The 72089-nt window shown below is 39.8% G+C and overlaps 1 protein-coding gene across 1 annotated transcript; it reads right to left on the reverse strand.

The window, feature by feature from the left end:
* Positions 1–1899: 1899 nt before the first annotated feature.
* slco3a1 (solute carrier organic anion transporter family, member 3A1) lies at positions 1900–45468 on the reverse strand. Its single transcript, XM_037767463.1, has 10 exons — positions 44991–45468; positions 37401–37857; positions 11883–11981; positions 11524–11796; positions 10591–10755; positions 10290–10488; positions 6945–7113; positions 5329–5501; positions 5174–5238; positions 1900–3704 (listed from the first exon to the last, which is right to left on the reverse strand). The coding sequence occupies exons 1-10, from the start codon at positions 45150–45152 to the stop codon at positions 3352–3354; spliced, it is 2115 nt and encodes a 704-aa protein (XP_037623391.1). The 5' UTR covers positions 45153–45468; the 3' UTR covers positions 1900–3351.
* Positions 45469–72089: the final 26621 nt, after the last annotated feature.

Here is a 72089-nt window from a genome sequence, read left to right on the forward strand (position 1 = left end):
ATCTGGATCACATCAGTCCAGTTCTCGGATCTATACACTGGCTTCCTGTGAGTAAAACAAATTGATTTTAAAATACAACTGTTGATTTATAAAGCACTGAAAGATTTATGTGTATTTTCATATTGCCTTTTGTTTCTTTTACATCTTAACACCTTTTTTCTTTCTTATGTAAAGCACTTTGTTGTTGAAAGGTGCTACAAATAAACTTTCTTTGTCTTTTGTCTTACCAAAATGAAGTTTATTCAAGTTAGTATACTTCTTTTGAACTTAAAATAAGAGAGTATACTTTCAGTTTCCTTTTTATGGACTTATCAGAGACATACTTAACAAAAGTACACTTAAGTATACTTGGCTCATACTGACAAGTATACTTAAAAGTCTAAGTATACTTGGCTTATAGGCGTACTTGTACTTAATCTTTTGATCGACATATACTTAAGAAAAGTATAATGAAGTATTCTTGCCTTATAGGCCTACAGAAAGGTATACTTGGCTGGTAGTTGTGCTTACTTGTTTGATAGAGTTACCTATAAAAGTGTGTGAGAGTTTGTAAAAGGCTGTTTTGATATGAATTTACTTCAATTCATCAAGTTATTGGATTATCCGTTCACAGTAGAGGCATGAGAGAACAACACATTTTATTAATTTCTTTTTTATCTCATCACAAATCATCAAGTCAAATAGCAAAAAGAGCTTTTTATGTACTACATAAATCATTGGCTAAGTACTATAAAGCTAACAAAGTACTATAAGTTAGTTAAAGTATACAAAGTATACTTTCATGGCAGAGATGCTCACAAGTCATTTTTTGCAAGTCCAAGTCAAGTTTCAAGTCTGTAGTGTTTTGCTGGTACTGAGCTGTACCAATAAATATCAATATCAGTTACCATCTTAATTTACTCTGGATGCTGATGAAAGTTATGCAGCTTTTTTTTTTTTAATATAATAAAACATGGAGTAGCAGTCTGAAAAAAGCATCAAAATCCAGATTGGTGGATGACAGGGATCTCTCTCTGTTTACTTTAGATTATAAGATATTTAAAATCTAGCATCATATTTTACAGCCTCTCAAATTCTCCGTTATGAAAAGTGACTGAATGATAAAAGCGACACTAGAAGCTGTAAATCTGCTGTGTGAATCAAAATATCAGAAGTCTGTGTGTGTTCCATTAATTTTTCAGGTCAATACTCCACATCTTTCGGAGTGAGCACTTAGTACAATATTGAGAATATGCGATGAGCCGTGAATTGAGTGAACTTCATGATCTTCCCTTTATGGTGCTTCAACACTGACAGAAAATAATGTAATTCTACATCAAAGCTGAGTATTCAGCATAAAATAGAACTTCAATTTGATGCATAACACCTTTTTTGTGTTATATTTATAGTTTGTTTTACTTTAATTCATCTTGTATGTTTTTTTTCTGCCATGTCCCTTATTGAATTTTAATTTATTGTGCTTATTTTCAGGTTCATACTTGTATTATAGGTTTCTACTAGAACACATTTACATGCTTTAATGTTCAAAAACTCTTTACTTTTCTCATACAAGCTTAGCTTTGATTGAGGGCGTGCCAAATTAGCCGCTAAGCAAAATGTGTTACTTAGTGACATCACCACGTAACGGAAAAAAGTGAGACTTCAAGGCGTTTCAGGCAGTTCAGGAGCAGTAACTCCCTTTGGTGTGGACTTTGGTCTTTGTAACTTTGCAGACCTTTTACATGCACAAAAAACTATACAACAAACTAAGGAAAGGGGGAAAAGCACAAAAGCATAATAGGTCCTCTTTAAAGTGTGTTGTGTAAGATATTCATGACAGTATAAAACCAAACGCTGGACAAAGCAGCTCTTTAAAATAAAAAAAACAATCTATTAAAAAGAATGCAAAAACACTCAAAATTGAATTAATTTTCTGAAAAATAATTTATTTCCAGAGTAAAATAAACGATATGTTGCCATACAAAAAGTGTAAGAAAAGGGACAATGTCAAAACTGTAAATGCAGAGAGATCAGTAGAGTAACAGGTCGTACAGTATGTGCCGAGTTGCGTTAAAGAGTTCTTCAAATACATGTCCAGGAATAAATTCAGTGTGTTTTTGTGTTGCTCACTTAATTTGACCTTGCACAAACAAACTGTAACATTTCTGTAACTTTTATCGCAGATATTACAGGCCTATTTTGTTTGCCCCCAATAATGCAACATATCACTTCCATCGCTATGAATTGTCCCAAATCTTCTGTGACATCAGACACACACACACATCTCCGATAATTAGATTATATATAATTTAAAATACAATCTAATAAAACATTCTGGGCCTAATGACACTAATATATTACTCCTTATCTCTTTGACTTGAATGTCCAAACACATAGAAATATTACTCTTGAGTTTCTTCTTTGCTCTTCCACTATAGGTGCAAAAGTCAAAAGAAAATATAATTAACATTCTTATTTGAATAATCCCTTATTAAGACGCGTTAGGCTGAATAAACTCTGCAGACGTAAAAACAAACATGGAAATGAAACAAACTGCTATGAAGAAAAAACAAACCTGCAGTCTGAAATCAAAACTAGTCATGAACAAACATGGATGTATCAGATATGAATTGCACATTTGCACCTATGAGACAAGACTTCACCGTCTAGTCTAAACAGTATCAAAAACAGTGCCTGTGATCCAGCAAGAGAACCAGAAACTGAACAGTGTATGATGACATGAAAACACTACCTTAAGTTATTAGACGGAACTTTCTGACATCTAATAGGCCACTATAATAACCCAGTCAAGGTGTTTCTGTTCTCTTTTTAAACCTTCCTGCATTGAAATAAAATGCATTAACCGATGAACTATTAGTTTGTAAACACTTGGCAACTTTTTAAATATGAATAACTGAAGAACCACCCAAACGTTTTTTATCTTTTTAGCATAAAAACCTCACTTCAGAGAGCGACAGACAGAACACACGGTGCACTGACTGAAAAGGAAACTGTCATTTTTCACACAGACCACTGGAATCATGACAGACCTAAAAACAATATGGCAACTAGTTGTGTAATAGCATCATGTCCAACTCTCTAATAATCAACTAGGACTGTAGTCTGTCTTCTACCACCGAGTCAACACAGGAATTCACCGGCAACACTGGACGACACCTCGCTGACACGTAAACGACTAAAATGGACCCCTTGAAAGTTTACGGAGGACGCGGAGCGCAGTCGGGAGCAACGTCACCTGTGACCTTAAATAGATTGCCTTTTATCAAAAAACGTTTCAAGAAAAGAAGAATAAAATATTCCTCTGAGAGAATAAGAATGTCCACATTGTCTTTTTTTTTTTTGCATAACAACCTATAAAACTGACTCCATATTCTCACAATACTCATGGTCCTCTAGGTTATATATAAACTTTGTCCTGTCCACTAGTTTGGGGCCTTCCGTGAGAGAGGGGTAGAAGTCCGTCGGCGTCATGTAGCCCTCGTGGCTTTTGATGTACTTCTTGTAGTTCCTGCGTAAGCAATACCACGTGGTGGCGTAGAGGAGGAAGGCGATGCCTTTGAGGACGATGGCGAGGCTCACGTACAGATGCCTGTAAGCCACGTTGTCGTACAGCAGGCAGGCGCCTCTATCGCCGCAGTCGGAGCTCCAGAACAGGCAGGTAGAGTCGATCCCAGCACCAAAGATCAGAGGAGGGGGGATGAAGCCTGGAAAACAGAAAACAAAAATTAATTTAAAAATAAGAAAAAATACTTTATGTGAATTTTGGGTCAATATCAAATCATTAGGCGGGCTTTCAAATTTTTTAGGGAGGATATTTTGGATCTCCTTTTTATCACTCCATAAATAAGAAAATACTCTCAACAGAAATAATAAAAAACAAACAATTTTCAATGCGTTTTTAGGAATAAAATGTTGTATAAATCAGGCTATGAATGATATATGAACAAACCCCTGGGTAAAAACCTTCAGAATATAGATAGGAATGATACTGGAAAGTTTGGTGGATGTAAGTGCTACTGAAGTGGAGATTTCTGGCTCAGAGTCTGAGAAAAAAACTCATTTTGAGAAAACTGACTTTAAAGATATGGATTGAACATTTTTTCGAGACACCACAGGTGAAGAGGGTAAAAAATGTTAACTAATAGATACCACACTGAAACTTCCCCAGCTCATTACTTACATTAAGACTATTATTTTTTGTATTACAAGTTTTCTGAAATGTTATGTTTGAATATGCAAATGAGGCTTTATCTAATGCTAACTTTTGGTGACTTTAGGAGAAATCTACAGACGTAAATAGACAAAGTGGTAAAATAAACACCTTAATGTGTATTTCGGATGTTTTCTTTCCACTAAGTTGAAAAAAGATATGTAATGTATGCAAAATAGCCCTAAATCTCAAAATTGACCAGTGTATGAAAAATAATATTTTTGCATGGGGTGTCTCCCCTTAAAAAAATATTTTGACATTTTGGGAAATACGTTTATTAGTTTTTGTGAACAGTTAGATGATACGATCAGTACCACTCTCATGTATGTGTAGTAAACATGAAGCTACAGTCAGCAGCCGGTTAACTTAGCTTAGCATAAAGACTGGAAACAGAGCCCGGCCCTGTCTGAAAGTAAATCTTCTGATCTAACTCTCGGGCACGACGGTACATTTTTCCTCTTACAAACACAAAAATAGTTTGGAAAAGAGGAGCCATAGATTCAAACAGTCTGTCCCAACACATATATTTAATGGATTTAGCATGAATATACAGTTATTATTCATGTTATATTTAACACAAATATTAAGTTTAATATTTGAGAAATACGTTCCTTCCCTAGACACTTCCCAAACACAGAGATAATTAAAAATAATATCACTTAATATCTCTTTTATGACCTGTAAAAAGTAGACCAGCGTACTAACTCCATTACTCCTCACACCTCTTGAATGTGCAGTTGTTTTTTCCAGTGTCGTCAACTCTAAAGCAGTACGGCTCATCCGATTTGTGTCTATGTGGAAATAAATAAAGCCAACAGGTCGATCGAAGCCTGTATCTAAGCGTGTGTCCCAGTGAGCTCTGTTAAACCTCCACACACTTTAACGGCTTCTGTGTCAAAGTGTGAGTATCGAGACAGAACCGTAGTATCTGGAATGAATGTGTTGTCTGATTGAAGTTCTTACCGAGGAGTCGCAGCAAAAGAAACAACACTCCAAGTGCGTACGATTTCAGCTCAGGGCTCACAGTCCTGCAAGGGAAGCAGATGGTGTAAATGAATGTTTTGATGTCCTTTGCAAGAACACACCAAACACACACACTTCATTTATATCAAACGTACCTGATCAGGATGATAACAGAGGGCGTCTGGGCCATGGCTCCGACCAGGCTGCAGGCACAGATCACACACAGGAAGATGAGGAAAGCCTCCTGGCAGCCCGGCGTCGGACATTTCCCCGGAGTTGCTGTGGCGTGTTCACTCACAGAAGACACACAACCGCATCCCGTCAGATTCTGTGAAGAGAAGAAGACGAGAGGCTTTATTCAAGAACCATTTGGAAAAACAAGTAAATCTAATTACAGGGAAAACATGTGATAACTTGTGATAATGCTGTTTTCACATTTAGAGGAAGGCCTGGTATCAATACAGTACACACTGCACACAAAATATAGAAGTAGTGCCACAACAGTAATAGGGATGAGGGAAATTCTCTCCGCATGTGATTTGAATATAAAAGTCACTAATCTGCAGTCGGCATCTGGTAACAACCACAGCACCACTTGATTCCCCAGCATGTGATAGCTGACGACAGGCCTGTGAAATACTGGGACAGTTTTTTTTACTTGAGCTTTAATATCAAAGTATATAGAACATTTTAAGTTTGCATCATCTGTAATTCATTTGGTGTTTTTTGTCCGTGGTACAATCAGAAGATTACCGTTCACTAGGGCTGGGACGATTCAACTATATTCAACAATACTTGGGTGCCGATTCGATATGTATTTTTGCGATTTTAAAGTATTGTGATTCGATTTTGCGATTTATTGCGTGTTATTTTTAACACTAGATCATGGGAAAAAGTTGAATCATACACTTCTAGGGACTTTTACTTTGGAAAATATCTTAATTTATACAGTAGGAATGTTTGATTTTCAGCATGTATGTAGTCAGAGATGTCCTTAAGTCAAATATATCACTCATTGTCAGGCATTGTTTATTACATTTTTCCAGCAATGACATTTCTCTCACAATAAGTGGTATTTTCTTTTTCATTTATAAGGGACATGTAATGTTTTATACTTCTGGTGAATACAATCCAATCAATCTTATTTCCATGTATGTATTTTGTATATACAGTTCCCTTTACACCTTATTTTGAAAACCTTAGCCAAGTCCGTCGATAGCTTTCCCCGTCAGCTCCGTTCTCATTAAACATCCATGGTCAGCTCCATCGGGGCCGTTTGAATGCATTTAACATAAATGTCAGTATATATATATACATCTACTGTTGTAGCATCGGCTGATTTGACCACAGAGTTAGCTGCATGCTGTCCATGATCTTTAGCCATGATGTCTAGCTCTGCTTTTCCCGGCAATGTGTGAAACCCAAAGTGTTTCCATACTTTACTGGATGTGTAGTGTTTACCACGCTGGATTTAAAATGTGAGGGTGCAAGTCGTATCCACGCAGACTCTCCGCCGTTTTCTACTTTTTTGATCCGGCTCACTGCGGCCGGGCTTGTTCGTTTTGGTATTTGAAACAGATATGACGTCACGTTTGTCAGACGATAACAATAAAAGCAGTAACTTCCTTTTACCTCTGCATAGACTCAAATGAAGCAATATTTTGATTCTGTCATTAAAAAATATATTTCAAAATCGTAAAAAAAGAAAAAGAAAACGCGATACATTGGTGTCAATCGATTTTTTTCTACTGTTCAGACTTCGGGTAAATACCTGAGAGATGTTTGACGAGGTCTGAGGGCCTCCTTTCCGGGTGCAGCCGGCCAAGCAGGCGGACAGGTAGGTGACACCATTGGAGCCGCACACGGGGCTGATGGTGGAGGTGAAGCAGTTGCACTGACTGATGCACTGAGCTGCTGGTTTCTCGCCCGGCCGCAGAGTCCTGAACACAGAGAGACACAGAGACAAACCTGAGAATCCTTTTCCGACAGTAAGTACCAACTATATCTGTACGGGGCACAAACAGAATCGAAGGAGCACTCTTTATCAGGGACACTGTGGTTCACTTTTAACATCTCCATGGGAACTGCACTGCACAGATAACCTGCCCCGGAGCAGGCTGGCTTCCGGCTACCAAATTGAAAAGTAGTAATGCCCTAAAGTCAGTATCTCTACAGGACCACCACACAGACAGAAATACTGCTTTCACATTGAAATGACAAGAAATAAAGGCAGCTATACGGCTGGGTAACAGACCTTCATGCTTTTTTTGGAAAAGTATGAAATAAATGGATCTATAAAAAACTCTGATTAATCACTTTTTCAGTGATCTAATCCAAAAGGAAAGGGGCACACTGGTCCCCCATGTACATAACACTTGCTTGTACTCAATATTAATTGAGTGATAGTGTATGCATGTGTGTGAAATGTGATTTTTTAAAGATATTTACTGTGTAAATAATCTATTAAATATGAATTGTACTTTCTTTTCTCCCTCGCTCCCACAGCTCAGGCCTACTAGGTTTGATATGGTGACTCTTGTGATTAGGGCTGCAAGCATACACTGTATATAAGACGTAGACGTAGTCACCGTGATGTCACTCATTGGTTTGTGGGCTGTCATTTTGAAGCCTCGAGTTTGGCATTTTGACCGTCGTCATATTGTCTTTTTTGCAACCAGAATTGACACAAGAGGGTGAAGTACAACCGAACGCTGAATAAGACATTTTTAAGCGACCCAAATGTTATAATTAACTTTCATGAACTGAAAAAATGCTGTGAAAGGGTTAAAGTTTTATGACGAAAACACGGACATTTACTAAATGAACATCATGCTGTATTGAAGAAGACTTGAAACTAGTGATTGAGACCATAAACTCAGGATTACAATGTTTACTGAGGTAATAAATCAAGTGAGAAGTAGGCTCATCTTCTCATAGACTTCTATACAATCAGACTTATTTTTGTAACCAGAGGAGTCGCCCCCTGCTGGCTATTAGGAAGAATACAAGTTCAAGGCACTTCAGCATTGGCTTCACTTCTCAGACCCTGAGGTTGCCCACTGGCTGCAACTAACAATTATTTTCATGATTGATAAATCTACCCAGTATTTTTCTTGATTAACTGATAAATGTCTTCAAATGTCTTTTTTTCATTTGACCAGCAGTCCAAAAATCCAAAGTTCAGAAAGTGGAACCCATGAATGTTTGCGTTACCGTTTTTTGGTATGGGCATCAGGTATTGTATCGCCACTACTATTGGAAAGATTTCACACAATTCCCACAAAAGCAGGCTACAATAAATAAACAGATAGTGACAAAGCAGTGTAATTAATCATGACTCATCGATATACAAGTGAATGAAATGTCCTGTTGCATAATAATTCAGCTCTGAAGCCCTTTCACAGGACCGGTGACTGATTCAGTGAAATCTGTTTGCATTTGTATTCAGTCCATGCAGCCCGGAGCAACGCGAGGCCACTTTCTGAATAGAAAATCTTTTTATGGACTCGTTGAGATGACACAAAGTTGTTTGAATAAAAAGTAATCCCACTGTGCCCCAATGACCGGCATCGAGAAGAATTTTTATTTACACATTTAGACCCTCTGCAGTTCACCTCCAATAAAGTCCTCTAACCTTGGCAGCAGTGTTACTTTTCACTGTATAATGTTGTTTACTGCTCATGTTTATTTATTACAATAACTGGGTCCATATGATAGGACACAAATCCACAATCTAGGGTATAAATACTCACTGAAATTACATTATCTATAGTTTATTGTCTATAATCTATAGTCTAGCTTTCTCTGCTGAATCTAGACTGAACTTCACTAACTTCCTCCTGATGAAAACGGTTTGATCTCACATACAAGACACTATCTGATCTGCTGAAGTCGCATGTGATTGGTTAGTTGTTACAAAAACAGCTTTGTCATGACTCTTAGCTAAACTGGAAAATCGTGGTTGAACGGAGTCCGTCATAAGACCAGTTTATCCAGGAAGTTAAACTTTTTTAAATCAGATAAATTTAAGTCAGCGTGACCAAGTTGCAGCCTTAAGCCAAGGAGTCACTTTAACTATCTACATCAGAATGATACTGATCTAACCCGGTGGTTCACAACTATTATTTTGGCTTGTAAATCCCTTAAAAAAAGAAATGTCTACTTGTACTCGTAGTTGTCACCAGTTTAATCTTTCCTTTTTTTCTTCTTTGTAATGGTCTGTGAATTAAAGTGTACATGTTCTGCATCGTTTGGATAATTGTGATCATAAATATCCTACAATTTATAACCAAAGTCATTTCAATTATTTCAAATACATACAGTAAGTTGAATGAAGAAGGAAGGTCAAACGCGCTTCAGCCGCCTCACAAGGAATAGTAGGCCTGTCCGGTGCTCACAGAGTAGGGCAATCTTATCACAGGAGAGACACCAGAGAACAGTTCCAAAGCATACTGGAGCACACGGATTTAAGGCAGTGAACTTTATTAAATACTAACATTTCGACGCCAAGTGCGTCTTCATCAGAGTCTGTCGAAAAGACTCTGATGACGACGCAGCTGCCGTCAAAACGTTAGTATTTAATAAAGTTTACTGCCTTAAATCCGTGTGCTCCAGTATGCTTTGGAACTGTTTTCTGAAGTCTCTCCACATACAGTAAGTTATCTGTCCAATCCAATTGATTCAGCGTTCTCTAAAACTTGAATGGAACTTCATCAGAATTGATCCAACGGGAGTTTAAATATGGTTTAAATAGACATTTTGGATTTTTGGAAATGTTTGAAAAGGATTAAGTATCCTCAATAACCCCCAAAGCCACTCCAATATTGTCCAAATCGGCTAAGCTGTTGCTGAAATACTGTCAATATACAGTATGTGATTGTGCTAATTAATGTTTTGCCCGGTCACCAGTTTAATCAAATTGTTTTCCTTGTTTGTTTTTCAAGTCCTGAATAAGTTAATAAGATAATTCAGTAGATTTCAAGCGAAAAAATGTGTAAAACTAAGTATAACTTTTAGAATAATATGTTTTTTCATCTCACAAATTGACTTGGTACTGCCTTAACCCTTATTCCACGTTAAGTACAAATGGCTGCCACATATCCTGCTTCTCTCTTACTCGTTGCCGTATGAGACCGTCACTCCCGCGACGGGGCCGGTGTCGCAGCCCAGGAACAGGAATGAGACGTAGCAGGCGGTGGAGATCAGGTTGACCAGCATGGCCATGCGGATGGCTCCCAGCGCCGACAGGTTCAGCTTCTTCACCAGCAGACCGCCCATGAAGATCCCCAGACACGCACAAGGAATGGCTGTCATACCTGAAAAATAAAGTTTACCCCAACCTGTTTATAATACTGGTAATCTGTATATCATGGTGTGTGTGTGTGTGTGTATACAGCATGTTTGCTCTGAACACCGACCTAACAGCTGGTTGGCTGAGGTGGTGGTGAGGTTGAACTGCTGCTCGAGGTATTTCCCCAGAAAGGCTGCGAAGCCAGCCACGACGGCGATCTCCATACAGGCCGCCAGGACGATGCAGGTGAACACTGGGTTGGACAGGAGGTGCTTGGTCACCTTCGGGATCACTGGACATACAGAAATAAAAAGGGATGATCATTAATATCCTGTAGCATGTCAGTTAGCGGGACAGAACGGATTCTCTTGTTGCCTTTATGTCTGATTTGGTACCTGCTCTGATCTCATTTGATTACATTTGTTTAGTAATCAAATAACACAATAATAATACAATATATAATAATATAATTACTTGGTAGATACTCATTGGATAAAATGCAGTTTGCATAATGACTACTTTTACTTTTATGCTTTAAGTAAATTTTGCTGATAGTACTTTTACCTTACCCTTTAAAAACAGACCGTTTCTATATTTAGAAATCTTTTGGATCAGTATGTTTCGTGTGTTTATTTAGTAAAATGTTATGAAAAAACATGTCAGAATTTCAATACTTTTATGACTTATTATAGTTTATTGACTGACATAAACATTAAGCTTAGGTTGTACAGATTTTAGGGATATGAAGCATATGAAGATACTCCAAGAAATGACATCACAACAAGCAGAAATACCAGTGTAGGCACTTTGCAGACCAGATTTAAAAGAGTTAAGTAACATTTCCTGCGGAGTACTTTACTTGTGATGGAGTATTTTTCATTGTGGTATTACTACTTTACTTAATCAAAAGGAGCTACGGTCTAAATTTGTTATCATTTTAGACCAATTTCAACAGTAGCAAACTCATAGTTTAACATTTTAGTGTGTGTCGAATATAGAAAAACATGCAAGTGTGTAATTTCACTGCAGTACTGCTGTACACTGGATGTTGCACACTCACCCCTGAGTTGCTGACAGCAGGTGGGGCTGTTGGCAGGCTCGTGGTTGCGTACAACCCCGTTGCTGGGCTTTGGAGTGTCATAGTCTGCACTCAGAGAGGGAGGAAGCATAACCTGCTCGCTGTCTGCCCCCTCCTCTTTCTCCTTGGTCGGCAGCGACTGAGGGAAACCAAACATGAAGAGAGCTGAGCAGAAGAGTAAAGCACCGCACAGGAGGAAGCCTGCCCACCAGGCCCCGATCCACCGCGGGTCGTCTGGTGTGATGCCCAGCTTCTCTGCGGAGAGAGGCACAGCGGAGGTCAATAAAGCACATACACACAGAGAGACACGGTGAAATAATGCAACACTGGAGAAATGTTACCGGTGTCGATGAAGATAGCATCCACGTAGAACTTAGTGCAGACGGAGCCGAGGATGAAGCCACAGGCGGGCCCGAACACCAGAGTAGAGAAGAGGATTCCTGCACAGAAACAAACAGCAGTTTACACTTGAGTTGTAACTCCTGTTAATTTTGAATTTTTTTTGCCACGTTGTTGGTGTACAATTATTATTTCATTAATAAATAACAATTCATTAAATTTATATGTATTTGTTTGTTACATTTTGTTTTACAAAGTTAGGAAAGCAATGTTTGAGTCAAGCCTGATGTTGTCTTACACATAAAAAAACTATCCCAGTCACTTCCACCCAGTGAGGGATACACTACATTAATTAAACAAAGGTATCGGATTGATTTTTTTCTTGATTAGTTGATTAGTTGTTTGGTTTATAAAATGCCAGAAAATGGTGAAACATTTCTATCAGTGTTTCCCAAATCCCAAGATGACGTCCTCAAATGTCAACAACTCAAACATATTCAGTTTACGGTCACAGATGAGTAAATAAACCAGAATATATTCACATTTAAGAAGCTGGAATCACAGAATTTTGACTTTTTTTTTCTTTAAAAGATTACTCAAACCTGTTAATCAATTATCAAAATAGTTGGCAACTAATTGATTAATCTTTGCAGTCCTAGTGTGTTTTATTGTCTTTATTGGTGAGTCAAAGAGACAAATTGCCTGCTCTGGTGGGACAATAAAGTTTTGATCTATTTTAAAAAACACAATAAAGCCCTGTGTGGCATGCAACAATGTCAGTGAATATGTGAATTACTTAAAAAACGTTTAAAAATCAACAAAAATATCAACATTTTATTGTGAATGTAGAGTAACGACAACATTTTAGAAATGTCTCCACATCAAGGAAGGCCTATCATCCTTTAGTTCATAAAATGTAAAAGAAATAATGAAAAATGGCATCTTGAATGTCTTGCCTTGTCCAGCCAACAATCCAAAACCCAATAAGATATTCATTTTAAAATGATATAAAAGACAGAAAAGATGCTAAAGATCTTCATATTTCAGAAGCTGGAACCAGAGAATATTTGTCATTTTAGGTTTCATTTCAGCTCTACTTCTGTGCCGTCCTTTCCAGGAGGTACAGTATGAAGCAAGACAGCAAACAGGGAAACATTTAGTCTGTCATGCGAGATCAAATCAGCCAGTTAAAACCACAAGGCAAGTGCAGCGGCGGTGGCGGTGGCAAGGCACACAGTGAGTGTTCTCGTTATGATCACATGGCTCAGCTTTCTAACCCTCGCAGGGTTAACCCGCCGAACAAACAGACACAAACACACACTGTGAGGAGGACGACACCTGACAACGGAAACCAGTTGTTTTGTCCAAATCTGCTCTAAGATGTGGAGCTTGATCCAAAGTCCTCATTAGAGCGCTGTCAGCGGGCCGAGAGTGTGCCGCTGTGACTCAGACTGCAGGCACATAATGAAGACTCAAAGCTCAATTTGGGAGAGTCCGTCTCCCTGACTGTATACAGTATGTCCTGTGATCTGTGGTATTATTAGACTGTATCCGGCACACGGAGACAAACCAGATGTACATCTAAGTTTGCCACTCACAAAAACGGAAATGGAAACTACGAATTAGCATCAATATAAAATGAAATCATCCCGTCTACTCCACTTCCTCCTCCGGCCCTGCAGCATTAGAAACATCCCCTATTACTGGCTGCATGTTGGCTCCGAACACTGCTGCTATCAGCACGGAGCCTCCAGTAAGATGCTGCTCGAATGCCAGGAGCAGCCACTTAATGAACAAGCGTGGAAACTGTGACTAAGCTCTCTCTGCTAGTGCTGAGAGTGAATGCACGGTCTGCTTCCCGCCTTGACCACCCACATGTAGGAAGGGAGTCAACACATTCACATAATTGTAGCCTCGTTCACACCATAGTTTTATTCTTCGCGTAGAGGAAATGTCTCGCAGATTTGTTAGGTGTGGCTCCCTACCTTGAAACACAACTCATTTAGGCAAGACGGGAAGTGAAACAAAAGAACAGTGGCTTTCGTGGTGGGATGTGAACGTACTGTTTCTCAAACAGCTGAAACATCGTTGCGGTTAACAGCACGGAAATGAACAAAGATACAGATGATGTGTGTCCACGAGGCGCCAGAGCATGACAGGTTTTTACCTCTTCCTTCAACTAGCTTCCGATCTTTTGTAATATGAAGATAAGTTTAGTTTCCTCTAATGACAGTCTGAATGCAAGACTGAAATCAAACAATTAAACCTGCAGTAGGCAGAAAGTTTTTGGCATCATTGGGCAAAAAAAAACATAATAACCTTTCAGAATATTGTAATTCAAGTGTTCTGAGAGAAAACTAGACTTCATCACCTCCTCATGGCTCTGTTTTCAGGCTTTAGAAAATCTAGCCCGTGACGGGAGACTTTAGCCAATCACAGGTCATTTCAGAGAGAGAGAGAGAGTTCCTATTGGCTGTTCATTCAACGGAGGCAGCTGTCAATCACTTGCGAACTCCGACCAAACGGTCAAACTAGGCAGCGCTGATCAAATATGAATCAATATTCTGTTACTGTAATGCCTATTTGTTGTGTTTTCAGAAACATCTTGTAGTGTACTGTTGAGCTGTAAAATGAGAAAGTTTGCTCCGGCTGGTGGGCGGTGCTTGGTATTTCCTCAACTGATCTCAACATGGCTGCTGGGTCACAATCTTTCTCATTTTAACAGCTAAACAGTACACTACAAGATGTTTCTGAAAACATTTGAGGCGAGAAATAGGCATTACAGTAACAGAATATTGATTCATATTTGATCAGCGCTGCCTAGTTTGACCGTTTGATCGGAGTTCATGAGTGATTGACAGCTGCTCAGAGACGGCAAGGCTCCAGCTCGGCTCTGATTGGTTGTTTTCCTCCGGTCTGTGAAATCTTGCAGATGCCATTAGGAGCACCAGAGGACACAGAGGCACACAATTTTTTTTTCAGATTACCTGTCTCATGCATTACTCTCAGGATATGTTTTATAAAAATAACTTTTTTTAATCATATTTGCTCCATTTTTACCCGCTGTAGCTTTAAGCTCAAACAATATTCGTTTAACCACATCCACGTACAGACTGACGGGGGGGATTCACACCCACAATCACACAGGAAGAGCTGTTGTAGTACATCAGGGAGTGTTTATGAAACTGTAGAGTTTAACAGCCACTTTCAGGAGGGAGGGCTGCAGTCGACAAGCGAATTTGCCTGCGGTGCTGCAAATGAGGCCTGTGCACTCTCTGCTTCGAGTGTTTCCTTAGAAACGGAGTGTTGTCTTCTCTAAGCAACAACATCACAATTTCTTTCACCACAGGAAACCTCAAAGAGGAAATTCAGTTAGCAGGGGATGAGGGCTCAGCTCTAGCCCAGGAGTCGCACGACCACCGAGAGGATAAATGTTTCCAGTGAGATCGGTGCCTGCCCCCGGTCGCTTTAAGAAACGCTGCCTCCTTGATGATAACATTGTGCCACAGCGCCGGGCCTCGCTTGTGGAAGAGATCACTAATCTATGAGCTGCCGTGCCTGCTTATCAATCTGCTACTTCTGCACAAGAAACAAGGGGGAACGCAATTTTGAAGTTGGTGATAATTTTCACATGAAATATATTTTTGATAGTTTTTTTTTTTTCTTAAGGTCAAAGCCAGCAGAGGAAAAGCATGCAGCAAGTTCGTCTCCCACAATAGGATTAAGCTGGCATGAACATGAACTCGATCTTGTAGTCAAAACATAAGCAAAGTATCAGGTCCAACATTGCTTCAGTACTTTTCCTCTACCAGCTGGAGCCTAATCTACTTAACGTCGACTAATGTCTGGGTTAAATTCTCCAGTTTGGCTTAAAGGAATAGTTCAACATTTTGGGAAATATGTCTATTTGTTGCTGCGAGTAAAACGCCATTCAGATGATAACACATTTGCTCTTCGATCACCGTGCGGCATGGCGCAGAGCCTTGCAGAGACAAAGCGCAGGGCAGGTAAAATATGTCATCGAAAAGTGCGCAAGGAAGCTACGTAAGTTTCTAGTCTAGTGTTTCTAATCGGGGTGGGAATCACCAGAGGCCCCACGATACGATATTATCATGATACTTAAGTCACGATATGATCTTATTGTGATTTTAAACATTTTGCAATATACTGAGTATTGTGATAAGATATATTGCGATTTACTAACTTTTTTCAACTGCAAATTATGCAGTTTGTCAACATCTTGTTTTATCTAATAAGATACAGTTTTCACTCAGAGTTTCATCTCAGAGTTTTCATTCACATATCTTGAGGTCAGAGGTCAAGGGACCCCTTTGAAAATGACCATGCCAGTTTTTCCTCGCCAAAATTTAGCGCAACTTTTGAAGCGTTATTTATTGGTCTTCCTGACAAGCTAACATGAAATGGTTGGTACCAATCGATTCTTTAGTAGCCTAGTTTCATATGATACCAGTATCTTCACTCTAACTTTAAGATTGAGCCCACTACAACCTTTGAAAGACAGAATAGCAGCCGGGATTTTTGGATTATTAAGATGTTAATAGTTTATATAATAAAAGATCGATACTTGTCGTCTGTTGATACAATATTTCCATGCAAAATATTGTGATACTATGCAGTATGGATTTTTACTCCCACTCCTATAGTTTCTAGGCAACAACAACAGTTGTAGCAACCTCATTGGTTGAGGTATGAAAGGTCAGCGGCAACCGAGGTCAAAGTTTAAATAATCTGAAATTTGAGCGCGGCGCTCGGTGGCAATTTCGAGCTGTGTGCCACGCCAAGGGTGGCGCTTCCACCTAGTTGGCACCGCTCTCCTCTTAGGAAAACAATGGCACAGCCAGCACAAAATGATTTTATGGCTCATCATGTGTGGGCGGCTTTCGGTGAGAAGATACCACTCCCTACATGAAGAGTGGTATCAATCTTCTCATTTAACTCTCAGCAAGAAAGTGAAAAAGTAAGAATATTTCCCAAGTTGTCAAAATATTCTGTGTACAGAAAGAGGCAGAGCAGAGCAGAAAAATAGCATGTGACCATTAAGCTGATTTTAACTATGAAGGATTTTGCTGGCCACACATTGACAAGCTTGGTTATGTTATCACAAACTTTTATTGCCCATCCACCTGTTATTCTTTCTCCTTATTTTATTTCAAATAACCGACCTTTGCTCTCCGGTCACAGACAAAAAGACAACTGTGCCTGTGCAAGCTGGATAGGGACATTTTTCATGTTTGCCACGACAGGATTAAACTGAAGAAAAAAAAAAAAAAAGAAAGTTAAGCACATTAAATCTCCATGAAGGACAATACACTACCACCGCCGTGGGTAATCTTTGTAACACACTACTTTTCTAAATTGCCTCGAAATCCCTTTTCCCTTCCAGCGGTCCTGTTACAAGATAAGTACAAAACAAACTAATTTGTTCATGTTGTAGTTCTCCCGAGCCTTTTAGTATCCTGTGAATTATACTCTCAAGGGAGCATGTCAGATGTAATTCAATAACAAAGCTCGGCTCTATTGTTTTTGTTTCCCTCTAATTTGTTTAGAGGCCAATAGAAAAAGGCTGGGAGAGCTGCTGGCCATGAGGCTTGTCCTTTTCCGGATATGAATTAACCCACAGATGAATCCCATATCCTACCAACTACATTTGAGAAGTTGACGTAAGACGAATGTCAAACATACGAATGCCCACGCGTTTGTAGATCAGAGTATTTCACACGGTAGCACTTGTGGTTTAGCAGAAGTGGAAAGTCCTTGACGTCATTATCCTCAGACGTTTCCACATAAAAAATGAGACCACAAACAAAACACCTCCATCTTATAGACTTTCGTAACGGCTCAGTCAAAACACTATGTAAAGATGAAGCCATACTAGAGGAGATGATAACTGTGACGGACTGGGCTTCGCTCCTCCTAAAATCACTCCTGAGATTAAATCAGCAAGAGGCCGGTTTAAGGTCCTCCTCAAAGATAACGGGCGTTTAAAAGCCCCTTGTCCCAAAGTTGACTTTCTTAGACCATCCAAGTCGAGGGGGTTGAGAGTGTAAGCCAACACAGCGTGAGGTTAAACAGAGGAGCTCTTGGTAATCGAAAATGTCAGATGCATTACGCCCCGCACCGTCCTCGGTTTATTTCACGCTCTCACTGTACAAAAGGAATTCCTTCTCCTCCTCCATTAATCCGGCCCAAGTTGGCTCAGTAATCCCCTGAGCTCAATAAGAGCAGAGGGACAGTGTGATGTTGGAGGCCAAACAACAGCTTGTGCCACTTTCACGAGGGGGGCCAGACTGAAACTGAGAGTGAGCTAAATGATGACTAAAGATAAAGCCAGGTGTCTCAGCTCTCCATTCTCTGGGGCCTAAACACGAGTTTATGTCGAAGGGGTCAATCGAGAGCAGGAACAAAAGAGAGTCTTGGGGACGGAAGAAGTGCATAAAGCAGACACCAGATTTCAGGGTCACATTTTAAAGTGACTATAAACTTTTAAGACCACGCGATTTAAAGAGCTTTCAAACAAAAGCCCAGTCGTCTTCCTCCTCTGCCGTACATCAGCTCATAATAACAACCTCTGTGCGTAAGACATTTTATAAGATTGAAGAGACTCGGGAGGAACGTTCAAACAGACCACAGATGTCGGACTGAGCGCAGGCCATTTCCTGCATGTCCATTGAAGAGAGGTGGCATCGCTCATACTGACAGTTACACAAAAGATTCAGACACTCCTCAACTCACACACACCACACCTAACAACCATCCGTCTGCTTCCTGGCAACACGCTTCCTCTCCTCTCATCAACTGCACAGAAAAAGCAGGCAGCCGATAACTGCTGGATGTTTTCTGGACTGGGTTTCATAAGTTAACGACATTTGTACGGAGGAAAAGCACACGCTTCACATCTTCTTATCTGTGGTTTAAAGCCATTCGGTCTGTGAATTGTTATTAATTAATATTGAAAATGAAGGATTATGTCAGAGCTAAATAGTATCCAGTTCTTATAATTAGTTCCTCTTCCATTATTTGAAATCAAATTTAAAGACCCACCCTTTTTTTGCTTGCTTTTAGCTCAGTCGGAGGCTGCCCCATAGCATTCGTCAAGTTCCCTCTTTAATTATTTATAATGTCGTCTTACTACGTTTTAATCTGTTGTTGGTAGGGGCTGTCCTCGACCAAAGAAATTCTTAGTCGACTAATCGATTAGTATCTGTAAAACTGAGTTTCTCCACAAAGAATCACACAAAAGCACCACTTTAATCTGGTGTTTAACAGAGGTGTGCTCACAAGTTTCTTGGAAATAAGTCATTCAGCATAAAAAAAAAAAAAAAGAATAAAAAACGGGCAGCCCTAGTTGTTGGTTTTATTCTATTTCTCCTAACTTCTTATTTCATTTAACCTTCCTTGTATTGTTTTATTGTATTACAGTATGTATTATTTCCTGTTATGCACCTTTCCATGACTTTAACTATGTATACCTGTATTGAGGCAGATCCTAACCCATCCGCCTCTACTGGAATACATGCTTGGTAGTTAGTTATTGTTAGCTGGTGATGTTATAGACAAAAGGGTGTGCTTTGTTGTTTGCAAAGGAGTGGTAGCTGAGGAAGACTGTTTGATTGGTGGGTGGTGATTGCAACATGCTAGTTAGCTTAAAGGGGACATATCATAGCTTGTGCTCATACATTTGGGTATCTGGAGTGCCTACCAACCCACAAATTGTGAAATAAGGCAACCCAGTCAGTTTTTTGTGGGCTGCCTAGATCAGAAAACATGTGATTCAAAAAGCCATTCAGATTTGGCTCCCCTTCCTACTGTACTGTATGTCACATGCAGGATCATTAGAATATATCGCTCACGGCTTGAGATCTACTTTGCAAATGTGCACCATATTTTTCTTACAAGCAAATCAGAGCAGACTGGGCTGTTTCTCGAGTGTGTCTTAAAGAGACAGGTGCTAAAATGGAGCGTTTCAGACAGAGGGTGAATACAGGTATATTCAGTATGAGAAAAATAACGTGTTTTGAACATTAAAGCATGTAAACATGTTCTAGTAGAAACCCAAAAGTATGTCCAGTATGAATCTGGAAATGAGCATGATAAGTTCCCTTTAACATGTTGTTACCTGGTGATGTGACTCTGAGAAACAAAAGTGAATGTATCTTACTTTGGAGGGCCATGCTGAGTGAGTCACCCAACTTTTGGCACATTTTCCCACGCGTATTGATAACTGGTTGTCCCACCTTTCATAGTTCCTCATAAATGCATCAGCCTTGTTTATCTCACCCTACGCACTGTAGCCAGATTACTGACTACAAGCTAGGCAGTAAATATGCATGGAGTTCTGCACTCCGACAAAAACGTCCAGGATTTACAATTTCCACATGCAATCAGAGTGATTGGAGGTTCGTCAACTTGTCCATCAGGGCTCTGTTGTTAAGGGGGGAGGACGCAGTTGAAGTATCAGCATTGATGTTACATGTAGAGCCTGCACAAACGCAACAACTCAGAGATATCTCGTGGCTTGTTGGTCTGCGGGTTTATTTTAATAGGTCAATACTTTCTATTTATTGCCAGTTAAACAGGAACCTTTTACCAACATGTGTCCCATTTCCCACAATTCACAACCTGCTGCAGATATTCAAGAGAAAATGCATTTAAATGTCAGGTCTTAGTCATTCATTCATGAGTAAGAAGCTATTCAAGCATGTCATGACATAATCTGTGGTTCTCAGATTACTGCCACTTTATCTGCTAATACCTCAGTGAGACTCTGCTAAACACCTGCATGATGCTATCAGCTATGGTCATAGGGATCTATTTATTGATTTATATAAAGGATCTAAATGTTAATCAAATATTTAAAAAATAAATACCAATGAGCTGGTTGTACGGTCTCTGTAAAGTTTTGTCTGTTCACATTATTCCTTTTTAGTTACTTTTTCTGCTGTCACATCTGATCTAAATCTCAAAGTCATTTGTCGTCAGGCACTCTTCGAGGAACTGACGAAATTCTTATCTTTCATTTCTCAAACAATATCTAACTGAAGCACCACTTCCTCTTCCTCTATCTTTGGACGATACTACTAACACCCTAATCCTGCAGACTCATGCACAGCGACTCCATGGTGACGCGCACCTGTGAACAACGGCAAAAAACAAACTCGCTGAGAGGAAATGAGCTAATCTAAATGAATAAATCTTCTTACTGAGATTAAACATGATGGACTTTAAATTCTGTACACATTTAGTGTGACACAAAATCCAAACGTCAGACATGATGAGCTTCTGCAGATGGTTATTATGTAAACTCAGCCCCCCCCCCTCATGCCAGCAGGATTAATAATAAACAGGTAAAAGTCATGCAAAAGTCGCCTCTAAGGTGAAGTCTATTTTGATGAGGTACAGGGGATATTAACAGCTACCAAATCTTCAGTGATCCATAAGTAAGTACTAACAGCATTAGACAGCAGCTTTCACCCCGGGAAGTGAAGCCTCGGCCCACCTGAGTGGCTTTTAGTATCAACGTCAACATTATTCACACTGAGGTCTTACTGGCTGTTTCAAAAAAAATATCTTAAGAATCGCACAGAATAAATATTTGTACCATAGTACATTTAATTAAATTAATATTAAATTAATATAGCTTCTCTGTGCTATGAAAAACTTTGTTTTAATGAAAAAATAGCCCAATTTTCAGGTTTGCAATGCTATTTTCAGCTAATCCAAGAGGTTTTTAATGCCTTATTTATCTTATAATATTTATTATGTTGTATTGATTCATTTGTGCAGATTATTTTCTCAATTAATTATTTTGTCAATAAAATGCAAGAAAATATGATGATGCCAATGTATTCAAATTGCTAATTTAAACAGTTAAAAACCCCAAAATATTCAATTTACTATCATATATATATATATATATATATTTATATATATATATATAAATAAATCAAATGTTTTGGCTTAAAAAATTATTTGAAAATAGTTCCTGATAATTTCTCTGTTGATCGACTAATTAATTATCAATTTATTGTTACAGATTGGGAAAAAAAAACACTGAGATGGTTAGTTGGTTAGCTATAGCCCATAGTAACCCTGCTGGCTGTACACAGCCATGACCTAAATAACAAGCCGAAGCTTAAAGTCGGCTCTCAACTCACATTCAAATGCCATTAGATCAGGATCATCCTGCTTTAACTTCCGCTTACGTCAAATCACCTAAAATTTGAAACCAGCCCTCCGCACAACGTCCGGCTGCAACATCAAAACAGCGTCTTCTTCTAACTTGCACCGGAGCGGACGAGTGTTTCACTGATGCCAAATAGATGCTGTATAAAATTCGCGCTTAAGGACAAGTTTTAAACTTATTAGCATTTTGACCCTGAGGATGAGGCAGTCGGGTTTACTGCAGAGCGTCGACCAGGCTGCGGCCGGCCGACACTCTGCGGCTCTGTTCCCCTCGACACCCTGACACGTTAAGCTGAGCTCTGGCTCAATCTAAGCCTCCGAGAGGTCACGGCCTGAAATGGGAGGTCAACGTCGGGCCTCGCTGAAGGCTTCAATACCTTAGACGCCTGATATGAGTCTAGACTGCTGATAACTCAAAATATTTATAGGTAGCAGGACAATCAAGTGACTTTCACTGACTCCTGGACATATTCTTACTACATCATGTTCTGTAATTTAACACAAAACACACCATTGTTTTACATAGACACTACTATCTCTATTCTTTCACTTCCTAATGCCAGAGGTGTGTTATGACTATAAATATGATTTGGGAAATGCCACTTGAAGTAACATTTAATACAGAGTTACACTACAAATATTTAATTTACCATCAAACTTTTCAAACAGATCAGAATGCTGTCAAGCTCAATTTGGAGATGCAGTTTTTTTTTTTGATTGGTGTGAATATGTTATATTCTTAAAAATGTAATGAAAAACCCACAAAAAAACGTATTTATGTTCAATATAATTAATCTTAGTAGTACATTAGAAACAAAGTAAAACAAAAATCTGTTTATTAGAGCTGAAATGATTAGTCAATTAATCAATTATTCAATCGACAGAAAATTAATCAGCAATAATTTTTATTATCGATGAATTGTTTCAGTTAGGGCTGCAACTAACGATCGTTTTCATTTTGGATTAACCTGTTGATTATTTTGTCTATTAATCAATTAGTTGTTTGGTCTATAAAATGGTGAAAAATGTTGATCAGTGTTTCCCAAAGCCCAAGATGACGTCCTCAAATGTCTTATTTTGTCCTCAACTCAAAGTTATTCAGTTATATTCATAGAGGAGTGAAGAAATAAGAAAATATTCACATTTAAGAAGCTGGAATCAGAAGATTTTTAACTTTTTTCTTAAAAAATTACTCAAATTAATTTATAGATTATCAAAAAGTTGGTGATTCATTTAATAGTTGACAACTAATCGATTAATCGTTGCAGCTCTAGTTTCCAGCTTCTCAAATGTGAGGTTTTGCTGCTTTTCTGTGTTTCATATCATTGTAAATTGACTATCTTTGGGTTTAGACTGTTTGTCGGACATTTAAAGACTTCACCTTGGACTCATATCATGGACTCATTCATTAATCGATAATGCAAATAATTGTCTGCAATGTTTTATTGTATTCATACTCGCTGTTTTATATCAGAGGTAAAAGAAAAAGCAACAGTAAATGCTGACTGAAGATGTGCTGTGCCCGACAGATCTCTGTCCTCTTTTATAATTCAGGGGCTGCGACAACCGAGCTGCCACATCCCATGACTCTTTGGATGACAATACAGAGAAAAATCACTTAAGTAAAACACACTGCAGCGGGATGGGAAAGAAAAAAAGTCAGAGCCGGAACAGTGAAGCTCTGTCATGGAAATAAATGCTTCTTTTTTTTTTTATCTAGAAAAATCAACATCCGGCCCTCTTAGATTATATAAGACAGAGTGAAGCCGTCATATTAAACTTTGGGAATGGAACAAACTGTGTGTGTGTGTGTGTGTTCATATCCTGTGTGTGTCTAGAATTACACTTAGTACTTGATAATAAACAGATGTGAGGGAAATAAAAAAAAAATGGGAATGATTGTTTAAAAAGCATCTATTGCATTTGGTCTAAATAAACAGATACGAGGAGAGGTCAATAGAAATATGGAGGTGGTCCTGCCTCCACTGTCTGAACTTTTTCAACCGTTATACTTCATGAAAAGTTCAATACTTGTGATGTTACCAGAATCTGTATACAGTACCAAAAAGGATGATACATGTGTGATCTGTCCGACAGGAGAGTCACAGTCTGTAGACGCCAGCATGCACAATATAATAGAACGGAGTCATCGTTAAAGGGATAGTTGGGGTGTTTTGAAGTGGGGTTGTATGAGGTATTTATCCATAGTCAGTGTATTACGTACAGTAGATGACAGTCGTCACACCCCCAGTTTGGAGAAACAGACAAAAGTACCAACATGAGAGCAAAGCAATGTACTGCTGTGGACGGGGGCAGCAGCAAAACGTATTTTAGCCACTTAAAAGAAAGGCTCCCCTAAAAAAACCCACAATCAGTTAAAGTGTACGCTATATTTAGCTTTATCTTGCCATCAGACAGCCCTCTCAAAGTGAAACTTATCCATGCTCTCTTCAAAGCCACCACACTCAGTTGACACAAACAGTATAGATAAGTTTCATTTTCCCCATCAGAAAATATTCCTCATATAACCTCCACTTCAAAAAACACCCGAAATTAGTCACACATGCTTTTCAAAAGTCAAAATGTCTGCTGTGAAAAAGGCCAAAACAATACAAATCACCTTTATCTAGATCTAGACACATGACAATTTAATCAAATATAGGTATTGTAAGCTTATATGTTTTAGTGGTAAAAATATATTTTTGTTGAATAAAACTTTTCTAGTCAAATAAATATAGCTACTCTAAACATGAAAGATGTATTTGTACAACGTATCCTCATACAATGTATTTGTATTATACGTATCTTACGAAAAGTTATTCCTCATTTTTTGCTTCATTTTCCTACGAATGTCCAGCAACACGTCTCAATTTCCGCTCCAGTCTTTTCAAAATAAACTGCTGTCTTCACAGGAAACAACTTGGTTAGGTTTAGGCAACAAAACTACTTAGTGAGGTTTAGGAAAAGATTGTGTTTTGGGTTAAAATAACTAAGAAAGTGGTGTAACCTGAGTACAGAAGTTACGCGACAACTAAATCCACGTTGACTTCTGGTTACGAACAGCGGTTTCCTGGCCGAAAGTCGGGTGTTTGTTGACCCACCCATCCACCCCGACATGTTTCTCTTTATCCTTCCTGGTTCACAATTACGTGGATTACATCAAATTGATTTTGTGGGATATATACACGAATTACAATGCATTACTTTTTGTAGGTATAGCTACGAACGGCGTGAGCGAACAGCCTGATTTGTGTTGTGCCCAGTCTGCCTGTGAGCTGGTTCTACTTCGACCTTGTAGGTCAGAGGCTACTTTAACCTGACATGCAGTAACTTAATCTTTGAGTCCAATTAACCTCGTGTCATCACACTCCAACTATTCCAGGAAGCAGTAAAAGCCCTCATTAACCTAAATGGCAGTATCAGTATTAGTTTGCTCTGACTGAAAGTCCATTTGTTTTCGTTTCATGTCCTACAGATTTTAAAATCCACACTCCTAATTAATGCAATGATCTTCATTGTTCGTAACCAGACAGTAAAATATGAATAAATGCTGCCAGGTCTTTTCTGTGCAAGCGGTTTAGCGGTTTTCAGATGTTACAGTAATGCGTGCTTCGACTGCTGTTACAATAATAATGATGGTGTTTCTGTGCCATAAGATTACACAAACAGACCGGGCATGTTCTCAAACAGGGCAGTGATGTGATGCTGGAGGCAGACTGTGAACGGCGGGTCAGCAGAGGAGGGAGGAGAGACGGAGACTGAGGGGAGAGAGGGACGGATAGACGGCGGGTAGGAGTTAATGTAACAGAGCAAAGGCTTGTGGTTCTGCCCTGCTACAGTGATCTGTTTGTAATCCTGCCTCAGATGTTTGCTCGGAGCCGAGACGGAGCTACCCACAGTCCCCATTGTTGGGCAGTTGGGTGGTAGGATGAAGGCATGGAGGGGAAAGGGCAAAAGACCAGAGCGTGTACGTCTCACTGATGGAGAGTCGCAGCTGCTCTATTGAAGACGAGGAGCTCGGAGAGGTTTGGGACTCTCTGACAGCAGCTGGTAACAGCTTCTTCAGCAGGTGGCTTGGCCTAATTATCAGGATCGAGATGCCAACAGCCAGTTTCCCCCCTTTTCTCCAGGAACCTGTGAGAAGCAGGCGCACACTATACGGGCGATTGCACAGCACCGTGTGTGCCAATTATAACGGGGCACTAATTGTGCTGCATCCTGAGGAAGAGGAGAATCGATGGGGAGGGACATATGTGGGAGGTGTTTTGAGGAATCAAAAAGTTGACTTAGAAGTGAAAAGCCATAGGACTGGAAGATATTAATCAAGATTATTAAGATGAATATTTTTACCCGATATGTATCACAATATGTCAAGTGGGCAAAATCATAATCAAACTGATGCAATAAACTATGCTCTTATGTTACGAGATGGGGTTCAATAGAGATGTATCTAATCTGAATCCAGTATCAAATCTACTCATCATATCTGAATTCTTTCTATCTTATTTAGGTTTAGCTTCAACATGTGGAAGAGAGGCCTCAGATATGTATTTGATATCACCTGTTATTTGTTTTGTTAAGACAGAAACACTGATTTTTATTTATTTAATGTTCACAACATGCAGCTATACCCTGAAAATGAGACGAGCAACGTGAGATACAGTACAACGAGGTGTTGATTGAATTTGTATCTGACACACTGAATTAACAGATGGGGCCTACATACATTTAAGCTCATAAACTAAAATTATTTCGATGATATGCATAAACCGAACCTGACGTGACACTATTAGCTGCATGGTTTCACCTGAGATAAGACCACTCTGTTGGTCTTAATGAACTTCTAAAAGGCAGTCAATTTGCAATTATAATGGCATTTACACGCCAGGAGCGTGACGAATAAACGGCAGAAAAATGCAAAATACAATCAAAACTATTCATACCGACAGCAATGCAAATTTGCGACAGTTGCAACACTTTTTCGATAAAAAGGTTCAAATAAATTCATGCAGGCAGAGGACCAACTACCAGGAGAGCACCCAGAGAGAGACCCAGAGCAGCGTCTGGCAGTCTGTCTGAGGTAAATTGTTGTACGGCGTAAACTACTGTAAGCTATTTTATTGAGTTTCCTTTAAGCAAAATGCTCTGAGTAAACATTTACACAGTGTAGCATGTAGGCCTATGTCTAGGGCTTTTATTGTGAAAGGTAAGACAGGAAGGAGTGCATCTGGTATGCACTGCCTTTGTGAATAATAAAGTTCACTGTCTTGGTTAGAACTATGAAGCCTCTGTGTTGTTGTACACTATAGTGTACGTTTTTGAATATGTCCGCACACCGTGATTGGTTGATGCGTTTATTCGTGGTGCGAAAGCTCAGAGAAATCAAGCTTGTCCCGTAATAAAATTACATAGCTTCTTCGCCACGTAATATAATAATAATAATAATAATAATAATAATAATAATAATAATAATAATAATAATAATAACGTTCTATGTGAAAGTACTCATGACAAAACAATACTTTTAAAAAATATATTGACGTGCAAATTAATTGCAAGAAAGAAAAACACCCCCTATGTGTAAAGACTTGAAGAGAGGTGATTCTATGTCTAACAAATGATCCTGGATACAAATACCAGCTTAAAGAGAGCAAATTAACATCAGCCGAGAGTTTCATTTTTACCTTTTTGGCGAGTTATTTACGGTATTATCGATAATCAGCTACAGCTGATGGTTATCATTTCAATAGGTGAAGATGACAGTCAGCTAAAAATAGGAGGTCTTCTACCTGTTGGTGCATTGATCTTGGCTAATAAAAAAAAAACTGTGAAGCTTAGTGAATCCGATCCTGAATGGAAACCAGCATGTGAAACCCAAGGACAGTAGATCAGACTAAACTCTCCACACATGTAAAGCAAAAAGATCCCATGTTTGGATCTTACTTTGGAGTTTTAAAACACAATATGATTCCAATAAAACTTGATAAATAATGTTGTAAAAATGATCACTGAGCTCCACAGAGCCATCAATCTAAAACTGAGCATTCATATCACACGACAAAAAAATTCAGCCTGTTTGATTTACAGTTTGAGGTTTTGATATCAGCTGTATTTTGTCAGGAAAAACTGTTTAACTCAACTGGTATTAAATGCAGCAGAATCTACACATAACAGTTGACTCAATCAAATGGTTAATTATAATTACTGCCCACCTATTGATCAGAGTCCATTTAATTAGGCACTGTTATCCCTCACTCTCTGCCATCAGTGATATGGGGATTAAGTGCTGAACATGCTTCTGAGTAATCCTAGGAGCCCAGAGAGCAACCACTTACACACCACTCAATCAATGAGGCTTGGGATTTGTGGTAAAACCACGAGCGCAGCGTGAATCAGTATTTCCTGAGCAAAGTCCTTGTCCAAGGTCAGGTCTTGCCGTACACTTAAAACTGCTCATTTTTCAGAGCAGTATGGCGAGTCCAGGACGGGAGCTGACCGGCAGCCGTTTTTAAACCCTGTGTGGTTTGAAGATCAGACGGAGCAGAATGACAGCTGCATCCTCCACATCAGGACTGAGCATCTCAATCCAATAGTAAAAAAACAGCATAACAACAAGCCGTTTCTGTGGCAACGGCTTGCTGATGATGCTGTGTTTATGATCTGTCTCCACCCACCTCTTATCCCAACGCTCCACCCCCCCGTGGATGACAAAAAAAAAATCCCCTTTTTAATCAGCAGTGACAGAGCCTGACCCAGATTGCCTCGAGACGGCTGCATGGTGGCATGGCGAGGTTTACTGAGGCCACGGGGATTCATGATGGAGAGGGAAAAGGTGCCACAAATACTAGCCACAATGCAGCAGGATGCCACATGGGGCACCTTGCTGCTGAGCGTCGGCTCCACTGATGGCGATGTGTTAGGAGAAAAAAAAAAAAAAAGGAAACATGCTCGTGGCAATAGCAAGGAGCTTCAACATACGGCTCTGCAGGCGCTGGTGAGACGGCCCGAGGGTTTCATATCTGTTATCCAACACTGATCCATTTCCTGCAGAGGTCTGACCTATTTACTGGCCTCCAAACTGACACTTTCTCCGTTCCCTCATGGTCCAGCTGAGGGATGAAAGGTTCACCAGGCCTGAAGAGTTGGCCCCTCATCAGTGGAACTTTAAAAATGATCTGTAACGGGTCTCCAGATGTGCCATGCTGAGGCCAGTTTCACAAAGATATTTTAGTCCAGATTTCTGCTCTTAAATTAGTCCAATTTCAAAGTTCACAAAAATAAAATACTTATTTCAAGTAGGGCTGTCAATTGATTAAGATATTTAATCGCGATTGATCACGTGATTGTCCATAATCAATTATGATTAATCGCAAATAATTCACATTTTTTATCTGTTCAAAATGTACCTCAAAGGGAGATTTGTCCAGTATTTAATACTCTTATGAATATGGCAGTGGGCAAATATGCTGCTTTATGCAAATGTATGTATATATTTATTATTTGGAAATCAAGTAACAACACAAAACAATGACAGTGACAATGAGTGTCCAGAAACCCTCACATCATAACATGACAAGCTCAAACCCAGCAGGCAACAACATCTGTCAGTGTGTCAGTGTGCTGACTTGACTATGACTTGCCCCAAACTGCATGTGATTATCATGAAGTGGGCATGTCTGTAAAGGGGAGACTCGTGGGTACCCATAGAACCCATTTTCATTCACATATCTTGAGGTCAGAAAATGGTAATGACTTTGGAGCATTATTTAGGCTCCTTTGCGACGAGCTAGTATGGTTGGTACCAACAGTTTCCTTAGGTTTCCTAATTTCATATGATGCCAGTATCTTCACTCAAGCTTTAAAACTGAGCCCACTACAACATAAAAATCTAATATCACGTTAACTTTGACAGCCTCAATTCCAAGCCTAAAAAGTTATCCACGCTACCCCGGGGCTAACTTCTTAGTTCTACTATTGTATAGGGTTGGACGATATGACGGTATATGCTGTAGAAATTGGTCCACCGGTAGAGATTTGGCAATACCGTTTCCACTGTGGTAGCAATTCTTGCATGATCTAGTGATTCTCACGTGATCTCGCGATATCCCGAACCCAGCTGCCTCGCAAGGCAACATTTTGGGCAGACACTGAGGAGGAAGTGAAGTTGTAAATACAGAGCAGGAGGAGGCCTCTTAACCAGCCCTGGTTACATGATTACCAGACATTTGCACACTGAACTTTTTGTTTTGTCAGTTTTTTTAAATTACCGATGAGAAAATCCTGCAGGAAAAGTCAAGTCTTTTTTCTTTTGCTATACTCTAAAATACAAAACTGAAGTCCGACTGGTATTTATTTTCACCTTAAAATCTGTAACACGTGAAATGATTGTCCTCAGGAACCTGTTTTGAGTCTTTTGTTTTGAACTTGTGTCGTCTCATGTGAGTCAGCTGGAAGCTCCAAATAAAAGAAAATAATTAAATGTGATGAAGTACAGTATTTAAACCATTTCTTAATTGAATTTACAGAACAATTACTGTATCATGATACATACCGTTACCGTAATATAAAATTAAATATCTCGTGATACAAAATTTTGCCCATATCCCCCCCCCCCCTACTACTGTACATTTCCCTTCATGGAACAGTTCATATGTAAATAGGTTCACATATGTTAAGCTGCTTCCCTCTTTTGTGCGCAAGCTGTCAAAAACAAAAACAAACGAGGGATTTAGTGAAACCTTTGGATGTTTATCCGATCTGACCAGCCAGACGTTCGACAGACAGGACTGTACAGACTGTAGCAAAACATACACACTGGCATAATTACGGTGTCAGTGCAATACTATCCCACAAAAACAGCAGATTGGCTGGGGGAGGTAATTCACTTCAGACGAGCAGCCAGCAGATGACGAGTCCTTATGAGGCTACTACTACACGGCCTGACGCACAGCAGAAATGTGGGAATGTTAATAGTCCACACCCTTCAACACCCGCCCCATCCGATTCATATCAGGACATCTAAACAAACAGGTCTTCAATCAGCTCACGTCATCTGCAAACAGCCGCTGCTGATGAAAATTATTAAACAGCGGACATATTTGCTCTGTATGTTTTGCCTCCTTTCCAGGCAGAACTGACCTCAGTAGATTCAAAGGAGGGACAGCAGATTCAAATCAAATGACTTTACTCTGCTCAGATTTAATGAATCTTTAATTCTGGACAGCCACTAATCAATCACAATGACTTTACCAAAACAGGAGCACTGTGAAGTGTCTCCCTCTGCTCAGCTCCGCTCCTTTCTGACTCCTTTACATGATACTCAGAGCATTTGGGGATAATTACTGATTAGCTTCGAGACAGCGGCAGCATGTTGTTGACCAGTTGGATACAAGATAATCTCGTGTTCAGTGCCCTCTCTATCCTCCAGGACCAACCGCGAGGTAACCGAGCAGGGGGGCGGCCGCTGCGTCCGGGGCCTGCGGCAGAACGCACGTCTCCCGGTCATTCAACTCGTAGCACAGCAGACTGTCGGGCGTCCCGTCACACATGGCGGAAAGACAAGCCCACGCAGTTCATTACAGTGATGCAGAGGAGCAGCGGCTGTCTGATGAACGTTTAATGCGACACCGTTTATCATCTTGTGATAAAACAAACTGGTGTTGCTAGGCAAACTCAGCATGCAGGCTTATGGAGGGGACGGAAAAACCCATTTAGAATCTAATCCTTCAAGATGACATTAACATGCGCCGAGTTTAAGTAGCTTATATAAACGCCCTGCTGCAGCAACTGTTTGGAGTCGGAGCATTTTAGCAGGAATGTTGACAAGTCTCTCGAGGATCCCTCTGAGACCTTTGTCACTGCGACGACTGCAATCGGTTTTTCCGAACAAACCTGAAGCTAAATTTATCCCTGCAGAGCCGAAGTGAACACAAAATGATGAAATATACCATCGGAAAATTGCTGGAATATGTAAAAAATAAATAAATACACAGTAGCTGTGGTGAAAGACAGAGCTAAAGGCCTGAAAATAAAATACAAACCAGTGGTTGGCAGCAAAGTACAGAGATATGACAGGCAATTTTTTTATGCTTTTGCTCTCCAGGTAGAGGCAGTTATCTTGTCTCAGGCCACAACGGGGAAAAAAGGACCTTTGTGTTTCCCCACAGCTAGTCTGTCATTCCTAGTTTGGTAGTTTGGCTGAGAGAGACGGAGACAGAGAGAGCATTTCATACTCTCGGCTGTTGTGCTGCTGCAAACTGTGACTGCTGTCTGACATTGGCGCACTAAGTACACTGAAATCCCAAATAGTCATCCCCTATTTGCAGTCAAAAGTCATGTGAAAGTGTTTTTTAAATCCTACTGTTAATATCTATTTATTATTAAAATGAAGAAAAAAGTTCTTTGGGGAAATATCATAAATGCTCCTTTAGCATTTAAGCCTCTGATTCATGTATACTAAGATCTGGAGAAGGTAGCGCCGGTCAGCCTTGTTTCCAATTTTCTCCAGTGGCCACTCGCGGTATTGCAACGAAAAATCCCCCTAAGGCCCAAAACACGTTTTCCCCATAGACCACCATTGTAAAAGAGACGTCTGTAAAACTGTTGACAGGACACCTCAAACTGCAAACAATGTCAATAATGAATCTTAAGATTTTTGGATCCACGGAGGTTTTATATTTGTACAACTTTTCTCGAGCCGAAGAAAGCGATTTAAAAATCACAATGTAAAGTCTATTGGCCGATCGGGAACTTGTGAGCAGGAGAAACACTAGTGCTCATATTCAGTGGGCCGAATACCCCGGAAATAAAGTTCGAAAACTTTTGCCGTATGCCAAGCCCCCAGGAAGAGCGTCGGGCTTTGAAGCAAATTTTGGTAGTAGCCCAACGGCGGTATTACAACTTCCGTGTTTATCACGTGATGCCATTGTGCCCAAAAAGACTTTTCCCCATAGACTTATATTAGGAAAGAGACGTTTTTTTTTTAGGTAAATCAACTTCCCAGCACGAACACTTGAATAGCCCTTGTTTAAATCATTAGCTCCTAAAAGTTGTAAAATGCACTAATAGCCGAATCCAGTTATTTCCCTTCCTCCGTTCATGTGAATGAGCCCCTTTTTTTGCTTCATGCGACACCGAGCATGAACGGTAGCCCGCCTCCCGACGCTGTATCCAGTTCTCTTTATAATACCTCCATGGTTACAAGTCAAAGACAGCTTTTGTTAACACTTACCATGGCATTAAAGAAGATAAGGATCATAACATTTTGCATCTATACTAACCGACGTTGACATTCGCCATGTTTTTGAGTTGTTCAACGTGCCACAGCTGACTAGCAAGCCAAACTGACATTAGCCACACACCTTTTTTTCCCCTGTGGATGTTTGTTTGGTAGCTCGTCCAGCGAGCCAAAGTGCAACACAAGACGTGTCTTTATTTGTAGAAAAGAAGGAGACGTTCGTTAAAAAGCTAATGTGTGTTGTTCAAAGCCAGTGGCTATTTTTTGTGTTGTGTAAACGGCTGCTGAGGGACGTTACTAGTTTATGCAAATAGGCTACACCTTAAAATGAGCTAATTTGTTTGACATTTTCCGACTGGAGACATGGAGGCTCAACAACATTGTTTAGCACTAATTATCAAATCTTAGAGCATGTTAACTCGCTAAACTAAGATGGTACAAATGACTTGCTAAATATCAGCATGTTAGTGTCGTCATTATGAGCTTGTTAGCATGCTGATGTTAGTATTTAGCTTAAAAACACCACAGTGCGTACACGTGCAGTCTTCCAGGGCTGCTAACATGGCTGTACTGAGCACAGGACATGTTACTCACAGTATCAATGCTTTAGCAGACCAATACAAAAAAGAAGATTAAAGTCTAAATTGCATAACATCTTCAGCAAAACTGTGTCACTTTTGCCAGTAAAATAAAGCTGCATTAGAAAATTGCACTTTTAAGCCTCATTCTCATGCATTTCTTATGTTTATAATGCAACAAGCGACGTCCACATGTCCAAATCTGTGGGATTTTGCATAAAAAGGCATGACACTAATGAATGAATTAATGCCATCCTTTCAGTCCCCCACCCATAGGCTATATGTGCTGAACCACAGGCACTACATTCTGTACATTATAGTTTCATGAAGAAATCTCAGGCTGTTTTAAGTGCTTCTGAAACCTGGAGAGGCATCGGGGTGGAGTCTGTGTGTCCTGTACAGTATATTTATGTAGGGGTCCTGTGGGAAGAGCCAGAATTAGCAGTGGATAGTGAAAGGTCATAGAGCAGTGGGAATAGAGATCCTGTTGACGCAATCTGTCCAATCATATTTATTTCCTTTGGCCAGGGACGAGTGCCTACGTCTAGACTCGGCAAGCAAACCAAAACAACACGATGCCATAAAACTCATGTGTTTATGTTTGACTGTACTTGGTGATGGCATTCAAACCGGTTTCTTAGGAACACTGAACTACTTCCTTTAAGGAGGAACAAGTAGCACGTAGCAGCACAAGCTCCCTAAAAACAATGACAGTGAACACATCTTAACCAGACGGAGGCAAAAAGCTCTCTAAAGAGTCGACTTTGCTGGAGTGTGTTTTACAGCTGTTTAAACAGCAGTAAGCCGTGTCTGCTGCAGTATACACAGTAAAAGCAGGCAGCCGGAGCCTCTGGAGGAGTTGTTTTTCACAGGCCTGTGTGGTATGCATGTGCGGCCCGGCCCACTCAGACCCACCTCATGGCTGGCTGGTTGGCATTCCTGCCTCGCTCTGTAATTATGGCTCTTCTCCAGGCCTCTCGGCTCTGCTCTCCCTGCCACGCCGCCATACTCTTAAAGGGCGGGGTTTGCCTCCGCCGAAGGCACACACACACACACACACACACACACACTTTCCACCTGGCCATTTGGCTTAGGCTCTAATTTTAACAATAACACATCAGCCGGCGAAAATGTGCACTGACAGCAAGCAGGCAACAGTTGCGGTGGGGAAAAATAGCAGTTTCAATTACACTTGGTGTCATGTATCATGAATCAGGGGTTTAATCATGATGTTCTTCACCTTGCGCTGAACTTAAAATTATGTGATATCAGATAATTAAAGTGAATTAAAGAATTAAAGTGAACCATCACAGTATTCACATTAAGGAATTAAAGTGAATACTCTTGAGTGTGTGAAAAAGTTTCAACACTTATGTAAAGCTGTGAAAGACTCTACGTGCCAGACCGCATGTAGATACACACTTGTAATCTGGGAGTATGAAAATGAGAGCCTAGAGGATGTACAGCACATCTGTCTGCAGCTGTCAGAAGGTGTTTTCCTCTATAATTTCTCAAACCATTCCGAAAATTCCCCTTCGAACCTTCAGGACTACCTGTCTGCACAGACAAAACAACACGCCCATGATGATGATGGATTTATTCCCCGTCTGTGTTCTCGCAATAAAGCTACATTTATCTTATTTTAAATAAGATAATCACATGATGTTGTGAGACTTATTCCCAGGTGTATTTATAGGGAATTAAAAATGTAATATAAGATTGAAGCCAAACTACACAAAACTTCTGCAAAAAACCTACAGGAAATATGCAAATATTTGACCATGACAAAGTGTTTCGAAACAAAACTTCCTATTGCTGCTGCAACAACGACAACTTGTTGACGTAAACTGATGAATAATCCAAATACATTATCAGTATGTGAAAGGAAATCTCACAGAATTGCAGACAATCTCCTCCATTCATGCAGCTGGGGGCACATGACATGCCTGCAGCAGAAGGATTAGGACGATCAGCTGAGCGCGACTCAATACCACATTGTTCTTCGCTGCTCACCGCTTGTTTTTTTTTCTCCAACTCTCCTTGCAGCTTATCAGAGGAGGACAGAACCAAATCTCGCCTCCCTCACGCCTGCCAAACTTCAATCACTTGCAGTCCACTTCCCACCGTAAACTGCTTATACCGGCCGCCACGGTGGTGCCAAAATGTCAAAGCCTTTTATGGCACTTTTTCAGGCTATTTTATTGTTTCAAACAAAGCTCGAGGTGCTTTTTTTTTGGTGTAAAAACAGCTCATGTTCGGGACAAATAAACACAATGAACAGCAATTAAGAAAAATCAGCTTTGGGCTTGAGATTACAGAGCACACTGCTGCCTTTGTTTCGCAGGTCACATCTGTATTTGAGTGACAAAAGGCAGCCACACAGCATGTTGCTGTGTGAATGCATCAGAAAAGGGGGTGAGTGCCAGCCTGAACTCATCCTCCATTCAGGCTCTCATTGTCTCTGCTCAACGCTGATAACAAACAGCACACACCATGCAGACACATCTCATCCACTCCATCAAAGGCCGATGTGGCAGGCTGGACAACAAACAGGCAGGTCCACGTCAAAACAAGGAGACATATTATTACATGGATTTGTGGCTGTGGTTTCGCAGCAAACTTCTCCGCTCTTATGACTTAACAAAATAGAAGGTTTACCATGCAGGAACGTTAAGCCTGTGATCATTACTGTTTTCACTACTTTGACATTTTAAAACGCTTATTCCATTTCTTGCCAAAAGCTACATGAGAAGACTGACACCACTCTCACACTGTAACATACTTCACTGTGGGGGTTGTTCTTGTAAAATATCTGACATGTATGGATCCGCAGAAAAAGCTACAGAAGTGAAAATCCTCCACGGCTTAATGAGCCAAGCATTAAAGCTGCCTTCTGCATACTGAAATGGCAAAAATATACATATCCCAGCAAATACATATCCCTAAACAGCCATTGTGCATTCAGAACTTTGCACAGAAAGCACTTTGAATGCACCTTCAAACCTCAAAGAAGCCACATCAGCAGCATCTCGCCTTTGAGAGAGGATTTGAGCGAAGCTGAGATGTTTAACCCCCATCTGGCCTCTTTGCCACTGAAACGGCTGTGATGGAGATTAAAAAAAGCTCCGAGATGTGCTCACCTGGCACTCACGTGAACAGGAGGCCTGCGCTTGGAACAAAGGTGTGCAGCAGAAGAGCACACGTATAATATACTGTGTTGACTCAAAGTGAGTAAACACATTGCACCTGATGAACAAACACGTTCGTGGCTGTCTTTCCGCTGTACCAGTTTTAGTTGCCTTGGGAAATCAGTGTGCTGCAGCAAATAGGTTTTAAATTTCCAGAGTGATAATCATCTGTTTCTTTGAACACTGTTTATCTTGAACTGCAATTTAATTCTCAAACCTTCCTTTGGCTATTTGTCTTTGATATTTACCTTTTTTTCCGACACATTAGGTATAATCAGGACAGTTTATTCACACATTTTTATGAATGTGGCTCACCTATATAGAGTGACGAGTCTTTCTTCTTCACATGATCGTCGATGTAGGACACCCCCAGGGGCTGCACCGGCGTGGCTCCGATCCCCAGCAGGACCTGGGCTCCGATCAGCAGCAGGTACATCATGTTGGTGTTGGCCCTGTTATCGCACAGGACGTCCTCACCCTTCTGAACGTCCGCGCTGCTGGTGTTGGAGCAAATGTCCCGACCCTCAACAGTCCTCGACATAACCCTTATCTCGTACGGATTAGTTAGAAACTCAGGTAGAGCAGAGAGGAGGGCGCCGAGCGCCATGACAATGCCCCCGCAGCCGATCAGACGGGGCCGATGTGCTTTAGCCCCAAAGTAGCTGACAAACAGAATCAGAGCCAGGTTGCCTATCTCGAAGCTGCTGGCGATCACTCCCACGTCAGCACTTTGCAGGTTGAACCGCCGCTCCAGGGTGGTCAGCACGCTCACCTGAGAACAACAGGACACAAAATCAAACAGGGGTTCATGGGAATGATGCTGAATGAAGAAATACAAAACCAAGGATGTGGGAATCTAACAGGCGATTCAACGATCAATGATCCAATATCATTTATGCAAAGTGAAAATACTGATACATATCTTCAGCTTTAAGATACAGAATGCCTTTATTTTGAAATGCCCACTTTATATCTATTCTGTTTATTGATAACAATAGATTGTTTTTCATTTTGTGTCTGGAAGAGCCCGGTAAAAAAATTGTCAAATCATATTTTAGTTGCATTTTGTGAGTTGATATAAATGTAATCATTTGTGTTAAATATGATATTGTCTCGGTCGCAGGCCCCTGAATTGAATCAAATCGAAATCGTATCGCGGCAGACTTTGTGATATCAGCAAACATATCGTATCGTTGTCCAAAGAATCAATGGAATATCGTATCGTGATGAAACTTGTGATTTACACCCCTTGAATCTAATGTCACCAACTGAAAAAGAAAATTCATTTATCAATGTAAAGTATCATAAGCATTTGAACCCCATGAAAAAAAAAGTATGTTAATGCCAGGTGTAAATACACCATTGTGATTGGAACGCCATCACATTTGCCAGTTCGCATCTGATCAGAACTCAGCCAGGTGTGAATGCGAAAACCTGTGGATCCGATGTCATTATCCAGATACAGATCACATATTAATACCAGGTGGAAATGATGCTTATATTCTTGGAGAAACCGTGCATATATTCATCATCTTTCCAGTGGAATATCCTGACTAACAAGCCGTTCAGATGTTCCACACCGTGGCTCCTCCCTGGAAACAGGCCTCTGTTTCTGATTAGCCGGGCACAGCAACATTTAGCTTCAGCGAGAACAGCTCATCACAAGCTCCTCTCTCTTTCACCAGCTGTCATCCACACGAGAGCTGGAGCCGACCAGCAAACTCCCAACTGAAGCAAACACAGCAAAATGGCTGTTTAGCCCAGTTTTGTTTGTTAACTGTAGCTGTCACAGTTTAAATAATGAAAGACAATGTTTATTTTCAGTGCGCGAGCGAGTACGGGAACTTTGTTAAGTTCATCATCATATTTCAAAGACTTAACAGTGAATCTGCTGTGAAGCAGAGCAGGGCTGTGTTTGCTAGTGATGTGTGGGAACATTTAGTCTGTGCCATGTAAACCCCAGTGTCACATTTAAACAGTTATGGTAGCTATTTTCAGATCTGTCCCAAACTGCCCTTGAAAGGGCATCACAATTTTTCCATTTCCCCACTGGCTCCTCCGTTAAACAGTTTGGACTGAGCTCGACGAAAAAAAGAAAAAAGCATCCTGCCAACACAAACATCCCTTTCTGAAAAAAGAGACGTCACTGCCTGATGAATCAACTTGTGGTTTTGCTGTTGGAAAATGTTTCCATTTGAATGTTCAAATATGCTAATTTAATGTACACAGTTGATCTGGATTAGATTGTGTTTAAACAAGGAAATGACCTTTGAGGCTCCAGGAGGCCAAAATGTGGTGGCGACTGATCAAAAGCACTCTTCTTCTTCACGCGACTACACTTACATTTGACCTTTACTTTGACATTAAGCATCATACTTTGCGACATATTAAGTAACTTCCTTCTGTTGGAAAAATCACCGTTCTCTGTCCCCTTTGGGACAATATCTAACGCACAGTAGGCCAGTAAATGACGAGATGTCATTGTCAACTAGAACAAACATTGGACAGCCTGCTTGCTTTGTCATTATGGTTGAAAAAAAAAGAAAAAAAGAAGTCGTCCTCTGTGACTTCTGTGAAGCAGAAATGACAGCAGGTCGTTCTTGCAGCTGCTCTGAACACAGCTGCAGTGACTCCTTCACTACACATCAAAGCATGGGGAGGATGATTGTTGGGAGCGCTTCGTGCCGGAGTCCTTTTGGTGACGTTGAGTGGACAGAAAAGTTCAGGATGAGTCATGACGTCCCTGCCCCTCGGGTGGCTCTAAATGCGAACACACTGGACGGGCTGCATTTACGCCTGGCTGGCTCCGCACGGCCGGGATCTGATCATCCGGCTCTCAGAAACGATGCCAGGCCCCAACAACCTGTTGGCACTCTAGCTTTAGCTCCACACAGACAGTGACACTGCAACAAAAGTATAGCAGAGCGAGCGGAGACATCATCCAATCCAATCACATCCCATCCCAGTGACTGAAGGCTTCTGAGCAGTGGAAACACTCTGGATGAGTTAAGCCCTCGTCTCCAGGTTCAACATGTTTATGCACTTCCACTCTGACTTAACCAGGCAGCCTTCCAGGAGGATTACACCCAGAATAAATTATAGAGGAAAAATCGAGTGGATTGCATACTGGTCAGTGGTCACGGCCACATTTTCTCCAGAAACAACTCAAACTATGGAAATGTTTATATCTGTTGCACGGCAACAAAACAAACCTCGTCATGTTGTGCGACACCTCATCACCAAACACAGTCTTGTCTGAGCGCGAGGAATCCCGACTTCTTCTTCTACAGACTTTTTTTTTTCAGGATCTACAGACGGGGTCTCAGCAAGCAGCCAAAAAAGCAGCTAAATGCTGACATTCAGTTCAGCACATTAAGGTTTAGCACACTGACGTGAAAGTGCTGAAATGGTGCTATTTGTGAAGGCACAGCAGCTGTTTATAAGTGAAGCCTCGGCTCTTTAGGATCATTTGCATTGAGCTTTATGAGGTGTAACCTACTGAAGGTTGACTGACGGTTAGCTAAAGGTACTTTAACTGCTCTCATGAAGCTATTTTAAAAGAGTTATTTTACTAGTGTCTAAAATAAGCTACATGTATAGTGTTAGCCATGTGCATACAGTGTATTTTTATATTTTTTCCTTTATCTTCCATCCTTAAGTTTACATTTTTTTTTTTTAGTTCATGCATGTGTGTGCTGGAAAAATGCTAGTGCTGACCGATAAATCGCATTTTCATCGTCATCGCGATATGAACATGTGGGATAAACACATCGCATAAGAATGCCTAAAACGCAATGATTAAGAAAACATATTTTATCTGGGGATGGATACCAAAACCCGATACTAACCCAATATTTAGCCTAGTTATATTTAAAATATTCAACTGTAATCCAGTTCTGAATTTAAAGACAACCAGGCTGACATAAGTATAGCTAATATGCACACTTCAATGTCATATCGCCATCGCAATATAGAACAATGATACCGCACATTACATATACATACACAGTGCAGATTTTCCTCATATCGTGCAGGTCTAAAAAAATGCCTCACATACAGAATAGTAGATATTGAATAAACTGCCTATTTATCAATCCTTAACACTAACCACTGTATTTAAAAAGAACTCGTCACTTTTTTAAACTTTTACCACCCTCTCGAGGGCCCCTGACGTTAGGTACTCAATGTTAATGACTACACCTGCGTCCTATTTAATGCAAAAGGCCCGAGGCTGAGACAGCAACAATAAATTACCTGGGTGATGTATGTTTTGATTTATGTGTGTATTTTAACCTGAATTATTTGACAACTCAGCATAAACTTAATGAGTTAATTAAATGACTCAAAGTAATATGTGAACAAACGCATGTGCTCTATTGAAACAGAGCTATTAATACTGATGTGTAATATGGTTTTAAAATTGACAATGATGTTGTGTTAAACAACTCGGGCTTCTCCCCTCCTTCCAACGCTCAGCTGATTCAGTGCGATCACAGTCTGACAGGTTTGCTCAGCTGAGACGAACACAGTTCAGGTTCAGGTGCTAGTTGCACTTCGCAGCTCAAGCTCTGAAGTGTCAGAATTGGTTCTTATCAGGGAGGTGTTCAGAGCCTCAGGTGCTGCATACACACAAGTCACAAATAGAGCTTCCCAGGGCTTAATATATACTATCAACTCCTGCTATTAAAATCTGATGAAGTTACAATACATCTGGACCCTGTAGCTTTGTTATTGGGTAAAATGAGACAGCTTGGAAGTAAATTGTGTACACGAAATCAACGTATCAATCACATGATGGTTCTGGGATCAGATCAGTAAACCTCTAACTCAGGTTGATTGATGAACAACTTGGGCCCTCCAACCAACGATTTCATTAGTGATGCATGATTTTGTCATGTCAGAAATCAGTGAAAAGAGCCCACGTTGAAACCAGATAACGTTGACAGAGACAAATAATCAATATCAAAATAGATGCAGATTAGTTTTCTGTCGTTTGACTAATCTTTTCTGCTCTACATACAACTATTCAAGTATATGGTTTTATAACGCCATAATGATTTCAGTCCAGCAATGTATAGGCTTTAAATAAAAGGGATTGAATTGTGTTATACATTCTGCGACTACGACGAAAAATCTATGTCCACTTCAGTTGAAACGATTAGTTTGATTGATTTCCCCCCTACTTTCTTGACATTTATAGACAAAATGATAAATCAAAAAGAATTGGCAGATTAATGAAAATAGCTGTTAGAAGCCCTAATATCCATTAGACCCAAGTCACCGACTGCTGAAAAGAATCATTCATGAAATGATTTACTTCAGGAGTAAACCGTTAATCACGAGGGGCCATTAAATCAGTATCACTTACACAGAAACTGTAAAAATAGCAAAGTGAATTTCTCAGTAGAGAACTGAGAAAAACCCAAAATGAATCAGGGAACAATGATCTTTTTGTGGTATCAGCCTGTGCAGGTCGCCTGTGTGTTCATTTGCAGTCAGGCTGCTAAATCAGGACAGCCAGCGTCCCGCTAAGTGTCTTGTACAGTAAGCAGCTCACAGAAAGCAAAGGGGGCCATGATAGTTGAGTTTTTGTCCCCTTCACTGCCAGCAAACACTCTTAAGTCCCATCATCCAATCAGAGACACCACAGTAGCTCATGTAGGTCGGCACCAGTTCACCAGATTGTCACCAGACCAGTTACCTAATGTCCCAACTACAGTATGTAAATAAAGCTCCATGTAAATTCCCCTGCTGTGTTGACGAACAGAAGTAGGCCAGAAAGCATCATGTGTTTTATAATGAGTCCAAACCTCACCTGGTTTCTTGTTCAAACTGTTTGAACAGGTGTCCAAAACTAATGCAAAAAAAAAAAAAAAAGCAGAACAGCTGTAATTCCTGTTTTATCAGAAATAAAAGAGGAAGTCCTCTTTAGGAAATCATCCTTAACTGACTGTGAGTTGCACCGCCGTGCTGTCGCCGCTCTCAGCAGCGGGATGCTTGATGCTCAGCAGGTCCACTAACAGAGGAGATAAGATGTTCCACTCCAAATATGGCCAAGGCATTCAGGGGTTTTTTTAGTCTATTAATTGCGAGCGAGCTGAAGGAAAAATGGGTGCGATTCTTGGGAGAATAAACATAGCTAATGTGAAAACTAAATGTTCACAGTGGTTACCTGAGGCTGTGGGGGCTCCTCTGGGACGCTTTGAGGAGGATTTCGGAGCACTTCGGGGGAGCTTTTGTCCCACAAAATCTATATTAGTGTTCAGATTTTTTTCTGTGTTTAGATGTTTTTTTATTGCATCATAAAAAATACACATTTTTTTAAGGAGAGATTATATATTAAAACCTTATTTGTCATACCCTGATTTGTTATCAGTGTGATTAATAGTGAAACTGAACTAAAAAAGACAGGAAGTAAGAGGGATGGGGGGGGGGGGGGGGGAGGTCCTTGACCTTGAATGACATTTGGGGGTAAAATTAGCCAATTATTGCTTTCCCAAACATGATAATACTATCCTTATCAGTGCTACGCAGAGCTTTAAGGTCAAACTTTAGTTAATGCATGATAAAAAAAAAGGGTTGTGATACATTAAAGATAAATTACACATCATGGCACACAAGCAGCACTATATATTTTCTCACAACTATAACAAACAGTTGAGCAGCAGCATGCAATCTGCCCTGCAGGCACTGTGCTGTGTGTCCTGTCATTTGCTCTAGCTATACGTGGTATTTAGTCCAAAGCAAGCAGCAGCAAGGAAACCAACAAATGCATTTGGGGTTAAATTAGCCAAGTATTGCTTTCCTAAACATGATAAGATACGGTCAAACTTTAGTTAATGGATGATAAAAAAAAAAAGGGTTGTGATACACTGAAGATAAATTACACATCATGGCACACAAGCAGCACTACATATTCTCTCACAACTATAACAAACAGTTGAGCAGCATGCAATCTGCCCTGCAGGCACTGTGTGTCCTGTCATTTGTTAATGACATTTGGAGTAAAATTAGCCAATTATTGAATTCCTAAACATGATAAGACTATCCTTATCAGTATTAAGCAGATCTTTAAGGTCAAACTTTAGTTAATGCAGCATGCAGCTTGAATTGTGATACATTACACATCATGGCACACACAAGCAGCACTATATATTCTCTCACAACTATAACAAACAGTTGCATGCAATCTGCCCTGCAGGGTTGCATACTCCACTGTGTTGCTGTGTGTCCTGTCATTTGTTGATGACATTTGGAGTAAAATTAGCCAATTATTGAATTCCTAAACATGATAAGACTATCCTTATCACTATTAAGCAGATCTTTAAGGTCAAACTTTAGTTAATGCAGCATGCAGCTTGAATTGTGATACATTACACATCATGGCACACACAAGCAGCACTATATATTCTCTCACAACTATAACAAACAGTTGCATGCAATCTGCCCTGCAGGGTTGCATACTCCACTGTGTTGCTGTGTGTCCTGTCATTTGTTAATGACATTTGGAGTAAAATTAGCCAATTATTGAATTCCTAAACATGATAAGACTATCCTTATCACTATTAAGCAGATCTTTAAGGTCAAACTTTAGTTAATGCAGCATGCTGCTTGAATTGTGATACATTACACATCATGGCACTATATTCTCTCACAACTATAACAAACAGTTGCATGCAATCTGCCCTGCAGGGTTGCATACTCCACTGTGTTGCTGTGTGTCCTGTCATTTGCTCTAGCTAATACGTGGTTATTTAGTCCAAAAAGCATGCAGCAGCAAGGAAACCCACAAATGCAAAAAAAAAAAGCCCCAGAAGATACCAGATAGCCTAACTAAAACACAAAGTGTGACGTGCAGTAGGTAGCAGGATCTCAGTTAGCTCAGCTCGTGTGTGTTGCACTCACCAGGTATGCTCCCACGGTGCCCTGAGCCAGCATGAGGGCGCACTCCGAGATCAGGAATATCTTGATATTGGAGAAGCACGAGGAGTTTTTCCGCAGGAGGACGTCTCCCTCCAGCATGTCTCCACCACTCTGCTCCGAGTCCCGCTGCTTCTTCACCTGCATCCTGGCACCCCTTTTTTTTACTTTACCCCGAAACACACACAGCAGCAGGAGGAAGAGGATGACTGCAGACTGGTGGCTGTTTCTCTCCTGCTTCAAAATCTCCTCATGCACACAACAACAAAAGCTAGAAAACACAACACACGTCCAACCAACCCAAACTCCGCCGGTGTGAGTCTGCGTCTACTAAACATCGCCTCGTCGTCGACACGCAGGAACATGTGAACTCCCTGAAGGTGTTGGTGGCGAAGAAGGCACAAGTGTAAAGAGTAAATCTCTGTCAAATCGCATGTTTCTCCGTCGTCGCGGTGTGTTTTCTTTTCTTCTTCCTCTTCTTCTAACTCCTGCCGCCGCTCCGGACTGTCATGGTCCTTCACGCGCAATGACTGCTCAGTCAGTCTCTCACTGCACCTCCTCCTCCTCCTCCTCCTCCTCTCTCTCTCCACTACTCTCTCCTCCTCTGTCTGTCTGTCAGCAGCGTGCTCGGCCCTAGAGGCGCTGTGTTGTGTAGCAGCAGCATCACAAGTCTGCTCAACTTGCTGCACCGTGACTTGAACAAAATCACTACAGCATGGTCCTGCAGTGGGGTTTCATGTGTGTCTAGTCTGTGTGGTGCTTAAAGTGACTCAGACATTTTACTGATGCACAATACATCTACAGGGATTATATCTGTGGGATGATTGTTGAATCTCAGGATTATTTTAGAGCTGAAACTAAAAATTACTAAAAACTAAATTAAAAATTATTTGACACACTATTGTGATAATATATAATAATTTTTATGTAGACAAATAAAAAATAAAAAATACATCCACAGAGATACAAGGGTACAATTAACAACACAATACAGGAACATTTTAAACATCTTGAAAGTTAAAAAATAATGATACTACTCCTTAAAATATGTTTTTTTAAATTTTTGGTTAATATTTTGTTGTAATGTTTTGTATAATTCCCCCCAACAATAAATCTACAGGGATTACATCTGTTGGATGATTGTTGAATCTCAGGATTAGATTTTAGAGCTGAAACTAAAAATTACTAAAAATTAAATTAAAAATTATTTGACACACTATTGTGATAATATATAATAATTTTTATGTAGACAAATAAAAAATAAAAAATACATCCACAGAGATTTTAGAAAGGTGCCAAATAAAAGTATGGTTTTCAATTCAATTCAAATCACTTTATTTGTCCCCGAAGGCCAATTGTAGAGGCTCGTAGAGTAGTACAATTAACAACACAATACAGGAACATTTTAAACATCTTGAAAGTTAAAAAATAATGATACTACTCCTTAAAATATGTTTTTTTTTTTTTTTTTTGGTTAATATTTTGTTGTAATGTTTTGTATAATTCCCCCCAACAATAAATCTACAGGGATTACATCTGTTGGATGATTGTTGAATCTCAGGATTATTTTAGAGCTGAAACTAAAAATTACTAAAAACTAAATTAAAAATTATTTGACACACTATTGTGATAATATATAATAATTTTTATGTAGACAAATAAAAAATAAAAAATACATCCACAGAGATTTTAGAAAGGTGCCAAATAAAAGTATGGTTTTCAATTCAATTCAAATCACTTTATTTGTCCCTAAGGGCCAATTGTAGAGGCTTGTAGAGTAGTACAATTAACAACACAATACAGGAACATTTTAAATATCTTGAAAGTTAAAAAATAATGATACCACTCCTTAAAATATGTTTTTTTTAATTTTTGGTTAATATTTTGTTGTAATGTTTTGTATAATTCCCCCCAACAATAAATCTACAGGGATTATATCTGTTAGATGATTGTTGAATCTCAGGATTATTTTAGAGCTGAAACTAAAAATTACTAAAAACTAAATTAAAAATTATTTGACACACTATTGTGATAATATATAATAATTTTATGTAGACAAATAAAAAATAAAAAATACATCCAGAGAGATTTTAGAAAGGTGCCAAATAAAAGTATGGTTTTCAATTCAATTCAAATCACTTTATTTGTCCCCGAAGGCCAATTGTAGAGGCTCGTAGAGTAGTACAATTAACAACACAATACAGGAACATTTTAAACATCTTGAAAGTTAAAAAATAATGATACTACTCCTTAAAATATGTTTTTTTTTTTTTTTTTTTTGGTTAATATTTTGTTGTAATGTTTTGTATAATTCCCCCCAACAATAAATCTACAGGGATTACATCTGTTGGATGATTGTTGAATCTCAGGATTATTTTAGAGCTGAGGCTATAGTCGCTAAATCGACACAAAATTATTTGTTGTGATAATGGATAAAAGGTTATGTTGATAAAAATTTTTATGTAGACAAATAAAAATAAAAAAATACATCCACAGAGCTTTTAGAAAGGTGCCAAATAAAAGTATTGCTTTCAATTCAATTCAATTCAAATCACTTTATTTCTCGCCGAGGGGCAATTGTAGAGGCTCGTAGAGTAGTACAATTAACAACACAATACAGGAACATTTTAAACATCTTGAAAGTTAAAAAATAATGATACTACTCCTAAAAATATTTTTTTTTTATTTTTGGTTAATATTTTTGTTTATATCTGTGGAAGATATCTGACAAACCGATACCAATACCAGATCAGAAATCGGGCCAATAGCTACGGACTAGGGATGCTCATTTTGAAAAATGTTCTTAACCGATAACCGACCCTCGTTAACCAATTATTAACCGTTAAAGGGACTGTTTGTAAGATTCAGAAATGCTTGTTAACAGTGACACCTGTGGCCGTTAAGTCAACGAAAGTCAGCGTCGGGTTCGCGTTTGCTCGCTCTACATAAACCGTTAACCGACAAGATTTGTGCCTGGCATGCAGCGGTGCACCAGCTGCAGGAGCACAACAGATATTCGTTGACGGGGAGTCTCCAGTTCACCGTCCGGGAACGTTAATTTAGCAGCTACGATGCTGCGTGTAGTGTCGCGGACATGCAGCCACTTTCCCAGTAAAAGTCTCCACCGCTCATTTAGTTTAGTTTAGCAGGTTGTCAGCTGTGTGTCTGCCCGGCGTAACGATACTTTGTCTGCCCGGCACAACTTTAGCGAGTGTCCAACAGTGTGTGTATTTGTGCTACGTTAGCAGCTCTAGCATTGCCGGAGGCTTCGAGCCGGCTGTCAATCACTCGCAAACTCCGATCAAACTGATGATCGGTGATCTGATGAAATATGAATCAATATTATGTTACGTTAATGCCTATTTCTCGCTTCAAATGTTTTCAGAATCATCTTGTAGTGTACTGTTTAGCTGTAAAATGAGAAAGTTTGTGACGCCATTGTAAAATCTGTTGAAGGAACACCAAGTTCTGGTCACATGACCAGAGCACAGCCAATAGGAACGCTCTCTCAATGAAATGACCTGTGATTGGTCAAAGATAGATTTTTTAAAGCCTGAAAACAGAGCCATGAGGAGGTGCAGAAGTCTAGTTATCTCTCAGAGCACTTGAATTACAATATGCTGAAAGGTTATTATGGGATTGTTGCCCAATGATGCCAAAATGGCATTAATTAGATGGCAGTAATAGCACTTAGGGCTGTAATTATTATTTTAATTATTGGTAATTGTTATTTTCTTGATTAATAGTTTGGTCTATAAAATGTGAAAATATAAAAACACAAAAAAGATATTTGAAGGTGTCACCTTGGGCTTGAGGAAGTAGTGATTGGCATTTCCCCCCTACTTTCTTGACATTCATAGACAGAATGATAAATAGATAAATCGAAATAATCAGCATATTTATCCATAATGAAAATAGCTGCTGGCAGCCCTGAAGTCCAGTAGACCCAAGTCACCATCTGCTGAAAAGAATCGTTGTGTTCAGACTCTTCAGATCTTAACTTGTAATCACAAGAGGCCATTAATTCAGTAACACGTACACAGAAATAGCAACGTGAATTTCTGAGAAGAGAACTGAGAAAAACACAAAATGAATCAGGGAACAATGATTTTTTTGTGGTATCTGCCTGTGCAGGTCGACCGTGTGTTCACTTGCAGTCAAGCTGCTAAACCAGGACACCAAGCGTGCTGCTAAGTGTCTCGTACAGTAAGCAGCTCACAGAAAGCAAAGGGGGACATGATAGTTGAGTTTTGTCTCTTCACTACCAGCAAGCACTCTTAAATCCCATCAAAAGTGTCCATTACAAGTTCACAGAATCCAGGGTCAGCGTTGAGAGTCTTTGAATGTTAAATTTGACCAACCCCAAATCCAAAGATGTTTCATTTACTTTAATGTTAAGACAAGGAAAACACACATTTCTCACACACATTTGAGAAGCTGGAACTGTTGAATGTTTGAAATTTATCAAGGAAGATTTTAATTATTTACTTTCTTGATGAGAAGATTGGATAAAGACTGTAAAAAGGGGGAAACAGCTAGCCTGGCTCTGTCATAACAATCATCCAAACCAAGAAATACTTTGGCACATAACTGTCTGTAAAACCAAAATATGTTGTTTTTACACGTTTTTTTGTGTTGGGCTGTACAAAGAAAAATTTACATGACTTGTACGGATTAAAGAAACAAGATACAACATGTTACAGTGTGTTCCAATCCGCGTACTTCTGTTCTTACACTTACTATTTTGGGTGCATAAGTGCGTTCACACTGTGAAGTATGGCAAAATGCGGTGCACTCGAAGTACCCGGATGTTGTACTCAAAACGGTCAAATCATTGAGTGTGGGACGCTGGACACTTCTCATACTCAATTGTCGCCATCTTGGCTACGTAGCGGAAGGGGCGGGACCACGACCACTATTCCCACATTAGAAAATGGCGGCAGATGATGCAGGAGCTTTTGCGGTGTTGAACAACGTACCTTATAGATGTCTATGGGCTACGTAGATAACAGAATAAAACAATACGTAAACATACGGGTGCATTTTCAGCCAACAGGAGAACACGTCGGAAGCGTAGGCGACGGCGTTGGAAACCTAATTTCCACTTTGCTTTCATTTTCTGTGTATTCTTGATCAATAAAGCAGGCAGATATTTTGGCGGGTAGCGGACGGGTAAAACCTGAAGGAGGCAGCAATGCAATACAGAGGATGCCAGCTGCCGTAAAACCCCGAAGAAGAAGAAGATATTTTGGCGGGTAGTGCCGCGATGAAATGTTGCGATCGCCATTTCCGGTAAGCGCGCTGCAGAGTATTCAATTTGAGACGACCTGACCCCGTTGAAATTGACGCACTACTCAAGTAAGTACAGAGTGCAATGCACACAGTGCACTACATTGAAGTGTACTTCTGGAAGTACGTGGATTGAAACACACTGTTAGTTTCCCCCTGTCTTTATGCTAAGCTAAGCTGAGCTAACCGGCTGGCTGTATATTTATCATGCAGACATGAGAGTGGTATCAATCTTTTCTTTTAAACTGGCCAGAAAGTGAATGAGAGTTAGTATTTCTCCTTTAAACAATCAATCAATAATCTAAATAGTTGCCGATTAAGTCGCTCGACTACTCTATTAATAGACTAACCGTTGCAGCTCTTGCTCTTTAACAGCACTCATGGTGAAGTTGCAGCAGCCGTTGCTGTGATGTTTTCCAACATTTATTATTGGATTATCATGTTGTCAGCGTGTCTGGGATGAGGTATTGCAGTGGTTATGATGTAACGTTACCACATAATGTGTTGATGATGGGGTGGAACTGCACGGGGTGATAAACACATTTTGTGTAAAGGTTGCGAGGGTTTTTCTGCACAGCTGTTTACTCCGTTTTGGAAACAGCAGCGGCAGCATGAGGACGTGTAAAGGTCACGGAGATGAGCTGGTAATTGATGAACCGAACTGAACATTTAAAAACTGGTCAAAACACCACGATGACATGCAAGATGGTTTATAGGGTTATTATTGTTTAGTATTGCAAATGTTTAAAGGAACAGTGTGTAGCATTTAGGGGATCTAGTGGAATATAATATTATAGTATATAATCACCTGAAAATACGAATTGTTGTGTTTTTGTTTCCTTAGAATGAGACGTTTATATCTACCGAGCAGGTCCTCTTCATGAAGTCAATGTTTAACCTAGAACAGGCAAAAACAACAACAGGCACCTTAGTTCTCCTACACGTTTGACCTTCAAATAATTTCACGAGCAAAAATTTAAAATATTTCCTTATGTAGTTACGGCGTCTCCAATGTAAGTGTTTGCTGTTTTTGTCTGTTTTATATCATTGTAAATCAAATATTTTTTGACAATAGAAGACAAATGGGGACATCGCCTTGGACACAGGGAAACAGTGATGCACATCTTTCATTGGACTAATCCTTTAATTGGAGACAATCACTGTCAAATTCATTGATAATGAAAAGAATCATGAGCTGCAGCCCTATAATACACTTACTGCCTGAACATGAACTATTTCTTTGTGAATTTAATTGTTCTTTCATTGCCTTGTTTGACCTATTTGAGATACTCACTACTAAAAAGAAATACAAAATACAGTTAATAAGACACATACTGTATTTATAGCCTAGTCAAGAGGTTAAATCTACTATCATCTCTATGAAATAATATTAAGATACTGTTTTAGTTCTTATGAATAAACAAACGATGGAAAGCTACATTGATATCTTAAATACATGAGAACGTATCCTTAACATTTTCATCTATTAAAACACAAAGCAACATTTGAGTCAGCAGAATGAACGTGGATTTAACCCAATGACAGGGATTACTGTAGTAAAATGTCCCATTATCGATATGAGGATGATCCTGTCATAATTATACAACATCATTATATAATTTTAATTTTGTCCATTTGACCCACAGTTCCACTCATATAGTAAACACACAGGAGCTGAAACTGACTCGGTCTCACATTAGATCAACAGATGAACCCACCATAATAAAAACTATTAATGATCACTGCATGATTTAACAGTCGACTGTGATTCAGGGCAGCCCCATCATTCTCAGGCTGTTTTTTTGGCAGGTGTCCAATGCAAAATGGTCATCAATCGTAGAACGCTCCCTCCCTCCCTCTCGACCAGCACACTCCCACACAGAAATCCTTCCTACGCTTCTGCATGTGGCTTCCTACGTTCAGCCTGCTGGGAGAAGCCAAACGTTGACTGTCAAGCTGACAGTTTTAGAGTCTGAAGCTTGAATTCAGTGTGTTACGGTGTTAAAATCCCACCGAGCGCTCATGTGCCAAAACTGAGACGAGTATGTAAATATTGAAAACTAACGTTATGAGAAATGTAAATCTAGTGTGGTTTGGGCCACATGTTAGTTTCAAATGTCAAAAACCAAGCAAAGATGAATAGTTCAACGACCCCGTAACCTACACAGCTGCAACAGCAACCTGTGTGTGTGTGTACGTGTGTGTATGTGTGTGAACAGGACAGTGACGTCTGAAGGGCACAGTCACGCTTTAATTGCTAAAGTCCCTGCACACCTTGTGCTTACAATTACGCTGCCTCATTAGACCCGGAGGCAGTTTGAAGCTAGGTGGAGTCTGAACTCATAACAATGATGGTGTACAGATTCAGTCACAACCTAAAACGGCGAACAAATTGCAATTGTATCATTGCATTGTTTTCTAACAATGTCTTCTTTTGTGAGGACTCACAGATTAATCACTTTCTGGTGTGACAGGATGTTAAAGCTGCCGTCGGTAGGCTTTATTGGCATGACATTTGACACGTGTTGCCCAAGCACAACTACTACTGCGTGCTCGAACAAAAGCAACCAATCAGAGTCGAGCAGTCTCTAAAGCAGCTGTCAATAGGCTCGTTCGAGATGAGCCAGGCCTGCGCAGAATTGATCACCGGCGATCGCCGCGCAATGCATGCCAGTTAGATTTGTGTCCGACTTGATGCCGACTTGCTCTGACGTCATGCACACGTGGGCAACGATAACCTCACGAGAATCGAGGCGACCGCGGTTTTTAGAGCTCTCCTCCGACTGCTAGACCCAGGGCATTATGGGAAATGCCTAACTATCGCCTGTTCAAAGAGCTGATCGGCTCTTAGTTCTGACAGCAAACACCGCGTGTTGTAGAAAGTCCAAACTTTCTGTGTTATTGTAATATTTAACACTAGATTGTAGGCTATTAGTATCATGTGGTACAATAAAGGTTTCATCTGCTAACAATAATATCTTGTGTGGTTGATAATAATAATAATAATAATTGTACTAATAATGAGGTTATTTATATAGCACTTATCAAAACGAGTGCTTATTACAAAGTGCTTTACAAGGCGGACATAAAAATAATTTCAAAAATAACACCGTTCCACATATATTTACAAACAAATATAAATAAATCCCAACGTGGTCTGAAAACTACAAGTAGCCTACAGATCGGATCTAACAGGATGTAACTTTTCTTGTGACTTCCTGTAAATTCTTTGAAGGCTGCTGGAAACGGCTGGAAACTGTCCAACTTGACCGCAGCTTTTTGTCACCGCCCCCTGATGCTGCTGACGCCTGATCTCGTCTACTTTCCAGGCGAGGTGCAGTTCATCTTGAACGAGCGCTAATCAAATGTAAATCAATATTCTGTTACTGTAATGTCTATTTCTCGCCTCAAATGTTTTCAGAAACATCTTGTAGTGTACTGTTTAGCTGTAAAAGGAGAAAGTTTGCTCCGGCCGCCATGTTTATTATTATAATAAATTAGTAGTCTGTTCAGATCAGTTTTGAGTTTAACAAGAATGCCAAAATGGAAAACATGGTGCATAAATGTGTGTGATCATAAAAGTGTGTTTGCAGCACTGTTTACATATAGTAGACGTGTAGAGACATGAGTCAGGTAGTAACAGGCAGTGGGCGGAGACGCCTCGGATCGGTGCCAGGAATGTATGAATGGAAAAGCCTGCAGACTATTGTTCTGCCCTCTGAAACAGCTGCTATTTATAGGATTTGACTGTGGAAAAGAAGCCCAGCCCGTCTGTTGGGAGACACTGGAAAATGGGAGAAGTTTGAGGAATAACTGGAATACAAACAATGGTGCTGGAAAGCAACTTTTCCTGCTCAAACTTTTGCGGAAAACATGCCTGTTGTTTCCCAATGTTTCCCAAAGAAAAGTTCAACTTTGCTATAAATATATAGCTATCTCTTTTTAGTATAAACACTTATGGAAACATTTTTAGTACAGTATTGCTTTTACAACATAATGGTATAAATTATGTGACATTTAGAAGAAACTAAATGTCTCCTTAGAAACATGAAGGGAGCAAAGTAACGCTGCAAATAACTGAATATTCACAGAAGTTTGTTTTGTGAAAATATTCAAGCGAAACAAATTAAAGTATTGATTGTTAAAGGTTTTACATGCTTGCCTGTGTTTAAATTATGTGGGTAAAGGAAGTGGTCACTGCTTCAATTGAATAACAAACACATGACCAACATGTTGCTCTGTTAATGCACTGTATGATGTAATGTATTTTGTCGTACCTATTGTTGCTGCAGTGATTCAATGTTGTTGTCTTGTTATGTGTTGGATGCTGCTATTTGAGCCTGCCTTGACTAGGTCTCACTTGTAAAAGAGGTTTTAATCTCAATGTGACTTTCTAGTTAAATAAAGGTTATATACAACATGTAATACCACTTTAAATAATCTGCTTTTATAAGATAAAATCAAAAGTGAAGCTTAAAATACAATGTATTTTGAATTATTAACCTATATTACGTAGGTAGGTAAATAATAATCAAGGTAAATACCAACCCAATCATGGGAAGGTGTATAAATAGCACAACATTACAACGACATTCCGCATGTCATGAGCACACATTTTAGCCTTGTCATGTCATTTGTCATTTGTACGTCTCTTTTGTGTCATTATTACACCATGCAACAAAACTACGGTAACGGCCGCAGTTAAGTTTAGGCAACAAAACCACTTAGTTAGGTTTAAGAAAAACATTATGGTTGGGTTTAAAATACGTACGGAAATAATGTAAAAGAAGTACAGAAAACACTTCACAAACGTCACTAAAAAATATGTCTTGAACGTTACTAACGCAACTTCAAAATAACTCAACAACACTTTGGGTCTCCTGGTTGAAAGTCCTGTGTTTGTTGGACCAATCCACCTTCCCTCCTGCCCGCCATTAGCAGTCTTTTACACATTTTATTCTACTTCACTTGCTCGGAGCGTAGCATATTTCCGCGGATGTTTTTGCATTGCAATCAGTACAGACTACATGGCGCACAAATGACACGCCAAAAGCAAGAAAGGCGCTATTATTGCACGTAAAATGAGTTGCGTGTCATTCATACTCCATTTAGTGCGACTGGGCTGTAAATACATGACTGCAATCATCCATTCCTGACACACAATTGAATTGTTGAGGATAAAAACACAATAGGGCTAAAATCTTATTTCTGTTGTGGTCCTTGTTAGAAAGGGAAAAGGGACAGATGACAGATCTTCAAACAGCATCTACTGTGTATTTTAAACGCAATTAACATACTTTCATCAGCAGTAGAAATATATGGATATAAACAGTAGATTCATAACCAACCCTGCTTCATAAAATAACCCTGTTTTATTTCAGTAAAAAAGCACATTTCAGGTGAACTTTCTTGGTTTTAGTCTGAGTGCGTTTATATGTTAACGTCCTGAATGAGTCAATCATTTTCCACATATTTAACTTGGCAGCACGAACAATATTTGGGCTGTGGAGACTCTGACTGGAATCTTTTCTGAGTAATTATTTCCTTTATTACCAGTATTTTTCTGTGTGAAATGAGCTATAAACCATCGCTCTCACAAACCAACACAGTCTCTGAATTTTCATGGTTCACTGCACTTTTGGGTTTCACCTCCAGTAAAAGGCTCAGGACAGTCTCTCCTTGTCTGGCTGTTACCTGCAGCTGTCAAGAGTAGTTTTTGTCTCTGTCTCTACCACTGAACCCTCAAACAAAGTCAACCAGTGGGAACATCTGCAGCTCTCTGTCTTTACTCAACTCACTGGTCTCAGAGTTTTTTCAAAGAAAGTCAAATTATTGTTTCACAGTCCCTCTTTTCTTGTCTGTCATTAGATCTCGGCATCTGTCCCGAAATAATAATCTTCAGCCTTTCTCTCACGCCACAGCGGTTGCCAAGGAAACGGTTCCGGGAGGATATGGGCAGCGGGACTTTCTGTTTGAGTTGTGAACTTGCTAACAGCTTTAATTGGAAATGGGATGGTAGGAGTTACTGTAAAAACACAGTGGTGATCATGGGTAACTGCTGATGCTGCATATGCATCATAAAGATGCTATCTGCTGTTTTTCTACCATGGTAATTCAATCATAACTTAAAATGTTATTGATAATATAGGTACCAGTTTCCTTCAAGTTGACTGAAGTCAGTCTGGGCTTTGCAAAGTGATGACACACAAAAAGATGTAAAATAATCTTAAAAGAAATGTAGATCTAAACCTTGCCCTTCATATAAAGAAACTATGGGCAAAAGCGGTAGTGTTTTTCAGGAATGAAGACTGCATTTCCCATGAGCACCACCGCCTCGTTTCGTAAAGATCTTGATCTGGCATTTGTTTTGGAAGCAAATGAAAGAAAGAAGCAACTTCTTTCTGTTTGCAGGATGCACAGCGATGACTATACTGTCGACTGCCTGGTGCATGTTGGTCTTCATGCTCATAATCACAGAAAGCTTAGCGGTGCTTACTTTGCTCGACAAATGTAGCAAACATTCAGCTAACATTAGCCATAGCTAGCTTTGTTTTAGCCAAGCCCTCAGGAAGTGCGCTGGGCTTTGAAGCAAATTTTAGTAGTTTCCAAATGGTGGAATTACAACTTCCGTGTCCGTCATGTGATGCCATTGGGCCCAAAAAGACTTACAGAGACTTACATTGGGAAAGAGATGACTGTAAATCACAGGTTAATTTCTTTTGTTGAGGTCATTTAAATTCCCGATACGAACACTTGAATAGCCCTTATTTAAAAAATGAGGTCCTAAAAGTGGTAAAATGCACTAATAGCCAAATCCAGAGTTGTTCTCCTTCTTTCGTTCATGTGAATGAGACCCAGACCGAGGCTGGACCGCGGGCTGGAAGGCGGGGTTAAAGGAAGCGCTACTGCGCCTGCTCTATGGGCCCAATGATGCGGAAGATTGACGGAAGATCCGGGTAATTTTATACTCGGCAGTCAAGCTTTTTTTGCTTCATGCGCCACTGAGAAACTTTCATAGGAATGAGCAGGCTCCTGCCTCCAACGCTGTATCCAGTTCTCTGCTGGTGAGCTGGTAAAACAAGGCAGGGTGAGAGAGATCCCAGGATGAGAGCATGGTGAAGCAGCAGGCAGGCAGGTTTCCTGTGGTACAGAAAGGCAGGGTAGAAGCGAATCAGAATAAACACAAGAATTAAACTTGAATGCACAATTGGAGTTGATGAGTAGATGGAAGGCAGCTGTGCAGACTGGACAGGTGAGGTGAATGAGCCATAATCACGGCAGGAACGCCCACAACAAAACACTCAGACGGACAGACAGGGTAGAAATGGAGACACAAGAGACACTGGAAATCTGCAGGGGTACGGCCACAGCCGTGACAAACGTAGGCTCTTCCGGTCTGCATGCCATAAATCGTTTTGTGTTTGGGGAATAGTATCCATCCGGTCACAGGCATTAAGAATAACTATATAGAAATAGCCAATCTTCTCCCAGATGGTCTTGTTTGCTTTTATAGGTCATATAAAGGCATCAGTATAAAATTTAGACTGTTTCATAACCAGTTAAAAACTCCATGTAAGCGCTTTAAAGGAATAAATTAGTCAGCTTTGCTTGGCATAAAGACTGGAAGCAGGAAAACAGTTTACCTGGCTTTTTTAAAAGCATAAAAATCCACCTAGCAGCACCTCTAAAACTCATCCAACAACACAGGGCTTTCGACTACGAGACCGCTGTTTCGTGTCCCGCGCATTACTTTTCACTTTCACCTTACAATTAGCTGTTTGCTGTCCTGTGTTCACAATGTTATGTCACATTTTCACTGTAAAAACAGTAATTTTAAGCCCAACCATGTTGTTTTTTCCTAAACCTAACTAAGTGGTTATCTTGCCTAATCCTAAACAAGGGTTTTTGTTAATTTACAACATTTAGCATGTGTTTACCGTGACCAAAAAGTGAAGCCGAGGGGTCGTTTAGCACACGTTTAGTGCGATGGAAAAAGTGCCGCAGAGGGGTCTGACAAAGAGTCGGTATGTGATGAGTTGGGGTTAGAACATGTTGATGTATCTCATTGGTTTGATCCATACAAAAAACAAAATGTAAAAACTACAAGTTGAGTTTTTACGGGGACTTGCATGCTTCCTGGAGTATTGTCATCATGGTGAGGTTGCCAAGCAAACCTCAAATTGTTTTAACTCTGGACAGAGGCAGGCTAGCTGTTTCCCTCTGTTTCCAGTCTTTATGCTAAGCTAAGCTAATTGCAACCTGGCTCCAGCTAAAGCACAGATATGAGAGTGGTGCTGATCTTCTTATCCTCGCCTCATGTTGTCTATTTCTACCAAAATTACATGTTTCTTACATCAAGACTATGTGGTATTACTTAACTTCTGCCAATCTAATTCTCAGAATGAAAAATACAAATTATCACCACCAATACTGATGTTTGTTACGTAACCTGGGGACAATAATTGAAACTGAAAGTTAACCCTCACTTTTGTCCACACAAAAGAAAGGTACAGATCCCTCATTTCTAACTGCCTCAGACTGAAACCAGTTTTCTGTGAATTCCCCTGCATGTTCAGACAGCGACAGTGTCCTCCGTTATGAGCCCAAGCTGTCTCCGTCAGGCCGATGCCCGGCTACTCTGGCCTCAGGCGCTGGCTGTTGAGCTGGAATTCCACCTGGCGGGAGCGACCTCTGCAAAGGAGGACATTTACTCAGAACTCACAGATACTGCCAGGAAATATTTGGTGGAAAACTCCCAACATGTTTCCTGTCATGTCAAGTTTCCCTTAGATAACTTACAAGAGGACTTACATAATAATCAGTTTCACAATGTGCCATTCAACACAACAAAGAAACAAGATAGACTACGTCAGCTGCTGGAATTAAGCCATGTAATAAGAAGCTATTTGTACTAAGTGTTTGATAACTGGTTTCATATTGTGGCACTTTATAAGCCACTGTTCTTTTCTCAATAAGAGATCAGAGTTTTCATCCCTCATTGCTTTTAACGCTGACAAGAGGAAGAGTAATTGAGAGGTCAGACTCAAAGACTGCACCAATATTTAGTGCCACAGTCCATTTGCTTGCAGTTACTCGGAGTTACCAGAAGTGAAGTAACACCTCAAAGTCAGTGTTCTCCTCAGACATCAGCAGAGATCTTCAGGGCACATAAATACTGCATGAACGCAAGGACAGTGAAATGGCATTTGCAGCTTTCGACGGGGAGTGACTAAAATGTCGCGCGGCACTTTTTTTCCGATTGTGTCCTGTCTAAATATAGCGTGCTGCTGTCTGTTCTACATTTTAAACCATTTCATGCTGCCGCTCTGCTGTCTATTTTTACACCAATATCAGTAGAGAGGGCAGCGTGTGGTTTTAAAATAGAGTAATACCGTCTGCGCTGCTGGGGAGAAGGTTTCAAATATGGCACGTAAAAACAACATGGTCCAGTTTCCTCCCCGGGGGTAAATAAAGCCATGGGATACATGTGCTTATTTCCAAATGCAGCCTCGCCTCATGAAACGACTATTCACTCAACAATGTGATATTATAAACACGCTAGATTCAAAGAAAAGTTACTCCACCCAGCCCAGGTGGCATTCTCAAAAAACACAACAACATATTTGTGGACGGCTCTGTGAGGACACCAGCCCAACCTGCTTCATGGGAGTGACACATGAATGCATTCATAGGGAGGAAAAAATGCAAAGCTATGAAAACCAGGAAGAAGAGTCTGATGGCACACAGACAAAGAGTGAGAGAATAAGAAGAAGAAACACTGTGGGCAGGCTGAGCATGGGAATGCACATGAAAAGTTTAGAGTTACAAGTGGGGTGACATGGAAACAATGGCAGGAGAGAATAGATCGCCCCAGGGAGCCGTCGAGAGGACGTTTCAGTCAGACTTTGACTAGTCACAGTTTTTTTTATTTTTTCACATCAGCCTCCATTTGTCTGTCAAAACAATATTTGCAAACAGGAACAACTTGCTCCCAAAGCGAGAAACCACAGCGATGTCATCAACATGTACAACCTGGAGCGACTGCACTGCGACTCTGTTGACTCACGTTCAAGCAGCTTTTATGACCTCATGAGCCTCATTTTATAGCTTTGTAACGATTGGGAACCAGAAATATACAAATGTCCCCTGAAAATACCCTAAAGTGCTCCTTTATTGTTGCAGGATAATCCCGTGTTTGCTATGCAAATTGAAGTGTCACGAGGCTGAAGGCAAACAGATTGAACACTAACATTCAGACTAGGTAGTTAAACAGCTTATGATAAGAATTGTTGTATACTGTGTATCTTGTGTTAAGAAGTTTAAGAAAAAAAAAAACCCTTATATAAGCTTTTAAAGCAGCAGTCACATGCCTCAGGGTGCTACAGTTGAGCCCAAACTCATTTTGTCTGCCCTCAGGGGACGCTTGCACAGTCAAGATGTTTTTATGTAATATTTGTTTTAAAATATTCCTTTTATTTTGCATGTAATCATGTGTCTGGTCTGGTGGTATTGAATGTACAAGTCTGAAGAGGTCAAACTCCAGCAACAAGTGTACTAAGAACAACTTCATTGTCAGACCAATCAGGCCTGATGACAATGAAAAAGGGGTCGCTTTATAGTGACAAACCTGAATCTGCAGCTCCCCTCGGCTTTATGGAGTTTTATACTGAGTTTCAGCGCATTGTTTAGCTGTCTGGCTGCAACTTTACTGTTTTGGTTCACTCTCACTGCTCTCATAGCTTTGTTTTTGGCCCCAGCAGGCAGCTGTTTCAACACGTTCTCATCCCAACTCATCACATACTGACGCTTTGTCAGACCCTTTGGTGTCACTTTATGATTGGTCGCAGTAAACACGTGCATAATGTTGTGAATTCCAACAAAAACACTTTAGGTTTAGGAAAAAACATCATGGTTGGGCTTAAATTTACTAAATTACTAAGTGAAAGTGAAACTTGAAGCACGGGATACGAACAGCAGTCTCCTGAGTGAAAGACCTGTGTTTGTTGGACCTATCCACCTCCCCTCTCACCCGCCCTATTTGTGTTTTTTCACTCTTTAAATTACATCACCACACTCTCGGAGCACTTTCTCTTGACGTTTAATATTGACACGGATGGTTTTAAATTGTAGTTAATTGAAAACCCAGTGCGTCTCATACAGGCGCTTAAGGATACCTTGCGCGTGGGTGTCACAGGCTGAGGTGTGACAAATCGTCGGTATTTGAGGCCCTAGGAATAAGAATGGCCTGGCTGTTTAAAAATCTCACTGTACTCTACCTGCTCAGCACCAAACAGCAGACGGACACAGTTAGCTCGTGAACATAGAGGAGCATTAAGCTGCTAAAGAGACAAATATTTCCCCTCAGCAGCTGGTGAAGACCAAAAATGGAGCTAAAAGACAGTTAATATAGGACTCACGTTCATCAGGTGGCCAGAAACACGACTCCAAATGAATGATAATATCTCAATGTGTCTGCTGGATGTGTAAATAACAAGATCAACATATTAACTTAAAAGAACAACAAGTTAACAACTTGTTTGCGCTGCAGCTTTAAAGTTACTTGGCTGAAAATGTACTAAACCCCTGAAGCAGAAATAAAGATAAGACACCAGCTGCTTAAGAGAAGAGGGTTAAGGGTCAAAAGCGTTTAGTGCAAGTTATATACTGTATGTTTTGTCATGTGACATCTTTAAAATGTGAATTACCACCACCGGCCTATAATCCCTTTAATTAAAGCCTTCTTTCTCTCTATGGCTCAGCAACAACTGGCAACTATGGAGGAACAGACCCATAAATCAAACGTCGCCATTCGGGACTTAAAGGGGAAGTTAAAGCAAAGCTTTGTTTAAGATGGGTGGGGTTGTACACATGGTGGGATTCGACAGCCACCCTTATGAGAGACAGTAACAGCGCATACCTCTGCAGTTTGGTCTTAAGGCATGAAACAGTCCATAGTAACAGCGAAGCAGTTTTGTCGGCTTCATCCCTTCACTCAGCAGATTTCATCGCTCCTTTTGCAAGGGAGATATTTTAGTCGCTGACATTTTGATTGTCGATGTTTGGCGTGTGGTGGGCTGATAATTCACGTTGAAAAGCTGACTAATTGGGCGCCACATCCAAAAGGCTCTCTGTCACTGGAGGCTGTCCAGAGTTGAGATGATTTCATGCAACTGAAGAGATAATTCACTTGCACATTTTGCTCAGCACAGCACAAGATATTCATGTGACTTTCCTAGCCTCAGTGGTACTCCTAGTCTCAGTGTAGTATCAGTTTCACAAGGTTAATACAACATTTTTACATTTTACATTGCTATTATCACTATTCAGCACAGCTTTTTAAGATTTTAAGACTAGACTGAAATGTCTGTTTTGCAATCCTGGCTCAAAACATGACCAAAAACGAGAGTGAAATCGTTATGTACATAAGCAATATTGTGGGCTCCAGTCTGTCTCAAGCACATTTACATACGGTAAATGTATGCAAATAAACAGGAGGCTACTCAGTGTGCATGAACCCTCCTGCCTCCACAATCTGCAGCATCACAGCAGTAATGTGTTTCTCCTCTGAATTAGAACGGAAATAAAAGATAAAATAGCTTTGCCAAAAATGGTATATGTTGTGTTTTTTGTTTTTATAGCAATTAAAAAATACACTCCATGATCTTGAAAGTGGCACCTTTGAGTCTCCACACTTCACAATTGAGTTTAAGAATATCAGCTTAGGGGGGAAATATGTTTAACTGGGAGCACTATTTGTGCCATAAGAAAATAAGCGTCTTTAAACCTGCTTCACATGTTTTGGCCACGAGTAAGCACAACAAGCTGTGAACAAATAATTGACATATTATCACCTAAGTTGTTGTGGTAAACAACAAGCATTTGCTTAGTTACACATCCAGCAGACGTGGAGCAACATTTTTATTCATTTGGAGTCGTGTTTCTGGCCACCGGATGACTGTACATCCAATAGTCTCTCTCCTTTTAGCTCTGTTTTGGTCTCCACCAATTCCCGAGGGAAATATCTGTCTCTTTAGCTTCTAAATGCTCCACTATGTTCACCAGCTAGTTGCTAACTGTGTCTGTCTGCTGTTTGGTGCTGGGCATGTTGTGTAGAGTGGGTTCATCGGAGCTTTTTTTTGCTAAAAACAGCTGCCTGCTGCTCGAAATGATCCTAGTGAGAACTGTGAAAGTGAATCAAAACAGTAAAGATTCTGGCTGTAAAACCAAAACAATGAGTTAAAAGATGCTAAAAAACTGTGAGCTTTCACATGACAGACGCATTTTTCCATTGCTAATATAAAAATATTGATTAGTGCAACTTTAAAGGTACAGTGTGTAGGATTGTTAGCATCTAGTGGTGTGATTGCAGATTGCAACCAACTGAGTACCCCTCCGCTCACGTGAGCCACTGAGTGCAAAACCGTTGTAACGCCGTTGTGAGGCCATCCTTACCATAATAACACTACTTTAGGAGCAACGGAAATCAGACGGCGGCTGGCGGTAGGTACCACAGTTTTGCACTCTGTGGCTCACATTACCGGAGTTTCACAAGCGTGTTGGAGAACTATGGTGGCCTTCAGGTAACGTAAAAACGCTAAATGCTCTCTCTAGAGCCAGCGTTTGGTTTGACCCGCTCCCTATGTAGATATGAAGGGCTCATTCTAAGCTAACGGAAACACAACAATTCTTAGTTTCATGTGATTATACACTAATGAATACATAGTTATGGATATTATATTCAATTTATGCTAATAGATCCCTATAAATGATTCACACTGGTCCTTTAAAGTTATATAATGAATGATTTATCAAGTGTTAAACAGATATTTGGTTTATTCTTTGATAATCCTTCATGCTTTTATGTACAAAATAGTGTATGTTTCGCTAAACATTGTGCTGATCTATAATTATTTCTAACAAAAAGTGGTTTAAGTGTGGAAAACATTCAGCAGCTCTCTTTGCCCCAGGGCACAAACTGAGAGGAAACATGGGAGAGATGGCGAGGACATTATGTGGAATTCAGAGGAGCCTCCGGGGACCATTACAAACCACTTACCATATTTATACCATGAAATATTCAGGCAGCACTTTTCCCAGTAAGCACACAACCCATTCTTGAAGTCAAATGAAACCAAACTAAAAGCAACATGTGAACATATGGTCGCTCGACAGACTCAACCGCAGCGGGACAGCAGCCTGGAAAAGATGTTTTTTCATTGAGGACGTTGGCAAAGTGGAGTCAGTAGTGCATGTGTGGGCCATTAAATCATATCTTTTATATGACGTAGAGAGATTAAATATGAGAATATCTGCAGCGACAACAACCAAACTTGTTATGTTTTCAATCAGATGCATCCAAACGACAGAGTTGAGGCTTATAGTTGTTTAATAACCACTATATATATTTGCTAGATTTTGTTTGGAGAGGCCTCTTTCCTCCTCGGTCGCTGCCAGTGCTGGCAGGAGGAGAGGAGGAATTATTTCTGTATATAAAGGCTGGTGTGCCCTGGTCTTCTTCCTCATCCTGTAATTCTGACGGTGTGAGTCTGAAAGCTTCCTTCCTGCCTGGGAAATGACATGCTAATGGCCTGCTCTTCCCTCTCCTCTCGTCCTGTATCACAGCTGTCTAATGAGAGCATCGGTGTATAAGTGGCTGCTGATGATGGATGCCTTCAGTTTTTTCAGCTGCAAGCAACTGATTAGTTCTGAAGATAATGATCCTTTTGCTTTGGACAGAAATCTCAATCTGTCTTTGTCTAAAGATGTCTAAATATAGATTTCTGCTCTTGCATCCTTTAGTGATAGAAATATTCTCATTTAAAATCTCATTGTTTTGCAAAATGCAGACCAAAAAAAAGCACTTTCAGTCTAAACATTGCTATTCATTGTGCACATATGTAAAGCTGCTCTAATCAATGTTTAAGCCATGCTCTGTCCGTGTCTTTCTGTCAGTCCACTACTTTGGTCCAGACTCATAGACTGTATATTAGAAGTGGACGTAGTCACCGTGATGTCACCCATTGGTTTGTAGACTGCCGTTTTGAAGCCTCGAGTTCAGCATTTTGTCCGTGGCCATCTTGGTTTCTGGCTGTCCCCGTGTTGTTTTTTTGCAACCAGAAATGACACGAGCGGGTGGAGCTAAATACAATCGAACGCTTATAAGACATTTTAGGCAACCAACATGTTGAAAGGGTTAAAGTTCTAAGACGAAAACATGGACAACTCCCAGACCGGACAACGCCGTGGTAGCGACCTGCCAATCACAACTTAGCCACGCCCTAAAGCATCCCCTGCTTTATGGTCTATTTGACTCTAAATGGGACCATCATTTCCAAAATGAACATCATGTTGTATTAAAGAAGACTTGAAACTAGAGATTGATGACCATAAACTCATGATAACAATGTCTACTGAGGTAATAAATCAAGTAAGTGAGAAGTAGGGTCATTTTCTCATAGACTTCTATACAATCTGACATTCATGTTCTCGTCAGGATGAATAGTTATAACTTACCAAACACAAATGACCTGCATTAGCTATGACATTCCCATCAGCCTCAGACTTGTAATTTGTGTTTAGTGCTGAATAGTACATGTTAGCATTTAGCTCAAAGCACTACTGTGCCTGACAAAGCTACTAGCATGGCTGTAGACTCTTGTTAATGGATTCATTGACTAAAGTGAAAGGGGTCATTTGTAGTGATGAACCCACATCATCCAATTCTCCATGCCAAGGCCTTTCAGCATCTTGTTTTGGTTTTATGGCCTGCAGTTGTATATGGTTTGGCAGGCAGCTGTTTTCAGCAAGAAATCTCTGATAAAGCCAGCGTACATTTCCTGCTTACAGTAGCACCAAACAGCAGACAGACACAGTTAGCAACTAGCTGGTGAACATAGTGGAGCTTGTAGTTTATAAGTCAGATATTTCCCTCAGGAGCTAAAAGGAGGTTGAATGCTGGACCTACATTCATCAGCTGACCAGGAACGCGACTACGAATGAAAGCAAATGTTTTCTTTTCTGCTGATTGTGTAAATAGGCAATTGTTTGCTGACACATTTGACAAACAAAGTGAAAGTATGTCAGTGTTGTTGTGTTAAGAACTTCTGCCACTGCTCAAATAACACAGTTTAAAGGGACAGTGTGTAACATTTAGCGGGATCTATTGGCAGAAATGGAATATCATATTAATAAGTTTGATTTCTTTAGTGTATAATCTCTTGAAAATAAGAAACGTTGTGTTTATGTTACCTTAGAATGAGCCGTTTATATCTACATATGAAGCGGGTCCTCTTCATGGAGCCAACTGCCATGTTGCTACAGTAGCTCAGAACGGACAAAACAAACACTATTTCTATAGGGACATTCACGTTTTGGCGTCAGCCACCGTAGTTCTCCTACACGTTTGGCACACGGGAGAAGTTTCAATTGGTTGCAATCTGCAATACTGCACCTTTAATATAGTTAAGCACAGAACACTATGAACACACTAACACTCTCTACATTTTTCCTGTACATCCACCAATGTTTATGACATGAACATGAAGTTAGCGGGAGGAAAACGTCTATTGGCTGCAAAATATCTGTTTGTGATGACAAGAAAGTGCACAGATGCATGACTGTTGCAGAGAGTAAACCAATACAGGTAAGAAACCCTGTGCATTATCTGAATGTCTTCTTCACCGGCATCCTATAACCATCCTTAAATTGCAAATAGTTTTAGAATGAGCTGAACATGAATGTACATGTAGTGTGCACATCTCTGACAAGCTGAGCATCGTACTACTGCCTCACTTCAGTTCACTTTTATCCTTCTTCTATGTAAAGTGGCACATTTCAAACGCAATTGCAAATCAAGTGTAAATTTAAATAAGGCCTGCCATCTGACGTCTTTTATGGAGAGGATAGGTTTCACTTTTACTTCCTTATCGCAGCCCTGAAACAGGGAAAACTGGAATTATCACTCATACAGTGAGTGTAAGTTAAGTCCGTAAGAAGATTTATTTCCATAAGCACATGCAGCCGAAGCAGCTTCCCGTGAAACAGCTTTTGATGAAAAGACCTTGTTGGGAGTATATAAGTGCTGTACCTCTGAATATTGCAGAGATTTGTGTCTTTATTCCACTAATTTATTATAAAAATGTGAATTTCAATGTACTAATAAATATGTTTTGGTAGTAACCTAAATACCTACAGTAATACCTGAGTCTTATGAAATGAATTAAACCCCAAAATGTCTCTCTTTTCAAAGTCTCTGAGGGATGTAAATGAATTATGGAACATGCAAGATAAAGATGTTTTGCTATGTTAAATCCTTACAATTTCACTTTTAAAATAGTCTTTGATGCTGCATCATTCACTGCACGTTCATTTATACATCACATGCTGGAAACGGTCAGACAGTTTGACAGTTTGGTGAAGTTAAAGTTCAGTTTGCTTACACACCGCTTACTGTAACACAGAAGTGTCAGCGGCCTCATACTCCATCAGCACTGAGGCACATTTACATAAGTTCTGTTACTTACAGTGACTAAATTAAATATTTTGGCATTTAAAGGAACAGTGTGTTGCATTTCAGGGGACCTATTAGCAGAAATATAATATTCATAACTATGTTTTCACTAGTGTATAATCACCGGAAACTAAGAATCGTTGTGTTTTCGTTAGCTTAGAATATCATCATATCTTCATATCTACATAGGGAGCGGGTCCTCTTCACAGAGTTCGCCATGTTGCTCCGCCAAGTTTCTACAGTAGCCCAGAATGGATAAACCAAACTCTGGCTCTAGAGAGAGCCTTTCATGTTTTTACGTTACAATGAAGGCCATCGTAGCTCTCCAACACGCTTGTGAAACTGTGGCAACGTGAGACGCAGAGTGCAAAACCGTGGTCCCGCCAGCCACCGTCTGACTTCCGTTGCTCCTAAAGTAGTGTTATTATGGTAAGGATGGCCTCTTAGCGAAGAGTACGGCGTTACCACGGTTTTGCACTCAGCGGCTCACGTTACCGCAGTTTTGGAAACGGGAGGAGTGAGAGGAGGAGTATTCAGTTGGTTGCAATCTGCAACCACATCTCTTATACCCTTAACATAATTTTCTCCCTCATCGATCTTGACTGATGTGAAGAGATAAGAGCAGCAATAAAACAACAGAGAGTCGGAACTATAAAGAAGTAAATAATATTCTCTAAAGACAAAACTTGTTCTTTGAAAAATATGTTTTTATTGGAGACATAAAATTTACAGTTTAACAGATTGTTATGAGGCACGTATTTTTCTTTAAAAACAGCCTAAATAAATTACTTAATTTCCCTGTTTTGGTCAATATTAATTAGTTTTTTGGATTGTTACCCTCTCATGTATATGAGGCCTTAGGACCAAACACGTGTTTCACTAGTATCTGCAGCTGTACGATATGAATTTTCATGAATGTGGCACCTTTGCTAGCCAGGAAACTTAATGTGCTTCTGATGTGTGTGATGAATTTCACACAGACGTGTGAATGATGATAAAGGTCAATGATGCTGCACGACTGATTTATTCAAACCACTGTGACAGGATGACAAACATTCATACTCTCAACTGTGAATAGTTTTACACACGTTAATTGTTCGAGTTATATCATGCTCTTTATGAACATGATATTAATTATGATGCATTGTTTATAATATAACCTACATGTGCACATATTTCATGAACATAATTTCATACATTAAGGCCTTATTAACCTTGTTGTTTTAATGAGTCATAATGATGAATACATTTAAAAACCATGTGGAGTATTCTTTCCATTATAGGTTCCCTATTTTAAATACATTCACAGTTAATGCACCAATAAACAGGGATAAAGGACAATTACAACAAATATATGTTCAGTAATTTCTAATTTGCATACATGCTAAATAAGTAATGAGCACATTTATCGTACAACACACTAAACGTTGCAATGTTTGCAGTGTTCTCCAATAAAACCTCTCAGGATGAAGCTCAAGTTTTTCCTACTATTCCACAAATTATGTAGAAAATGTATGCCTTAAAATCAGTCATAACCCTCATATAATATAGAATGTAAATATTTGAATACACATCTTCTTGGAGCTTCCAGTCTGGGAATAATCTTATTTACAGGAGATAAGAGAGCGGAAGTATAATATCAGAGACGATATGAAGGGTTTCTGTGGTCTGGTTTTTCTGCTGCAGCTTTAAATAAGTGGCTGAGAGGAGCTTTTCTTACTACAACAAGACAAAATGTGGAAGAAATCAGATGTAAAAGAAAAAAAAAACATCTTTTAGAGGTGTATCTTAAAATTATACCTGACCTGATCTAGTGTGATTGATAGACAGTAGTATTTGCCGTCATGCACAATGTTAACATGCACACAAGGAGCCAGGTTACCTGGAGAAATCAGATTAACCAGGAAAATGTAGCCCACAGGGGAGCAAGCACAGCTGGAGAAGATAAAGACACACACACACACACACACACACACACACACACACACACACACACACACACACACACACACACTGGGAGGCGGGTACAGTATTTTATTACAGTTTGCTCTGTTTCTGTTCAGCCAATCAGTGTCCAGCCGGCCTCCTCTGCCTTTTCTGGCTCCAGGAAGTAAAATAAAGTCTTCTGTTTGTGGAGGACATTTATTGAAATCTACTTCCCTCTTGTGGTTGCTGTTAATATTACAGCAGCAAATAGAAATAAAGATCATTCAATGTATTAGACTGGATTGAAGGTACAACAGAAAGTGAAACCTTAACTTCAAAACATGCAACTCTCAAATCCATCAATCCACAGATTAACACACGAAGACTATAGTTATTAATATTTTCTGGTGCTGTTAAAGGTTTCTTTGCATTATTAAAGCTGCAGTCGGTAACTTTGAATAAATGTATTTAAATTTATTTTTATAAAACTGACTATGTCTTGACAATAGTACATGCAGATAATCTTTGAAAAAAATGGTAACCCGTGTCCTACTGTGAAACTTGCAATACCATAGTGTAAAATACTCCATTACAAGTAAAAGTCCTGCATTAACAATATTACTTAAAGGGACAGTATGTAACATATTGGGGGATCTATTTGCAGATATGGAATATAATATTCATAATTAAGTTTTCATTAGTGTATAACCATCTGAAACTAAGAGTCGTTGTGTTTCCATAGGGAAATACATAGGGAGCGGATCCTCTTTACAGAGTTCGCCATGTTGCAACGCCATGTTTCTACAGTAGCCCAGAACAGACAAACCAAACACTGCGTTTTTATGTTACCTGAAGGCCACCGTAGTTTGCCAACATGCTTCTTGTAGATTCCAAACACATGGTTTTGGAAAGGGAGGAGTGAGCGGAGGGGTACTCAGTTGGTTACAATCTACAACCACACCACTAGATGCCGCCAAATCCTACACACCGTACCTTTAAGTAAACGTTTATCAGCAAAATGTACTTCATCTAAGTAAAAGTAGTAGGGTGGTGGGTCAATGCAGAAAAATGACCCCTCTGAGTGTTATTATATATTATACTAGGGCTGTCAACATTACTGCGATAATAATGCGTTAACGCAAAATTGTTTTAACGCCACTAATTTCTTTAACGCATTAACGCAACCGATCTTTCAGAGGTTGTAGCGGGCTGAGTTTTTAAAACGAGTGAAGATACTGGCATCATATGAAACTAGAAAATATAAGGCATCCATTGGTACCAACCATGTTGTAATAGCTTGTCACTAAGGAGGTTAAATAACGCTACGGACTTACGCTAAATTTTGGCGAGGAAAAATTGGCATGGCCATTTTCAAAGGGGTTCCTTGACCTCTGACCTCAAGATATGTGAATGAAATGGGTTCTATGGGTACCCACGAGTCTCCCCTTTACAGACATGCCCACTTTATGATAATCACACGCAGTTTAGGGCAAGTCATAGTCAAGTCAGCACACTGACACACTGACAGCTGTTGTTGCCTGTTGGGCTGCAGTCTGCCATGTTATGATTTGAGTATATTTTTTATGCTAAATGCAGTACCTGTGAGGGTTTCTGGACAATATTTGTCATTGTTTTGTGTTGTGAATGGATTTCCAATAATAAATATATACATACATTTGCATAAAGCATGCATATTTGCCCACTGCCATGTTGATAAGAATACTCCCTTTAAGGTACATTTTGCCCTAATATCGTATAATTAGATTATTATTACTGATGCATTCATGTGTGAGCAGTATGCTGATGTTGTAGTTCATTGAAGTGGAGCTAGTTTTTTTATATACTGTGAGATAGATCTATAATGATTCATACTTTATAAACTGATCATATTTTTTTGTGTGTTAAATCATAATTTGTAAAGTAGCTGTCAGATAAATGTAGAATAGAATTGAATAGAAAGCTTTATTGTCATCGTATTAAATACAACGAGATTCACAGTTTGCCACTTCTGGTCAGTGCTTTAAAACAAATACTTGACAAGACTAAACGAGGCAGATAAAACATATAACAGGTAAAAAAACACACAAAGCTATAAAGTAAATAAAACAGGTAAAGTAGATGTAATAAATAAATATAAACAGAAGTGTTACACTAGAAGTATAAATTATAAAAATAGATGTAATGTAAACAGAGGTAATTGCACTTGTAAAACAAAAAAAAGGTGTCATGAAATGGAAATAAATGATTAAATTTTAGTAAATGTAGGATTCCCCTGCATGCTGATTTCCTTGAAAATAAGCCTGTAAGAACACGTGAGAAAACAAAAATATTATATCATAATGAGACTGAAAAGATGTTTT

The sequence above is a fragment of the Sebastes umbrosus genome, chromosome 4 (genome assembly GCF_015220745.1).
Source record: "Sebastes umbrosus isolate fSebUmb1 chromosome 4, fSebUmb1.pri, whole genome shotgun sequence".
In the NCBI taxonomy this organism is placed as follows: domain Eukaryota; kingdom Metazoa; phylum Chordata; class Actinopteri; order Perciformes; family Sebastidae; genus Sebastes; species Sebastes umbrosus.

Bases quoted from the DNA above. Each gene is read 5' to 3' on its own strand.
- slco3a1 (XM_037767463.1), bottom strand. From the start codon at position 45,152: ATGCAGGTGAAGAAGCAGCGGGACTCGGAGCAGAGTGGTGGAGACATG. The intron at 10,756-11,523 runs GTGAGTGTGCAA...CTGTATGTCCAG, and splicing joins CTGCTGTCAGCAACTCAGGG to TGATCCCGAAGGTGACCAAG. The intron at 5,502-6,944 runs GTATTTACCCGA...TTCTCTTCACAG, and splicing joins CCTCGTCAAACATCTCTCAG to AATCTGACGGGATGCGGTTG.